Genomic DNA, 72,089 nt, shown 5'->3' on the forward strand with positions numbered 1-72,089 from the left:
TTTCCTGCTACTTCATAACTGTAATTTTTCTACTGGTATGAATCATGATGTATGAATCTATTATGCAGGAAATCTGAAAGATCACCCATTGGAAGCGTAATGCCATCACAAAAGGAGCCATGACCCATAGTTTGAGGATGACTTCTCTAAGTAGAGGAATATTTTGCAGCATGATATTGGTGTCAGGAACGTTCTCAGGGATAGGCCTCTTGCCCTCAATCGACCTTTACACTCCTTGGGTGTCCTGCCATCCCTCTGAGTGGCTTTGTCCCCAACCTCCTGATATGGCCCCATTACCATGGGCAGTTAAGGGCATTGGAGGACCTACTCACATTAGTATTGAATCTTGGCTTTCTTTTCTTGTTGGCAATTCAGAAATAGTTTGATTCTTACTAGAATATATAGTTCTCTACTTTTGTCCTTCTGAGAGAAGCTGTCATGGCTGCATTGAACTCTTGTCTTTGCCACCTTTAGTAACCCAAGTACCAGTTGAGTTGATGGGCTATGGATGCAGAGGGGGTAGGAAGAGAGTCAAGGTCTTACCATCCAGAGAGTGTTTCCAGAAATCTGCAGCACCGACTCCACATGGAGAAGACTCAGGTGCAATATGTAATGGAGAAGCTGAGGCAAGAGACCAAGAAGGTGCTAGGAGAATGGATCCTGCTGCAATACTACTTGGGTGAACTGAAAGTCATCTGTGAGAAAGAAGAGCGAGTCATCCGTGACCTCCAGAACCAGGAGCATCAGGTAGAGAAAAGCAGCTGGGTCAGGGTCAGGTCCATCATTATTTATTCATGGACCATAAGGGTGTCTGTCCATCTACAAATTGTGGTTTTACTTACAATTTTATACACACACAAACTCTCTCTCTCTCTCTCTCTCTCTCTCCCCTTGTCTGACTCTCTCTGTTTATTGATTTATCCATGTCTGTGTTTGTGTGCACAGCTGTATGTATGCAAGCACCTAGAGGGGTCAGTGAAGGAAATTGAGGGTGTTATTATCCAATGCATGTGGATGGTGTTTAGAGGAGACCACTTGGTTTGTCAGTCTGCATCCAGAAACAGGATTCTACCTTCACAGAAGCTTCCTCGAGATCCTCTTTGTGTGCTTACACTTGTCTTAGAGTGAATTCATGCCTATGCTCAATCCTCTACTAAGATCACAATCTTCTAATGAACAGGAGCAGCAGAGGCTGGAGGGAAATCTGCAGTTCCAGAATAATGAGAAGGAGCTATTCATCATGAAAAAGACCTTAGCAGGAAAGCTGCAGGTTTACTTGACTGTCTCCCAGATGAGGTATGAGCCACGAGTAGAAATTGGGAGCTGGATTCAAGTCAGTCTCTTATACCTTGGACCTCTGCCTTTTGTTTGCTCTGCCTATAGGCAAGGCTCCAGGCAACACCAGGGAAACAACACTTCAGATTACTCTGCTATTCTTGGCAACATGAACTTTCCTCCAGGAAGTAATAGGCTTGATATTCAGTGAGTCTGCAGAATGGTGTCCTAGGATGTAGATACCCAGTGTAAATTTTTAGGAATACAAGACTGTTTTTCTTTACTTAAATACTCCTAATAACCCCATGTTCTCAGGCACACATCTGAGAATATTTTGCTCCAAGAATCACAATCTCCAACTTGCATATTTCTTGGGTGTAAGGTTCTTTCTGGACAGATGGCATGGCCTAATCATATTTTATATATAAAATGCTCTGTTAATTCCCTACTGAATGCAATGACTAGTTCTTTTTTCTCTGGAAATTTATTTAAATTAGAAACAATGTTGTTTTACATATGATTTCCACTTATTTCTCCCTCTCATCCTATCATGCCCCACCAACCCCCATCCACCTTCTGCACCCCAGCATTTTAGGCCTTCCATGAGGGATCACCAAAATCTGTCACATCATTGGAGGCAGGGACTAGGGCCTCCCCAGTGTAAATGACTGTATTTTCAAAAATAAAAATTAAACTCTTCATTGTTCGTGTAAATTTTATGATCCTTATTCATTTTCTTCATTGATTTAATAGGCAATTATGCAATTGGAATACAAAAACAATTGTGTTCTTTAAGTTGGGCAGGTAACCTACAAATACAGGAGAGTAAAACTGTAACCCCCTTTGTGGCTTGAAGATTGTAAGCCAACTGAAATCTGGTACTTAAGTGTACTTTTGAATCAGGGAGGATGCAGAGTCCAAGTTTATGATTTCGGTGGAACCTTTCTTAATATAGCCACCTGGACCATAGTATGTGCAGAGCGTGACGGCTGAGCCTATAGTCATACAAAGAAGGGTCTCTCTCTCTGACTGAATGACACCTAACTCTCTGCACCATATAGCACAGTGGAGATACCTAGGAACTTCCAAAGAGCACAGCATTGTGTCTATAGCCCCAAAGATGGCCAGCATCCCTCAGACTAGCAGGAGCTCTACCTCTGCCTGAACTACCCAGACTTCTGGCTCAATAGTGGAATTAGCAATGCATCATCCTCATCCTCTGGGGCAGGACTCTTGTGTGATATCCAACTGGAGTCCAAGTCAGTCATAGGGGACACAGCCAGGGTAGGAGGTATCCTCCGTGCAGAGAAGGAAGAACGAAAGTGAAGAGAGGAGAAGAGGGGGCAAAGGGAGAGAGCACACATGTGTGTTCTATTGCATCTCAGGAAATTTAAACTTTCATCATAAGTTATGTGTAAAAGGCAAAAGGAAACCCATTGCTATGTGTTCTTCTGTATCTTGGAAGATAGCACTAGTGCTAATGGCAATGCTATGAATATATCTCGCTTTGACAATCATCCTTTGTCACATCGTAGAACAATTATGGTCATATTATTAACTTCCACAAAAATGGGTGATTCATTGGATACATATTTCGAAATTCAAGATTTATTGCATTGTTAATATTAATTTAGCAAAATAAGTGTTTCACATTACCTACTTATCCACAAAAAGTTAGGATTTCCATTTATTTTAGTCTTGAAGGTCTTTATGATCGTCAGTTTCAAAGGCTTTGTATGTATTTAGGGTTGCTCTAGTGTACTTCACAGCTGTTCTTTTTAATAGTATGCTTTTAAAGGATGGTACTCCAAAATGTGATATCTTTTAAATGCTATTGTGATTGTACTTGTTTCCCTGTTTCCTTTCTCAGTCTGTCACTGTATACAGGAAGAATATTGAATTTTGCGTCTTGGTTTTGCACCCTTCCACTTATATGACTGTATTCATTAACTTTAAAGGACTTCTGATAACATTTAGTTTTATTTGTTGAGAATCATATCATTTGCAGTAAGGAAATTTGCACTTCACACTTTTCCATTGCTATCTACTTTGTCTCCTTCAGCTGTCTTCTTGCTCCAGCTAAGAATCCAAGTACTATATTGAATAGAAATGAAATGTGTGGGAGGCTTGTGGGACTGCAGAGACATGACCAATGTTGGAGCAGTTTTGGACTTCTTCGCAGGCGGTGCTTGGCGCTAGCTGGGGCACAGCGATTCCAAACACATACCTGTGGCTTTCATTTCAGTGCTGGTGAGAGCAAGAAGGCATCTGCCAATGTTTCAGATTCAATTTCGACTCAGTACCCTGCTGTGGATCATGAATTTGATGCTGTGGTTGCATGCACTGGAGGGGCAGGGTTGTGAGCTGCATTTGGCCTTTGTGAGGCAGGGTTTAATGCTGCATGCCTTACAAAACTCTTTCCTACCAGATCACATACTGTTGCAGCACAGAGAGGCATCATTGTGCTCTAGGGAATATGGAAGAGGACAACTGGAGGTGGCATTTCTACGACACTGTGAATGGATCTGAGTGGCTGGGGCATCAGGATGTCATCCATTGCATGATAGAGCAAGCCCCTGAATCTTGGATGAGCTAGAAAATTGTGGCATGCCATTTAGCAAGACTGAAGATGGGAAGATTTATCAGTGCCCATTTGGTGGACAAAGTCTCAAGTTTGGGAAAGGCGGGCAGGGTCATCGGTGTTGTGTGATTGTTCAGACAGGCCACTCACTTTTGCACACCTTGTATGGAAGGTCTCTGCGATATGACACCAGCTATTTTGTGAAGTATTTTGCCTTAGAACTTTTGATGGAAAATGGGGAATGCCGTGGTGTCTTTGCACTGTGCATAGAAGATGGCTGCATACACCAAATAAGAGCAAAGAGTTACTGCTACTGGGGTCATGGGCGGACCTACTTCAGCTGTACATCCGTCCATACCAGCACAGGGGACCATACAGCCATGGTTACCAGGGCTGGCTTTCCTTGCCAGGACTTAGAGTTTGTTCAGTTTCACCCCACAGGTATATACGGTGCTGGCTGTGTCATCAGAGAAGGATGCCGTGGAGAGAGAGGTATTCTCATCAACAGTCAAGGTGAAATATTCATGGAGAGATATGCCCCTGTTGCCAAGGGCCTGGCATCCAGAGATGTTGTATCTCGTTCCATGACTCTTGAGATCCATGGAGGAAAAGGCTGTGTCCCCAAGAAAAATCACGTCTGTCTGTAGTGCACCATCTGCCCCCTGAGCAGCTGGCCACACGTCTACCTGGGATTTCAGAGACGGTCATGGTCTTCGCTGGTATGGATGTCACTAAAGAGCCCATCCCTGTTCTCCCCACTGTGTATTACAACATGAGTGGTGTAGGAGTGAACCCCATAAAGCTATCCGTCCATGAGGGCGGGGACAAGTAAATTAGCACAGGTAGAGATAAAAGGAAGTGAAAGGAAAAAGGACCTCCTCTTTTGGAAGCTGGCCATGCTTCTGACTCGCAGCTTGTGTGACTCTTTTTCTCTCTGGTAAATGAATATATTGTATCCCCTATAGCATTGGCTATCATCATTAGTCACAGTATTCCCTGAATGCCACCATGTTCCCCATCATCAAGATAATGTGCTGACTTTTGCTGACCTATGCAGATCTGTGTCTGCTAGATCTGGGATATGAGGACAGGGAAAAATGAGACTGACTACAGTCTAAAGATGAAGACAACCTTATATCAATTTGAGCACACTTTTACACACAGATATAACAAGGAAATAAATTATCCAAAGAGGATGTTTGAATTCAGCAAGATATGAACAGAAAAACATGTTAGTAAATGCCAGTAAAGCACATACTAAATATTAATGGGACAACAACATCCTTTCCCTGATTTTTCTCAGGACCAATTTAAACACAATTGCCTGGCGTATACAAGAGATTATATTCAGTGAAACCCAAAATCAAACCAAGAAGGCCATGTCAAGTTTAAAAGTGTACTCATCCGATTGTATTCTATAATTTGTTCTGACATCCAACAAGTGTAAAATATCTTATAAATTAAATGTATATGTTTAACACCTGAGGCTTGAAATCACATCTAAGAACAATCCAGGGAACAAAATGCACTTCATTTGAGAAGCCCTCTGCTTCCCCCCCACCATGGCTTCTCTCATGTTTTCCATTATTTACAATGCATTTTTCTGTTCACTGTGTTTCAACAATAAGAGAGTAAACCTATGAAACTGTAATCAAGTCTCAAATGAAAGGCTTTTATTTATAGGCATTCAATTTGTCATGGTATAACTTCACAGCAATAGAACAGTGACAAAGGTATCCTCCCCCACTATCCCTAATCCATGTTTCCTTGAATGACTGAATTGTTTTGTGTGATTCCTTAATATTATTAAGCTTAAAAATGTGTCACATTTATTCATCTTTGTGTGTGTGTGTGTGTACAGGCCCATGTGAGTATACACAAACTTGTGTGTATGCATGGGTACAGGCAACTGTATTCATGTGAAGGTAAAAGGTGGTGTTCAATCACTCAAAACCAGATTTGCAGGTTTTACAGGGCACTCAGTGTATTATAAACTGGTCCTGAACTTCCATCTTTATGGTTAACAGCAAGTGCCTTTCACTGCTGAGCCACTGTTTACCAACATTAAACTTTATATTCACTAGGAAGTATTGTTTGTCTATTTACATCTCAAGGAAAGAAAAGGCAGAATTTAGAATGGGACCAACTGTCCAGCCCAGCACTGAAACCCAATGTGCTCCAAGCCCCATCTCAGAGACTGTGGCTGTTTTGCATGAGAGCATCCACCTGCTCTGTGGAGAACAGGAGTTGGGCACAGCCCTGACATCCTGAGCTCCCCTGGTTGATGTGTCTTCATGGTCTCCTGCTTAGCCACAGAGACTGAAGTCCAGGGCATGTGCTGCCTGTCAGCACACAGTAGTGAGATGGGTAGAGGAGTGAACCTCAGATCCCAGAAACTCCCAGCAAGACCTGGAGTTCTTTTAGAGACATTGTTTGCGCTTTTTCTCCTGATGCCTTTTCATACATTTCACCCATTGTGATAATGAGAGCAAATAAAAGAATGACAGCTACAGTCTTAAATGATGATACCAAATTCCAGCCACCAATTTATATACCATTAATATGCCCCTAAGTGCTTTCAGGTTGTATTTATTAAGGACATGTAATTGGCTGGAGTCACAGAGAGACCTGGCAAGATTATCATGAGATTGTCTTGTGTAATAAAAAAATACACAGAAATTAACAACTGAGACTCAATATTCAGGGCAATGGTATAGATGCTTCTATGAAATGTAACAGAGTTCATTGTGTGGAGATAAAAGGACTTGATATTAGACTTTTACAAGATAATCTGGTTTAGTAAAAGTCTGTTTTCAAATTATTATAACTTCTGTGTGTCTCTCTGTCCCTCTGTCTCTCTCTGTCTCTGTCTGTCTGTCTGTCTGTCTCTGTCTCTGTCTCTGTCTGTCTGTCTCTCTCTGTCTCTGTCTCTGTCTGTCTGTCTCTCTCTGTCTCTGTCTCTGTCTCTCTCTCTCTCTCTCTCTGTGTGTGTAGACTAGTAGTCAACACTGGGCATCTTCCTCTATTGTGTTCCTCCTTTATTCATGTACATATCTGGTAGAGGTTCTCATGAAACTGAAGCTCACCAATTGGACAACACTGACTGACTGGCAAGACTCCAGTGTTCTCTGTTTCCAGAGCTCTGACTGCAGGGGCTTCCACAGCACTGGATCCTTACTTGTCTGCTGGAGATCAGCACATAGGTCCTCATGATTCACAGCAACTGACACACAAGCATCCCCTTAGCCTCTAAGGACTATTAATTTATTTACTCTTACAGAGTCACAGAAAATAAGCAAAAGAGATCTTCTGACATTCTGAGGAACTGTCCTTCACCATATGTGTTAAAAGTGGCTTTGTTAACTGCAAAATTTATACCCAGTAATGGAGGATTTTTTTCAGGTCCTGGTGTTCACACAGAACTTCATGGACATGTGAGGACTTTTTTTTTATTTAAGCCTTGTTCGATAATAAATATTGAGAAATAAACACATGACAATGGTCTGTCTATAGGTGCATTAAAGAGAGCACATGACTCATTGTGAAGCTGACTTCTGGTCCTCCACATAATCCCACTGAATAACACACATGTGTGCAAAGCAGCTTCACCCTCAGCAAGGACAGGTTTCCCCATTCTCCCTTTTAAGTGCTAGTCCTTTTAACTACCAAGAAAGACAGGAAGCAAATCGACGTCTATGGAGACAACATTTTTTCTCTCTGCACAAGGGACTTGTGGCCTATGATCACACAAGACCTCATTTCCTGTTTGAGTCAATGTAGTAAAGACAGCCAGTGCACAGGCAGTGTCAGCCACTGAGACTTCACACTGATCTAAGACTGAGGAGACAACATTCATAGAGAGGGACATGGGCCACATGCCTCCCCGCAGCCTGCTCTGTGTGCTGGTGGCCTTGGCCTTCTCTGGTAAGGATGTCTCACATTAGCTAAGGAAATAAGCAGGAAGCATTGCCCCAGGCACACGGCAGCTCACATGGATGTGAGAGGGAACGGGATTAGGGAGAAGCAAGCAGAATGTGTCTTCAGTTAGGTTGTCTAGGGCCTAACCTTATGGAATTCCAATTGTGATTTATTCACATTTCCATAAAATAATCATTTTTCTTTCTTGTGATTGTTCTGCAGGACACAATTTGGCCCAGACAGTGACTCAGATCCAATCAACTGCGAGTACACAGGAGGGGGAAGAAGTCAATCTGGAGTGTTCATCTGAGACAAGTCAGAAATTATATCACCTTTTACGGTACAAGCAGCTTCCTAGTGGGGAGATGATTTTCCTTATTTGCCAAATTTCTTCTTCAAATAAAACTGAGAGGAGTGGCTGCTACTCTGTCATCTTTCAGAGATCAGCCAGGTCCATCAGCCTTGTCATTTCACCCTCATAGATAGAAGATTCAGTGACATATTTCTGTGCACTCTTGGAGTGGACTCATGGTGCTTCAAATGATAGCAGAAGCTGAACTAAAACTGGAGCTGCCTTTCTCAGGGAGCCCAGCTGGGAAGCACACCTGTGCACCATGACAAGAAGGTCCAGCTGTGGCTGCTTGTGTGTGGTCTGCATCAGAAGTGTGTTTCTAAGGAAAACCTCAGTTTTTTTTTTTTGGTTTTTATGAGACAGGGTTTCTCTGTATTGTTTTGGAGGCTGTCAGTCCAGCCCGGCCTCGAACTCACAGAGATCCGCCTGACTCTGCCTCCCGAGTGCTGGGATTAAAGGCTTGCGCCACCACCGCCCGGCTGGAAAACCTCAGTTTATGTAATTTTAAAACAGTCATAGTGAGCCGGGCGGTGGTGGCGCACGCCTTTAATCCCAGCACTTGGGAGGCAGAGGCAGGCAGATCTCTGTGAGTTCGAGGCCAGGCTGGACAGACAGCCTCCAAAACAATACAGAGAAACCCTGTCTCGTAAAAACAAAAAAAAGTCATAGTGAGTGGCTTTCTTTTAATACTTTGTCTTGAAAGTATTTAAATTAAAATAGACCACAGAGATCACATGTACTATTCTCTACACCTGAGAATCTTTCACCACAATGTTTTAAACTGTTGGTTTCTCTTCAACTTGGTAACAACATGCACCTCAGACTAAGCATCTGGAAGAGCAAAAAACGTGACTTCCTGGTGAACATGAGAGAAACAGAGCCATCATGAGTGAAGTATTCAGAGGTACAATATGAGGTGTTCACCCCATGAAACTGCTGGTGGTTCCTGGGAAGTTCCCTCAAATCATTATCTTTTCATCTGGTACTGAGCTTGACATACTGAAGGTCAGCTAGACCAGAACAGGGAAGGACAGTTGCGTGAAGGCAGCACCTGGTTGTACTGATACTTTTTAATATATAGTGATGCTCATAAGATGATTGGAATATAGAATGATAGACCTCTCCCACTGCCCTAATCTCTCTTATTGAGTGAAATTCAGAAGAAGCCATGGTTTTTCCAACAAGCTACACTCAGACTTGATGCAAGATAAAGAAAATCTATACAGGTGAGTAGAGAGTTAATGGTAAATTGAGCTGGAACCTTATGGAAACCTTATGTTTCTGGGCCTGAATCTACTGAGGCACATAAAACTATAAATACATATAAATATATCATCCCTGTTTCTGAACTGTCCTGAAGTTGCTTTTGCTGTATAGAACCTACAAACAGAATAGCATGGGGAATGAAATTTTAGGAAATGTGTTTCCAAATATGTTTTCAAAGATTCATATATTAATTTTATATCATGTGTGTAACATTTTCCCTACATATAAATGTGTGTGTGCCTGTGTGTGTGTGTGTGTGTGTGTGTGTGTAAGTCTCGTGCTCCTGGAGGCCAGAAAAGACAATAGATTAAGCCAAATTACAGTTATTGAAGGTTATGGGTTACCATGTGAGTGTTGGGAACTGAATCAGAGTTCTCTGCAAAAGCAGCAAGTACTCTAAACTAAAGAATCAACCTCTAGTCCTTGCTTACAGATAGTTTATACTGAGACTACAAAAATACCACAGGACTTCATGGTAAACTTCCAGATTAGATGTTGGGTTTCTCAGATTACAGATAATTTAAGAACATAAAACCACAATTAGTCTTCTAAGAGAAAGAGCTAAAGAAACAGAAAGTAGCTGAGATGGATTGTTGGAGAAGTTGACAGTAACAGGTATGTCTTCCCTCCTACTGAGTGGGCTGCAAGTCCAATTCAAATATCATTGGTTATCTCCAAGATATAAGTGCCACTATTGAAGATTTGGGTGATATTTATTCTTGTAGTTCTTAGGTATTATAGCTGTATAGGATTATTGGTTGCCTTTTTCCCTTGACAGGTTTCAGAATATCTCTGAATACTATGATAGTCCTTAGGAAATAAGACTCCTAGGTCAGTTGTAGCCCATTCTTTCAAGTCCTATGTCCAAAGTGTGTAATATATTTAGGAATAGGGACTTATCTTCAGATCTGTGAGTCAACTAAAGTCAATCTCAATAGCCTGTTGTTTTGGAGGTCCTGTCTTGGGCTGTCCTGAACAGCCACTTTGAATGAGCTTTCTCATGCCAACTATGCTATATAGTCTATGCTCTAGGGAGCACTATCACCTCAAGTGGTATAACATCATTTTAATTATTTATGTGTATGTATATCCTGTAATTTGGGTTAAGCAGAACACAATATGATCACCTGTGACTTTTTCAAACACCCTTAATGTTATTTTTCTGTCTTCTCTTCATCTTCCCCCACCCTACATTGGATTCTGTCCACACTCTCCATTTAACCCTTCCCTTTTCCCATTTCCCACTTCATAGAAACTGTGTCATGTTATTGCTTTTCCTAGAGTTTCTTTACCCCATATCCTCTCAGTTTCTTTTCACTTTCCTTGGGTTCATCTAGGCCATTCGCACTCTAGAGTATTTTTATAGAACTGGTGGGTTTTATGGGGGTGGGGGTTGTCTTGGCCTTTCCTAATGTTGATATGTTTGTGATATGATCTAGGCATGTAGACTTCCTTTTTTGTATCTGATATTGCAGTCAGCCTCTTTTGAGTAGATTTGAGTAGAATTTTATTTGTGTGTGTGTGTGTGTTTTACATTGGTCAAGCTTGGTTGGTTTCAGAACAGGTTTGAAGAATTGGCAGGTCAGCCTGCAGATAGATATACTCATTAAGATTGTAGGGATGAGAGTGATTCTAATTCAGTAGTTATGAAGAAAGTGTGTGAATTACAAAGGACTACATGTGACTAGTGTAGAAGCTGTTCAAGACCAGCTATGCCTATCCTGGGAGTGTGTGGATGACACATAGAGGTTCTGCAAACTTATCAGTTTGGGTGTTATGCAGGCTGCAGGATCCAAATGTAGGGTTCTGGGAGTATGGGGAAGATGTGAATGGATGGAGATGTGGGGGCCCTCTAATGGCTGGGTTAGTGAACAAGGTGTGAATCTACAGCTAGGCCAGGGAATGTGAAAATGGAGTGGTCTAGTGTGGATCTGAAGCAGTCACCTGGTTAGGCTGGTTCACAGGTTATGTGTCTCAGTTATGTCTGACAGTGTGGTACTCACATGGGTGAGAAGGAAGCTAGTGCACTCACCTGGTTAAGTTGATGCATAGTCTGTGTGAGTACAGATAGGATTGGAGGTGTACAGATGGCACAGGTGGGGTGGAGGTCTCCTACTGATTTTTAAAAAAAATTTCATTTAAATTAAAAACAATCTTACTTTAATACGAATTCCAGTTCCCTCTTCCTCCTATTCTTCCACTCCCCACACCATCTCCCCATCCTACCCCTCCATCCACTCCTTAGAGATGGTCAGGTCTCCCATGGATGGTCATTAAAGTCTGCCACATCATTTGGAGCAGGACAGAGGCCCTGCCCCTTGCATCTAAGCTGAAAGGGTTTTGTTGTTTGTTTGTTACAAGATAGAAGTTTTATTGTGTTGAACTATATAATGTTTACATTATTGTTTATTTATATTTCATATTCTTCAAATGACTTAATATTTGAAAGTTACAATTTTTACATAACTAAAAAAAGTTTACAAAATCTGGAATGCACAGAATATCTACAGCAAACGAATGTCTTGAAGAAATTACCAGATCACTGAATAACTCTGTCTTGAATTTCATACTTATTGTTCTCTTGAAGTTTAACTACTTAAGCAACATGCTTTATATTTGTTTCTTATCTTATCTGAGGGGCACTGCCACCATGTGGTCAGATTTCTAACTGCAGAAATCCAGTTGTTTTTCTCTTTAAAAAATTGGATGGGGGGCCTGGGGGTCCTAATGGGGGTTAGGGGGAGAGAGGGAGCTGGGATTAACATGTGAAGCAAACTTGTTTCTAATTTAAATTTTAAAAAATCTCTTCAAAAAATGTCAGCTGTATAGGCCCTGTTGAAATCAGTATGGCGATTCCTGAAAAAATTAGGGATCAACCTACCTAAAGACCCTGCAACATCACTTTTGAGCATATACCCAAAGGAGGCACATCCACACCACAAGGACATTTGCTCAGTTGTGTTCATGGCAACATTATTCGTAATAGCCAGATCTTGGAAACAACTTTGATGCCCCTCAACTGAAGAATGGATAACGAAAATGTGGTACATTTACACAATAAAGTACTACTTAGTGGTAAGAAGCAATGCTATCCTAAGATGTTCAGGCAAATGGACAGAACTAGAAAAACAAACATCCTGAGTGAGGTAACCCATACCCAGGAAGACAAATATGTTATGTACTCACTCATAAGTGGATACTAGACATAAAGCAAAAGAAACCCAACCTACAATCCAAAACTCCAGAGAAGCTAGAACCCTCTTCCAGAAACAGATGGAAGTAGTTACAGAAATCCACAACTAACCATTGCGCCAAGTTCCTGGAGGACAATCGAAGTGAGGGAGGAGCAATAATATGAACAAAGGAGTCAAGACCATGATGGGGAATCCCACAGAATCAGCTGCCCTGAGCTAGTGAAAGATCACTGACTCCAGTCTGACAAATGGGAAACCTGTCTAAAAAACAAACTAGACTCCCGTAATATAGGTGACATTGGTACAGCTTGGACAATATATGAAATCACTGGCAGTGGATCCAAGGTCTAACACTAAAACACAAACTGACTTAGTGGAGCCTATTATTTATGGAGAGATACCTTGCTCAGCCTAGACAAGGGGATGTGGGAGGTGGGCATATGCCTTGATCCTGCTTCAATATGATGATGGGACAGACTTAGCAGACTTCCTAAGGGAGGTCTTACACTCTCCAAGGATCAGATGGGAGGTGGAGGGGTGGGAAGGAGCAAGAAGAGAGGAAGGAGAGGGAACTGGGTTTGGAATATAAAAATAAATTAATAAATGTTAAGAAAACAAAGAAGAGATAAGATTCACATGTCAATCCCAGCTCCCTCTCCCTACCCTCCTCCCCTACCCCCATTAGGACCCCCAGGCCCTCACCCAATTTTTAAAGAGAAAAACAACTGGATTTCTGCAGTTAGAAATCTGACCACACGGTGGCAGTGCCCCTCAGTGGATGCACAGAAAATCATCTCAGTGAATTCTAAATGAACTGTCTTTTTCTTATTGGCCAGGCAAATAACTTATCATGTATGACTGTTTTAACAATAAAGGGCCAATAATAACTTCCAAGACGCTCTGCTGGTTAGAGACTGAGCACCTACAGTTGATCTGAATAGGAAGCAAAATGAAGACAGCTGTTCAGGCTTTTTTAATTTTTTTCTGGCTGCAGATGAACTGTCAGTTGAGAACTGTAAGATGACTAAGAGTATTTAGATGTTAATAAGAATGTCATTCTTTGGGTTTTCTCTATTACTATAGGAAAAGCATTAGGAAGAGCAATGACTTGAAAACCTCCTTCCTCTCCTTGTTTCTGCATAGGGGTGAGCCAAGGCGAAAGGGTGGAGCAGCATCCTTCCACCCTGAGAGTCCAGGAGGGAGCCAGCGCTGTCATCAACTGCACTTACACAGACAGTGCCTCATCCTACTTCCCTTGGTACAAACAAGAGCCTGGGAAGCATCCTCAATTTATCATTGACATCCATTCAAATGTGGAAAGAAAGCAGAGCCAAAGATTCACACTTATATTGGATAAGAAAGACAAACATCTATCCCTGCTCATCAGAGAGCCTGGAGATTCAGCCATCTACTTCTGTGCAGAAGATGCACACTGCTCCCCAGGTACCTGCAGCCTGTCCTCAAAGCTGCTACCCTTTTTGCTATGTCAAACACATTTATCACATTGTTTGAGAATGAAAACTGGTATATAGATGTTAAAACTACACAAGACAAGGCCCACAATCACTGAGGAAGTTTAGTACATGTTGTTTATTGACGCTTAATAAATACCTGTAAACTCATATGTATTGTACATGTTAAAAGTTATTGTGCACTATTTTGGCTTGATTAAGCAGTGGGAAATGAATAGTTTGCTGAATGGGTGCACAAAGCAATGTCTGAAATAAAGGGTATGCCTTCATCTCCTTCTATGTGAACTGATTCGAGCACATCCCTATGTATGGCAATCCAAAAGCTGTTTATAACAGATTCTTACAGGAGTTGGTGATATTCTGTTTCACAAACAACACATCAAGTGAATTTAAATTGTCATTCAGATTTCTAGTATGTGTATCCCTATGTGTTGGGGCCTAGCTCCCACAGCATCTCTGTGTTGTTAGTCTGCCACAGGTGCATCCTGTTTTCTAGTCCTGGCTTGCTGCCCTGGCATTGCCCCACTGACATCAACATCTAGAAGGAGGAAAACACGCTCTCTTCCATGTGGGGTTTTTCTACTGTTTTGTAAGACTATATATAAGACTGCTACATCCTACAAGAGAGAGACCTCTTAGTACTTGCAAAATACAGACACTTCTTGGTACAAACAGCTGGACATCTGGTCTTTCTTTTCCTGATACCTCAGAATTGCTTGTGGCACAGGCGCCGCATCTATGGTTTCATTAATGTAATCCCTGGCACTTCTAGGCTTTTGACTCTAGAGATAATTGCTTTTGTGGTATTTTTTTTGACTAAACATGACTGACTTGTCAAAGATGCATATATGTAAAAAAACAAAATGTATCAATGTTGTTGACTGTGTACCCAGACTACAAATTGCTGAAGTTTGTCCAAAGGCAAGTAAGGTATTGTATCAATATATCCAAATATCTATTGTACAATGTCAAGACTATATTTAATTAAACTATAGTACATAGCTGATTTTTATCAAATTAATGGTTTGGTTGTTCTTGTCCCACATCCCAAACTTAACTGAAAAGGATGCGGGATGTTGGTTTGCACATATGTATCCTATACCAACCATACATTCGTGAACATCAAATGTGTGCAATCCAATTTACTTTAGAGGAACACACTATTTCTTTTAATTATCTGTTTTATTAAAGACTCCACATCTTCAAGAAAATGACCTCTATTTCTACACCTTTGTTTTCTGTTGCCACTTTGTCTTTCTTGTGTATATGAAAAAGTATGTAAATCAATTTTTCAATTCTAGGAGTATATAGATAAAGAAATGGACTGATAGTCAATATACAAATAGTTTTCTACAGATTTATTTACTTTGTATTCATGTTCTGAAGGAATCAATTATTAGTGTCATTTAAGGTGTAATTTTTCTCTTCCTTTTTTATTTAAGTTAGAAACAAGCTTGTTTCACATGTCAATCCCAGCTTCCTTTCCCTCCCCTTCCCCTCCCTCCCCACTACCCCCCAGTCCCCTACCCAATCTCTACTCTAATCCCCATGGAGGGTGAGGCCCTCCATGTTGGATCTTCAGAGTCTGTCACCTCATCTAGGGCAGGGCCCAGGCCCTCCCACAAGAGCCCAGGCTGAGAGAGCAACCCTCAGGGTGGGATGGGCACTCAAAGTCTATTTGTATGACAGGGATAAATACTAATCAAGGCCTCATAGATTACCTAGGTCTCCTCACTGACACCCACATTCAGGGGGCCTGGGTCAGTCCCATGCTTTCCACACAGCCATCAATCTGTGGTCCAAGAGCTCCCCCTTATTCAGGTCAACTGTTTCTGTGGGTAAAACCAACCCAGTCTTAACTCCTTTGATCATCAGTTCTCCCTCTCTGTCACTGGATTCCAAGAGTTCAGTTCAGTGTTTAGTTGTGGGTGTCTGCCTCTGCCCCCATCAGTTGCTGGCTCAAGGTTCTCTTTCCTAGTAAGGTATATTTTTGAGTCATAGATTAATCAATGGTAATAGGTTGAGTAAAATAAAATTAACTAATTCCTACCTCTGACAAGAGCGGGATACTTTTAAAAGCATTCATATTTTTCTAATAGTGGGTAGAATTAACTACTGGTTTGCTGAATATGGTTCCATCTTGGTGATCACCTAAACCTCACTCAATTTTTATTTGCCTTTCTCTATCACTCAGTCCTGTACTAGAGAAGCAAGTTTACTCATGATTGGTCTGTTTCCTCTATAGCTGATAATGCTCTAAAGGGCAAACATGGTTTATATTTTACTGTTTTACAACCTTTTGCTATATGTAAAGGATATAATTAACTGATTATTGAATTTCCACAGTAATGTTTAGAGGCACACCTAATAATTTATAGGATTTTAGACTCAGAGATGGTTTTGTAGAGGTGAATACCACATTAGTGTAGCTTCTGCCTAACTGAATTCTGTATGTAAGCAAATTAGTAAAAAAAATAGGATGAATTAGAAACACATAGCATTCTACCTTTAAAGTAAGAAAAAACGCTCAAAGGAAGAAAAGTGAGTGACTCCAAATGAGAATTTGACGAACACCAGCTACTGTCATTGAAAATTCTACCATGGTGGGCAAGTGCTTATTCATTTCAAGGATTTGGAGTCAGTTCTCATCTTCTGAGGACTGTATAGATTTGTAGAGATTAGTTATGATCAGTTAAGATCTTAAATATGGGTAACTTTTTGATTACTATCATTTAAGCATTTCTGGTATTATGCTAGTTGGGAAAAAGCAACCAAGGGGGAATTTCTTGGGCTTTGTCTGATGAACTGGTCAAAAACCATATTAATGAGGTAATTCCCACAAAGTTCAATGATGTCTTTATCATGAACAGGTTTAAAGCACCACCTCATCAGGATTCATATCATACAAATGCCAGCAGGAAGGACAAACTTTTGGCCTGCTGATGAAGGTGCTGCTTTTCATTAGTTTATCTAGCTAAGTCTATGGAAGGATTTCAATAAAAGTTGTGGCAAACATGAATGTGCATATATCTCCATTTATGATGACCCTTATTCCTTCAAGAACATACACAGGAGTGGTTCTATGGAGTCATATGGTAATTCTATATTTGGTTTTTGACAAGTCTTCATACTGATTCTATAGTACTTGTACAAGTGTACATTCCCAGTAGTAGTGTTTAAGGTTTATTTTTTCTTATATGTTCTCACCAACATTTAGCCTTATACCCACAGGAATGTAGGTATATGTAGTCTTCATCCTTCATCAACAAAACCTCTCTTTGCAATAGATGGAGACTACTACAGAAAATCACAACCATTTAAAATGCAGAGTTGTGGAGTCCAGTTTCAAAGGACACATCCTCTTCCAGTTAAAAGAAAGGTTTTATTATAACAAATAGTGTGTGTGTGTTTGTGTGTTTGTGTGTGTGTGTGTGTGTGTGTGTGTGTGTGTGTGTACTACATATGTGTCTTGTGTCCATGGAGGTCAGAAGAATGCATCATATGTCCTGTAAATGTAGTTACAGATAGTTGTGAGCTGCCATCAGCCTGCTGGAAATTTTACTTGAGGTTTCTGCAATAGCAGCAAGTGTCTTAATTGCAAACCATTTACTTTTTAAAATAAGACTAACTAAAAAGAAATGGCTCAGCAATTAAGAGAACTCCCTGCTCTTGCAGAAGACTAGATTTCAGTACCAAGTAATCATACCAAGAGACTGCACAACCTCATGTAAACATCAGCTCCAATGTCCTCCTGCCTCCATGGACACCTGCATGCCATGCACAGACCCACACACTGACATGCAAACATACACCCAAGTAATAATAAAGCAAACCTTTAAAGGTCTTTTATAAGTCCAAAATTAATTAATTTTGTCCCAGTAACAAAGCATTATAGAATAGCTATGGCCACTTCTGATTTGGATGAAGTAGCATTATGAAAGCTCCTTAAGCGAGATATATAATAAAGTTGCAATCTATGAGAAGTTAATATTTTAGCTCACCTCTCTGTAGAAAACAGTCAGCTATTTGCAGTCCTAGTATCATCAGATCTAATGGAGATTTCAGCACAAGTCTGCTTCAGTCAATCTAGACAATTCTGAAATTATTTGGAGACAGGGAGTTTAGGCTTTGCTATTACACCTGTCCTAGTTTGCTTTCTGTTGCTGTGATAAAGTGGTCTGACAAAAAACAAGTTAGTGTGACCCACGCCCAGAAAGTAAACTAACAGGTTATCTCTCATATAAGAATCCAAGCTTCACATCTTTAGATTTTTGTGTTTAAAGTGGAGTCTATGTAGAAGCCAGGAAGCTACAATAGGGACACTGGAAGAGGAAAAACCATGGTGATGGAGGGCAAATAGTACAGCAGGTAATGCAAGGTATGCAAGGCATACCAGACACCATTTTATTTCAAGCAGTTACAAGTTTTTAAATGAAATTTCCAAAGCTAGTTGTGTGGGTTTCCTTGAGAGAAGACACCACACACTTTGATAAAACATGGAGATAAATCAAATAAGAAAGACACCACATACTTTGATAAAACATGGGGATAAATCAAATAAGAACATAGCTAGAAAATTCTCTTCAGGGTTCCTTTATGGTGCCAGAGTGATATCAAAGCTATTAGGGGAGATACATCATCAGTGAAATTATTAACTGATTAAATGACCAAACTAATAAACAATATTAGTGCAATAGTGAAATGACTGGTTTTTAGGGGCAATCAACAGATTTCTTGCTGGAATTGAGGCCTGCTCTGTGGGGAAGGTACATAACTGGAATGGTAATTGTACAAAGACTATGTCTATGAAATTGCCAAAAGAGTAGAAAAATGTTTTAATACATGATTCTGCATCTTTCATAGGAATCAGTATGAAGAGTATATTCTGAAACAACTACAGAAGTCCTGAGTGAGGAAAATTCCAATGAACTCAACATTCACTACATTGAACTGTAAGAAACAAGGGTTTTGAGAGAAAGGCTGGCATTTACAGGTTACATTACTAACTTAAGAAGTTCCAAGAATTAGGAAACAGATGTGGAAAAAGGTTTGAAAGAACAGCTTTGTGAGAAGACTAATTCTATCATTGAGGAAAAATGACTAAGACCAAGTTAAAGGCTAGAAGGAGCTCCCACAGAAACATGGAAGCCATGAAAGCTAGACTCATGAGTAAATGCATTGATGCTTGAAGGAAGCTTTCTTAAGACACTTATGTGAACTGGCTCCTTGGGATGCCTTGTCAGGTCCACAAGGAACAGTCACCAATGTCTCCCCAATGTCAAATGATAGTCATCTTTCTGATTAGTAATATCACACAACACTGGTCACAATGACATTTGCAGAGCAGAGCTAAGAAAATGTCACATCCTATGCTTGATGCAGAGCATGGCACAACATGTGAGTCCTGCATGACAGTCACAACTGCTTCCTTTGTTGTGTCTGTCTTGTAGAGTTAATCTTTAAACGTTGGTTCAAGGCACCAATAGCCTCCTAAGTAAATGGGCAGCACAAACGCATTTTATCAAATTTCTGGGAGGTAAGTTTCTAGGGATTACATGTTCTTAGGGCCAGTCTTTAACTATTCCATTTTATAACAACTTTAAGAAATTTTTAAAGATTCATGTGCATGAGTGTTTTTCCTGCATCTGTGTTTAGGTACTATGGGTGTGCCTGGTGCCAAGGAGTTAAGGAGAAACATTCATATCCCCTGGAGTTACAATGGTTGTGAACCACTATGGGTGTTCTTTGAAACAAACTCGGAGTCCTCTGCAAGTACTTTAAGTGCTGTGCCATAATTATGGGTCCACACAGTATATTGAAACAAATTTGATTCAGGGAAAATAAACTGGTAAAATGAACTTGCAAAATCTTCTTGCATTCAATTTATCATATTGTGAAGACCAAAAGAGAAACCTTAACTAGCTCCACTACAACAATTTCATGTTAGGTCGAATCCTAACATGGATAACACTGAATGTGCTAATGGTCATTGTTTATGTTCTTTACATTGATGAGAACCACTTGAAATCTGACATGTGCCTTATGAATGATTTCAAGGATGAGAGAACATTGCTGACTTCCAGAAGGTAAGCAAGAACCTAGCTTAGTCTGTGCCCACCAGGGGGAGGAGTTTCCTTACACAAGATCATTATCCGTGTATATAAACTTCATAGGTTCATCTTTTGATGTTATTTCATTATTTCTTCATGTGAAGAGTCAAGAATATTATTTTGGTGACAAGATGAACACTTCTCTAGCTCTAGTGACTGTGATCCTGCTGTTCATACTTGGTAAGTGAAATGACTTAAAATTTGTGCTCTTTCTTCTTTGATGTCACAAAATTATTTAACCATGTAAGAACTTTGTCCTTAATGTAACATAGATACCCTCTTCTTCATCCAGGGAGTACTGATGGAGACTCAGTGACCCAGAAGCAAGGTCAAGTGATTCTTTCGGAAGATGACTTTCTATTTATAAACTGCACTTATTCAACCACATCATACCCAACTCTTTTCTGGTATGTCCAATATCCTGGAGAAGGGCCAGATCTGCTTTTGAAAGTCACAACAGCCAACAACAAGGGAAACAGCAGAGGTTTTGAAGCTTCATATGATGGAGGATCCACTTCCTCCCGCTTGCAGAAAACCTCAGTCCAAGAGTCAGACTCGGCTGTGTACTACTGTGCTCTGAGTGACACAGTGGCACAATCTGCAGGGGGAGCTGAGCACAAACTCTGAGAAGCAAAAGACAGTCTGACTTCTGATGATCTGCCTTTCAGATGACTCCGTTTTCTACACAGTCTGTGTACCCCAATAATTCTCTGGTTGGTGGAAATCACTAATTGGTCAGAGAAGAACAAGAAGTGGATGTTACCACAGCTGGATTTCATAGGAGAAACTGCAACCTTAGGAATCAATGGTTCCTTGTGGAGGGTCACACTTATTTCACAGGAGAGCCCTGGAAACAATGAAGTAGTTAGTTGTCTTGATCTCTATATACAAATCATTGTCTCCATATTGTTGCATTCAACTCTGTCCCAAGTTATTCACAGAGAGCTAAGTATGTCAGAAAACGTGGTGTATAGATAGTTACTATTTAATGCTATGGAAGGAGAGGTTATCAGAGGGTTACAACCATTCCTACCTCAGGATTTATAATAAAGAAATATGGTTAGAAAAAAAGGAGAAAGGGAGGCTGGATGGAGTAGGTGATCTTCAGAGTATTCATGTCTCCTCCTTCTCTAAATCCAGCATGAATCCAATACCCAGCTCTGTAGCTAACTGCCTACTATGGCCTCTTGTCCTACTTTGTCCCCATTCTCAGAGCACTAAGAAGATCCTACTGGCACACCCTTATTTCCTCCCTACTGTGAGTCTCCTCACCCCAGCCCCTTTCTAGCCCTTCTCCAGGCTTAAGCTTCAGCAGCCAATACCAAAACACACATTATATCTAGAACCTTAGTGGCCACACCTGCCAGGATTTAAGTCTACCAGACAAGCCACAGTCACTACACTCTCCTAAGAGACAGAGAGGGCAAGAAAAACCAAAGAACAGAACAGGAAACAATAAAAAGACCAAATATCAGCACCAAGAATCACAGTAATTGCAAACCCCAATGCCTAGACTGCAGCATGCAAACAGTCAACAACAGCTAGATGAAATGTCTCCGCTAAAGCTCAGAATCCCAACCACCATCATCCCTGAGAAATTTTGTATAGCTGAAGCATGAGACAAGCACTTCACAATAAATGTTATGAGTACGTTAGAGGTCTTGAAAGATGAAATGAATAAATCCCTTAAATAAATCTATAAAAACACAAGAAAGCATTGAAATAAAATGAGGAAAATAGGTCAAGACTTGCAAGTAGAAATAGAGTCAATGAAGAAAACAAAAAGTGAGGCAAGCGTGGAAACCAAAAATTTAGTAACTCGAGCAGGAAGCTCAGAGGCAAGACTCACTAAGAAATTAGAAGAGATGGAAGAAATCTCAGTCAATGAAGATATGATAGAAGACATAGATACTTTGGTCAAAGAAGGGAGGAGAGGAAGGAAGGGAAACTGGTTTGTGGATTAATATAAATAAAAAAGTATTATTTTAAAAAGAACACAGGAAGAATAAAAAAGTATTAAATCTAAGAATATCTAGGCACAAAATATCCATGTAATCTAGATACTTTGAAAATACCAAATCTACAAATAATAGGCATAGATGAATGAGAAGAAGCCCAGGTCAAAGGCACAGAAAATATTTTAAATATTGTCATAGAAGAACTTAAATCACATCTAAAGCCCCACACAGTTATAGTGGGAGATTTCAACACACCACTCTCACCACTAGACAGGAATACCAGACAGAAACTCAACAAAGAAGCAAAGGGTCTAATAGAAGTAATGACCCAACTGGGATTAACAGATATCTATAGAACATTTCATCCACATAAAAAAGAATATACATTCTTCTCACCACCACATGGAACCTTCTCAAAAATCGACCACATACTTGGCAACATATCAAACCTCAGCAGCTACAAAAAATTGGAATAAGTCCATGCATCGTATCAGACCACCATGCTTTAAAATTAGAATTCAACAACAACACAAATTGCAGAAAACCTACAAACTCATGGAAATTGAATAATTCTCAACTGCACCATCCCTGGGTCAAAGAGGAAATAAAAAAAGAAATTAAGGACTTCCTCAAATTCAATGAGAATGAAGACGCAACATACCCAAACCTATGGGACACTTTGAAAGCAGTGCTACAGGGGAAGTTCATAGCAGTAAGTGCTCACATGAAGAAACAGGAGAACAGTTATACCAGAGAATTAACATCACAGCTGAAAGCTCTAGAACACAAAGAAGCAAACTCCCTTAGGAGGAGTAGACGCCAGGAAATAATCAAATTGAGGGCTGAAATCAATAAAGTAGAAACCAGGAAAACAATACAAAGTATCAATGCAACGAAGAGTTGGTTCTTTGAGAAAATCAACAAGATAGACAAACCTTTGTCCAAACTTACCAAACAGCAGAGAGTGAACATGCAAATTAACAAAATCAGAAATGAAAAGTGGGACATAACAACAGACTCTGAGGAAATCCAGAGACTCATTAGGTCATACTTTGAAAACATGTACTCCACAAAATTCGAAAATTTAAAGGAAATGGATGACTTCCTGGACAGCTATCATTTGCCAAAGCTAAATCAAGAACAGATAAGCAATTTAAATAGACCTATAACCCATATGGAAATAGAAGCTGTCATCAAAAGTCTCCCAACCATAAAAAGTCCAGGTCCAGATGGCCTCAGTGCAGAATTCTACCACAAATTCAAAGAACAGCTTATACCAATTCTTCTCAAAGTGTTCCACACAATAGAAGCAGAAGGGTCTTTGCCAAACTCTTTCTATGAGGCTTCAATAACCTTGATCCCCAAGCCACATAAAGATACAACTAAGAAAGAGAACTTCAGATCAATATCCCTCATGAACATTGATGCAAAGATACTCAATAAAATACTGGCAAATCGGATCCAAGAACACATCAAAACAATCATTCACCACGATCAAGTAGGTTTCATCCCAGGGATGCAGGGATGGTTCAACATACAAAAATCCATCAACGTAATCCACCATATAAACATGCTGAAAAACAAAAATCACATGATCATCTCACTAGATGCTGAAAAAGCCTTTGAAAAAATCCAAAACCCCTTCATGATAAAGGTCTTGGAGAGATCTGGGATAACAGGGACATACTTAAACATAATAAAAGCTATATACAGTAAACCAACAGCCAACATCAAACTAAATGGACAGAAACTCAACGCAATTCCTCTAAAATCAGGAACAAAACAAGGCTGTCCACTCTCTCCATACCTTTTCAACATGGTACTTGAAGTTCTAGCTATTGCCATACGACAACAAAGGGGGATCAAGGGGATACAAATTGGGAAGGAAGAGGTCAAACTTTCACTGTTTGCAGATGATATGATAGTTTACATCAATGGCCCAAAGAACTCTACCAGGGACCTCTTACAGCTGATTAACACTTTCAGCAAAGTGGCAGACTACAAGATCAACTCAAGAAAATCAGTAGCCCTACTATATACAGATGATAAAAGGGCTGAAAGAGAAATCAGAGAAACATCACCCTTTAAATTGCAAAAAACAACATAAAATACCTTGGGGTAATGCTAACCAAACAAGTGAAAGACCTGTATCGTAAGAACTTTGAATCTTTAAAGAAAGAAATTAAAGAAGCCCCCAGAAAATGGAAAGATCTCCCATGCTCTTGGATAGGTAGGATCAATGTAGTAAAAATGGCAATCCTGCCAAAAGCAATCTACAGATTCAATGCAATCCCCATTAAAATCCCAGCACAATTCTTCACAGATCTTGAAAGAACAATAATCAATTTTGTATGGAAAAACAAAAGACCCAGGATAGCCAAAGCAACCCTGTTCAACAAGGCAACATCAGGAGGCATCACCATCCCTGACCTCAAGCTCTATTACAGAGATATAGTCCTGAAAACAGCTTGGTATTGGCACAAAAATAGACAGGTAGACCAATGGAATCGAATTGAAAACCCAGGTATTATCCCACACAGGTACGAACATCTGATCTTTGACAAAGAAGCTAAAAATATACAATGGAATAAAGAAAGCATCTTTAACAAATGGTGCTGGCATAATTGGAGACTGGCATGTAGAAGAATGCGGATCGATCCATGTTTATCACCATGCACAAAACTTAAGTCCAAATGGATCAAAGACCTCAACATAAATCCAGCCACACTGAACCTCTTAGAAGACAAAGTGGGTGGTACCTTTGAACGAATTGGTACAGGAGACAGCTTCCTGAACATAACACCAGTAGCACAGACAGTGAGATCAACAATTAATAAATGGGACCTACTGAAACTGAGAAGCTTCTGTAAGGCAAAGGACACAGTCAGCAAGACAAAAAGGCAGCCCACAGAATGGGAAAAATATTCACTAATCCCACATCTGACAGAGGGTTGATCTCCAAAATTTACAAAGAACTCAAGAAGCAAGTATCCAAAACACCAAAGGACCCTATTAAAAAGTGGGCTGCAGAACTAAATAGAGAGTTTTCAATAGAGGAGTCTAAAATGGCTGAGAGGCACTTGAGAAAGTGCTCAACATCCTTAGCCATCCAGGAAATGCAAATCAAAACAACTCTGAGATACCATCTCACTCCTGTCAGAATGGCTAAATCAAAAACACCAATGACAATTTATGCTGGAGAGGATGTGGTGAAAGGGGGACACTCCTCCATTGCTGGTGGGAGTGCCAACTGGTTCAGCCACTTTGGAAATCAGTATGGAGATTCCTCAGAAAAATGGGAATAAACCTACCACAAGACCCATCAACTCCACTCTTAGGCATATATCCAAAAGATGCCCATTCATACAACAAAGATGTCTGTTCCACTATGTTCATAGCAGCTTTATTTGTAATAGCCAGAACTTGGAAGCAACCTAGATGTCCCTCACCCGAAGAGTGGATAGAGAAAATGTGGTACATCTACACAATGGAGTACTATTCAGCAGAAAAAAATAATGGAATCCTGAGATTCGCAGGCAAATGGATGACACTAGAAGAAACCATCCTGAGTGAGGTAACCCAGTCACAAAAAGAAAAACATGGCATGTACTCTCTCATATATGGATTTTAGACATAGATCTGGGGAGTGCCAGCCTACAATCCTATGGCCAGAGAGTCTGGGAAACAGAAACTTCATTTAGTTGCTGATCGAAGAACAGGCAGACTCCTTTGGTTAAGTACTGAGCTGAACTCAAGAAATCCAGTAACAGAGAGGGAGGACTGATTATCAAAGGGATTAAGACTGGGCTGGTTTAACCCCCAGAAACTGCTGACCAGACAAAGGTTAACTCTTGAATCCTAGGCTGATGCCTGGGAATCCAGCATGGGACTGATCAAGACCCCCTGAATCTGGGTGTCAGTGAGGAGGCCTAGGTAATCTATTGAGCCTTGGGCAGCAGATCAGTACCCATCCCAAGTATACACACGGACTTTGGACTCCCATAGAACAATGTGAGGTGCACTCTCACCCTGAACTCTTGGGGAAGGGTCTAGGCCCTGCCCTATATGAAATGACAGACTATGGACACCCCCATGGAGGGCCTCACCCTCCCTGGGGGCATGAGGGCATAACAGGGGGGTTGGGGGGAGATCAAGGGAGGAGGGGAGGGAATGGGAGAGGGACCTATAACTGACTTGTGAATCAACCTCTTTTCTTATCTAAATTTAAACTGGAAAAGAAAATATAAAAAAAAGAAAGTTTCCCCAATCCTAAAAATGGGGATGTCTATCAAGGCACATGGACTATACAGATCACCAACCATATTGGACCATAAATGAAAGTCTCATGACGCTTAATAATTAATGATTAATGTACAGAATGAAGAAGTAAATAGCATATAAAGGCAAACAAATCATAATAATACTTATCTTCTCAATAGATAATCTAGAGTCCAGAATACTCTTGGCATATGTTCTACAAATTCTAAGAGACAACAGGTGCCACTCAGACTACTATACCCAGCACTATTTCAGTCACATTCATGGAGTAATATATATATATATATATATGCAGAATCTACTGTAAAGGGACATTTTTCTGTTCGTCCTCATCCTGCAGTCACTTTTAAATATTCACTCAGAACCTTATATTAATTGTAAGTATTTGGCCAATAACTCGGGCTTATTCTAACTAGCATTGACATTTAAATTAACCAGTTTCTATTAATGTATGCCCTGTGATGTGCCTGTGGCTTTATAGGTTCATTGACATCTTGCTTCTTTGGTGATGGGCTTATGTCTCTCTTGATTCTGTCCCTCCTCATCTGAATCCTCAGTTTGATTGTCCTGCCTAATCTTATCCTGCCTGACTATTGGTAAAACAACATTTATCATCAACCAATGAAACCAATACATACAATGTACAGCATAATCGCATAGCAATTTATCTACAAACCCAGCCCTACAGAAGGCACTAGAAGGAAAACTTCAATGTGAAAAGGATAACGACACCTATGAAAACAAACAAACCACAGAGCAGGAGAAAGAAATATATCACCACTGCCACAAGAAAAACTGGGAATCAAAAAACACTGCTCATTGACAACTCTCAATGTCAAATGGTCTACATTCCCCCAACAAAACAGTACCCTCCTTATGCTGCTTCCAAGAGATACACCTTAACATTAAGCATAAATGTCACACCCAATAAAAAATGGAAAAAAGATGCTCCAAGCAAATGGACCTAAGAAGCAAGTCAGTGTAGCCACTTGAATATCTGTTTAAAAAATCCTCAAACTAAACATAATCAGAAGAGATATTGAAAGACATTACATATTCATCAATGAAAAATTCCATCAGGAGTACATAGACAGTTCCGGCAGAGTGCTTGGCAAGCTAGGGACTGTGGCCTCCTTCCTCCTGGGCCCCCACCGCCTCAGGCCTGGGCCAGGTGAGCTAGGGGCCCAGGAACAGCTTTGGTCTGTGTCGTGCAGACCTGAGGCCTTACAGCAGCCACCAGCCTGGCCAAGTGGATCCTACAGCGACTCTTCCTCCTCCAACGAAGCCCCGCGATGGCGGCGACCTCTGTGCACGGCCTCCTTGACCCCACCAGACCCCTGCTCTCCAGGGCCAGGCCCATGGAGAAGCTCCAGGCAGGCCTTCAAGGACTTCTCCCCATGTTGGCAGGCATGGCGGAAAGAATGGGGGCCACCCGGAGGCCAACTTTGGTCCTTTGGGGCCTCTGCAGCCTGAGGCAGCAGATCTGGGCAGGAATCCTCGGCCATCGCTGGGAGCAAACCGCCTGGTTGAGGAGTCCTAGGACCTGGAAGACCTGAGGCCTCGAAGGTCCTGGAGGAAGGTGAGTCGAGCCCCGCATAGAGGCTGGAGGAAGGTTCCCTAGTTGGGGTGCGGGTCCTCCTTCCACCGTAAAGAAGCCTGAAGGAGACGTCGCATGTGGCCAGTCAGAAACGCTGGCGAAGATTTGCCCTCCACTGTAGAAGGCCTTGTATATAATATGAAAAAGCTGCTCTCAACCTTTCTTCTGACCCTTTTAGAGAGACCTTTGGCTAAATCTGGGCATGTAGCTGTAGTGATTGCCGACACAGAATAAAGTAGAGGTACAAATCACATGTGTATATCCAGTTGTCTTAAAAAAAAACATTGTAGACGTGTCTTCCAGAAGTGACTTTGCAATGGAATTGTTTAAGCCATATCTAGAAAAGACCCCAGGAGCAACACTCGTCCTTGTCTGTTCAATAGGCTAGAGGACCCAGATTGGTTGTGTGAAGACGTCTTTTTTTGGTGTTCTATTGCGTATACATTTTATTCATTTCAACCCCTCCTCCGTGTGTGTGTGTTTGACAATGCCAAGTATTTTTTGGAAAAGATCTTTCTAGATACTCTAAAGTGCCTGATGTATTTTATAAGTAGCAGTAGTAGTAAAACAGCACATTATGTAAATACGTTTTTGTTAGACTTCATTTGAAATATTGTTTGGGGAGGAATAGACAAAGACCTCCTGAGTTGACTGCATTGCGTTTGTCCCCCGGTTTCTAGGAGAAGGAAATGTAAAGCTCTAAGTCATTGTGCTCCATGGGTGGAAAAGAAACCACTGTCCCATTTTGTTTGGCTTTGCTGTGTATGTGTGTGTGTGTGTGTGTGTGTGTGTGTGTGTGTTTGTGATAAAGGAGTGCTATTTACAACATCTATCACTCTAGATGTTAAAGAGGTAGCCAGTGTATGATATGACAAAATAGAGGTAGTAGAACAATATTTTGTACTTTTGTGTTAACATTTTTTATTTGTGTTAAAAATTTTTAATTACTACTCTTGTTAATTATATTGTTTACTGGACTGCTGTGTACACAGTGAACAACAGTCCTTACTTGAAACATCTGGTCTATCTAGATGTTTAGAAGTGCCCAACATATGTTAAATATAGAGGTACAACACTGTGCGAGAAACTACAGGCATATCTTCATTAAAACTAATAATACAACACTGTGTGAGAAACTAGGTTCTTAACTTCATGAAAACGATTGATACAACACTGTGTGAGAAACTAAGTGCTTAACTTCATGAAAACTAACAATACAGCACTGTGTGAGAATCTACATGCGTAATTTCTTCAAAATTAACGTTACAACACTTTGTGAGAATCTACTTGCATAACTGCTTCAAGGCTAACGATACAACACTGTTTCTGAAAATACGTGCTTAACTTCATGAAAACTAACGATACAAACCTGTTTGAGAATCTACCTACTAACTTCCTGAAAACTAATGATACATCACTGTGTGAGAAACTACATGTTTAACTTCATGAAATCTATCGATACAACACTGTGTGAGAAACTACTGGCTTATCTTCAAGAAAACTAATGATACAACACTATGCAAGAATCTACATGTGTAATTTCTCCAAAAGTAATGATACAACACTGTGTGAGAAACTACAGGCTTATCTACATGAAACTAATGATACAACACTTTATGAGGAACTATGCGCTTAACTTCATGAAAACTAACAATACAACACTGTGTGAGAAACTAGTGCTGTACTTCATGAAAACTAACGATACAAACCTTTATGAGCATCTACCTGCTTAACTTCATGAAAAGTAATGATACAACAATGTGTGAAACTACGTGCTGAACCTCATGAAAACTAATGATACAACACTGTGTGAGAATCTACAGACATATCTTCCTGAAAACTAATGATACAACACTGTGTGAGAATCTGCTTGCGTAATTTCTTCAAAACTAATGATACAAAATTGTGTGAGAAACTACATGTATAACATCGTGAAAACTTCTGATACATCACTGTGTGAGAATCTACATGCTGAACTTCATGAAAACTAATGATACAACACTGTGTGAGAAACTATGAGCTTGGCAAGTCCAGCTTCAGGTGAGATTGGGTCTCTGGCTGGGACCGCCCGCCCATCACCCATCCCCCTCGAGCTTCGGGGCCGCTCCCGGCACCCATTAGACCTGCCCACACAGGAAAGACATCAGCCCCCCCAAGACCCCAAACCCAGCGAGTCCAGCTTCAGGTGAGATTGGATCTCTGGCGGGGACTGCCCGCCCATCACCCATCCCCCTCAGTCTTCAGGGCCACTCCCGGCATCCAGAAGACCCGCCGACACAGGAAGGACATCAGCCCCCCCAACCCCAAACCCAGCGAGTCCAGCTTCAGGTGAGATTGGGTCTGCGGCAGGGACCGCCCGCCCATCACCCATCCCCCTCGATCTTCGGGTGCTGCTCCCGGCATCCAGAAGACCCACCCACACAGGAAGGACTTCAGCCCCTGCAAGACCCCAACCCCAGCGAGTCCAGCTTCAGGTGAGATTGGATCTCTGGCGGGGACTGCCCGCCCATCACCCATCCCCCTTGAGCTTCGGGGCTGCTCCCGGCACCCAGAAGACCCGCCCACACAGGAAGGACATCAGCCCCTCCAAGACCCAACCCCAGCGAGTCCAGCTTCAGGTGAGATTGGGTCTGCAGCGGGGACCGCCTGCCCATCACCCATCCCCCTCGAGCTTCGGGGCCGCTCCCAGACCCACCCACACAGGAAAGACAGCAGCCCCTCCAAGACCCCAACCCCAGCGAGTCCAGCTTCAGCTGCAGGAAGGAAGGAGACCAGTGGAGAAGGAAAGACCCCACCAGCACCCACTGGAAGAAGAGATGGGAAGAAGACAGAATAAGAGATCACTCAGCAATAGAAACACCAACATGACCCCACCAGAATCCAGGGATCCAACACCAGCAAGACCCGAAAAGCACTACATAGACGAAGAAGAGGAGACAGACCTTAAAAATTATTTCATGAAGATGATGGTGACTCTCAAAGAAGAAACGAGGAAATCCCTTAAAGAAATAGAAGAAAAAACAAACAAAAATTCCATGAAATGGGGGAAAAATTCAAGAAATAAACAAATCTCTCAAAGAAACTAAAGAGCACCAAGGAAAAACAAACAAAAAAATTAAGGAAACAGCTCAAACAGTTGAAGGATTGAAAGCTGAAATAGAAACGATAAAGAAAACACAGAATGAAGGGATGCTGGAAATAGAAAAGCTCGGTAAACGATCTGGAACTACAGACGCAAGTATCACCAATAGAATACAAGAGATAGAAGAGAGAATCTCAGGTGTTGAAGACTCATTAGAGGATATAGAGTCATCAACCAAAGAAAATCTCAAAACCAACAAATCCTTAACACAAAATATCCAGGAAATATGGGACACCATGAAGAAGCCAAACCTGAGAATAATAGGTATAGAAGAAGGTGAAGAAATTAAACTTAAAGGTACAGAAAACAAATTCAACAAAATCATAGAAGAAAACTTCCCTAACCTAAAGAAAGATATGCCTATGAAAGTACAAGAATCCTACAGACACCAAATAGGCTTGACCAGAAAAAGAAGTCACTTCACCATATAATAATCAAAACATCAAACCTACAGAGTAAAGAGAAAATATTAAGAGCAGCTAAAGAAAAAGGCCAAGTAACATACAAAGGCAGACCTATCCGAATTACACCTGACTTTTCAATCGAAACGATGAAAGCCAGAAGATCCTGGTCAGATGTCCTACAAACGCTAAGGGAAAAAGGATGCCAGCCCAGACTACTATATCCAGCAAAGTTCTCAATTACCATAGATGGAGAAAACAAAATATTCCATGACAAAGCCAGATTCAAACAATACGTATCCATGAATCCAGCCCTACAGAAAATGCTGGAAGGAAAACCTAGATCCAAGTAAGTTAACTACATTCACAAAGACACAGGTAATATAGAATCATACTTCAAATTAAAATCAATCAAAAGAGATGAAGAAGAACACTTCATATTCATCAAAGGAAAAATACAAGACGAAGTCTCAATTTTAAACATCTACGCCCCAAATACAAAGGCACCTACATTCGTGAAAGAAACATTACTAAAGCTCAAAATGCACATAAAATCTCACACACTAATAGTAGGAGACTTCAACACTCCGCTCTTACCGCTAGACAGGACCTCCAGACAGAAACTTAACAAAGAAACAAAAGAATTAATAGAAGTTATGACACAACTGGGTTTAACAGACATCTATAGAACATTCCACCCAAATACAAAGGGATATACCTTCTTCTCGGCACCACATGGAACCTTCTCTAAAATTGACCACATAATAGGAAACATAGCAAATCTCCACAGATACAAATTGGAATAACCGCCTGCAGCTTATCAGACCACCATGCATTAACATTAGAATTCAACAATAACACAAATCGCAGACACCCTAAAAACTCATGGAGATTGAACAATGCACAATTGCACCATCCCTGGGTAAAGGAACAAATAAAAAAAGAAATTAAAGACTTCCTCGATTTCAATGAAAATGAAGACACAACATACCCAAACTTATGGGACACTTTGAAAGCAGTGCTGAGAGGAAAGTTTATAGCACTAAGTGCCCACATGAAAAAACTGGAGAACAGTCATACTAGAGAATTAATAGCACAGCTGAATGTTCTAGAACAAAAAGAAGCAAACTCCCCCAGGAGGAGCAGATGCCAGGAAATAATCAAATTGAGGGCTGAAATCAACCAAGTAGAAACCAGGAAAACACTGAGAAGAATCAATGAAACAAAGAGTTGGTTCTTTGAGAAAATCAACAAAATAGACAAACCTCTGTCCAAACTAACCAAAAGACAGAGAGAGAGCATGCTAATTAACAAAATCAGGGATGAAAAAGGGGACATAACAACGGACTCTGAGAAAATCAAGAGAATCATCAGGGCATACTTTGAAAATCTGTACTCCACAAAATTTGAAAATTTAAAGGAAATGGACAATTTCCTGGATAGATATTACTTGCCAAAACTAAATCAAGAACAGATAAACAATCTAAACAGAACTATAACCCCTAATGAAATAGAAGCAGTCATCAAAATGCTCCCCAACAAAAAAAGCCCAGGCCCAGATGGCTTCAGTGCAGAAGGATCCACTTGAAAGGTGGGGTACAGAACTAAATAGAGACTTCTCAGTAGAGGAGGCTAAAATGGCCAAGAGACACTTAAGAAAGTGCTCAACATCATTAGTCATCAGGGAAATGCAAATCCAAACAACTCTGAGATACCATCTTACTCCTGTCAGAATGGCTAAAATCAAAAACACCGAAGACAATTTATGCTGGAGAGGATGTGGAGAGAGAGGAACCCTCCTCCACTGCTGGTGGGAGTGCCAACTCATACAGCCTCTTTGGAAATCAGTATGGAGAATTCAGGAAAATGCGAATTAATCTACTACTAGACCCAGCAATTCCACTCTTAGGCATTTATCCAAATGAGGCAGGCTCATACAACAAGGGCATCTGCTCTACTATGTTCATAGCAGCATTGTTTGTAATAGCCAGAACCTGGAAGCAACCTAGATGCCCCTCAACTGAAGAGTGGATAGAGAAAATGTGGTACATTCACACAATGGAGTATTACTCAGCAGAAAAAAACAATGGAATCTTGAAATTCGCAGGTAAATGGATAGCACTGGAAGAAACCATCCTGAATGAGGTAACCCAGTCGCAAAAAGACAAACATGGTTTGTACTCACTCATATATGGATTTTAGACATGGATCAGGAGAGTACCAGTCTACACTTCCACAGATAGAGAGTCTGGGAAACAGGAAAGAACCTAAAAGATATGCATATATGCATAGTACCCAAGAGAAGAGGTTGGAGACAAGATCCTCTGAATGGATGGGGAACACGGAGAGGGGTGGGGGGAGTGGGACCTGGGAAGAAGAGAGGGGGTGAAGAGGAAGGGAGTTGGTCATGGGGGAGCAGGAAGTTGAGGGGGTTGGGGTAGAATAGGGGGAGAGGGAATCATAGGTTCAAAGACAGATCAGGCATCAGAGTGACCTCGAGTGATCTAAAGGGACAACACCAATTGGCAAGCTAAGCAATAGTGTAGGGACCACCTCGAATGCCCATTCCTGATAATGAACTTGATGTCTATAACCATCTGGGAGCCTTCATCCTGTGACTGATGGAAGCAGAGGCAAACACACAATTAATCACTGAGCTGAACCCATGGAACCCAGTGATAGAGAGAGAGGAGTGATGAGTAAATTAGCAAAGAATGGGCTGGCAAAACCAGCAGAGACAGCTGATCTGAACAGGGGAGAGCTCTTGGACCCCAGACCGACAGTGGTGACGCCAGCATGGGACTAATCTGGACCCCCCAAATGTGAGTGTTAGTGAGTAGGCCTGGGCAACCTATGGGGCTATCCCTGGTATACAAACTTTCTTCGTGTGCCTATAGCACAAAGAGAGATGCTCTCTCAGCCTGGACTCTTAGGGGAGTGCCTGGACCCTACCAAGAGAAAAATGACAGACTCTGGATATCCCCTATGGGGAAGGATTTGGCAATAGGGTGGGAGGGAGGGGAGGAAGGGGAGTGCTGGAGGACGGGAGGGAGAGGGAACTGAGATTGACATGTAAAGCAAGCTATTTAAAATTAAAAGAAAAAAAGAATAAAAGAAAAAAAACTAATGATACAACACTGTGTGAGAAACTATGAGCTTAACTTCATGAAAACTAATGATACAAAGCTGTTTGAGAATCTACCTGGTTAAGTTCATGAAAACAAACGATACAAGACTGTGTGAGAATCTCCGTGCTGAACTTCATGAAAACTAAGGATACAACACTGTGTGAGAATCTCCGAGCTTAACTTCATGAAAACTAACTATACAACACTGTGTGTGAAACTATGTGCTGAACTTCATGAAAACAAACGATACAACACTGTTTGAGAATCTACCTGGTTAAGTTCATGAAAACAAACGATACAAGACTGTGTGAGAATCTCCGTGCTGAGCTTCATGAAAACTAAGGATACAACACTGTGTGAGAAACTCTGTGCTTAACTTCATGAAAACTAACGATACAACACTGCGTGAAAAACTATGTGCTGAACTTCATGAAAACCAAGGATACAACACTGTGTGAGAATCTCCGTGCTTAACTTCATGAAAACTAACGATACAACACTGTGTGAGAATGTCTGTGCTGAACTTCATGAAAAATAATGATACATTCTGTGTGAGAATCTCCGGGCTTAATTTCATAAAAACTAATGATACAACACTGTCTGTGACACTATGTGCTGAAGTTCATGAAAACTAACCATGCAACACTGTGTTAGAATCTCCATGCTTACCTACATTAAAACTAATGATACAACACTGTGTGTAAACTATGTGCTGAACTTCATGAAAACTAACGATACAACACTGTGTGAGAATCTCCGTGCTTAACTTCATGAAAACTAACGATACAACACTCTGTGAGAATCTCTGTGTTTAACTTCTTGAAAACTAACAATACAACACAGTGTGAGAAACTACGAGATTAACTTCAGGAAAACTAACCATACAACACTGTGTGAGAATCACCGTGCTGATCTTCATGAAACCTATCGATTCAACACTGTGTGATATTCTCCGTGCTTAACTTCATGAAACCTAATGATACAACACTGTCGGTGAAACTATATGCTGAAATTCATGAAAACTAAAGATACAACACTGTGAGAATATATGTGCTTAACTTCATGAAAACTAACGATACAACACAGTGAAAGTCTCTGTGCTTAACTTCATGAAAACTAATGATACAACACTGTCTGTGAAACTATGTGCTGAATTTCATGAAAACTAACGATACAACACAGTGTGAGAAACTACGAGATTAACTTCAGGAAAACTAACCATACAACACTGTGTGAGAATCACCGTGCTGATCTTCATGAAACCTATCGATACAACACTGTGTGATATTCTCCGTGCTTAACTTCATGAAACCTAATGATACAACACTGTCGGTGAAACTATATGCTGAAATTCATGAAAACTAAAGATACAACACTGTGAGAATCTATGTGCTTAACTTCATGAAAACTAACGATACAACACAGTGAGAGTCTCTGTGCTTAACTTCATGAAAACTAATGATACAACACTGTCTGTGAAACTATGTGCTGAATTTCATGAAAACTAACGATACAATACTGTGTGAGAATCTCCGTGCTTAACTTTATGAAAATAACGATACAAGACTCTGGGAGAATCTCCGTGCTGAACTTCATGAAAACTAACGATACAACACTGTGTCACAATCTCCTTGCTTAACTTCATGAAATCTAACGATACAACACTGTGTGAGAATCTCTGTGCTAAACTTCATGAAAACTAAGGATACAACACTGTGTGAGAATCTCCTAGCTTAACTTCATGAAAACTAACCACACAACACTGTGTGAGAATCTCCTTGCTTAACTTCATGAAATCTAATGATACAATACTGTGTGAGAATCTCCATGCTTACCTTCATGAAAACTAATGATACAACACTGTGTGAGAATCTCCTTGCTTAACTTCAGGAAAATTAACGATACAACACTGTGAGAGAAACTACTTGCTTAATTTCATGAAAAATAACAATACAAACCAGTTTGAGAATAACTGCTTAACTTCATGAAAGCTAACGATACAACACTGTGTGACAATCTACGTGCTTAACTTCATGAAAACTAACAATACAAATATGTTTGAGAATCTACCTGCTTATCTTCATAAATAATAATGATACAACACTGTGTGAGAAACTATGGGCTTATCTTCATGAAAACAAATGATACAACACTGTGTGAGAATCTACGTGCTGAACTTCATTAAAGCTATCAATACAACACTGTGTGAGAAACTACCGGCTTGTCTTCATGAAAACTAATGATACAACACTGTGTGAGAATCTACGTGCATACTTTCTTCAATACTAACGATACAACACTGTGTGAGAAACTATGGACTTATCTTCATGAAAACTAATGATACAGCACTATGTGAGAATCTACGTGCATAATTTCTTCAAAACTACTGATACAACACTGTGTGAGAATCTACGAGCTTAATTCATGAAAACTAATGATACAACACTGTGTGAGAAAGTGGTCGCTGAACTCCATTTAAACTAATGATACAACACTGTGTGAGAAATTATGTGCTTTACTTCATGAAAACAAATGATACAACACTGTGTGAAATTCTCCGTGCATAATTTTTTCAAAACTAATGATAAAACACTGGTTGAGAAACTACAATCATAACATCGTGAAAACTAATGAGTAAAAACTGTGTGAGATTCTACATGTGTAATTTCTTCAAAACTAATGTTACAACACTTGTGAGAATCTACATGTGTAACTTCTTTAAGACTAACGATACAACACTGTGTCAATATCTACGTGCATAATTTCTTCAAAACTAACGTTACAATTTTTGGGAAATATGTGGGTAACTTCTTCAAGACTAATGATACAACACTGTGTGTGAAACAACGTGCTTACCATAATGAAAACTAACGATACAACACTGTGTGAGAAACTGCATTCATAACATCGTGAAAACTAATGAGACAACACTGTGTGAGAATCTACATGCTTAACTTCATGAAAACTAACGATACAACACTGTGTGAGAATCTAGGTTCTTGACTTCATGAAAACTATCGATACGATACTTTGTGAGAAACTATGGGCTAATCATCACGAAAACTAACAATACAACGCTGTGTGAGAAACTACGTGCTTTACTTCTTGGAAACTAACAATACAAATCTTTTTGAGAATCTACCTGCTTAACTTCCTGAAAACCAATGATACAACACTGTGTGAAACTACGGACATATCTTCATGAAAACTAATGATACAACACTGTGTGAATCTACGTGTGTAATTCCTTCAAAACGAAGGATACAACTCTGTATGAGAAACTACATTCATAACATCGTGAAAACTAAGGAGACAAAACTGTGTGAGAACCTCCGTGTGTAATTTCTTCAAAACAAACGTTACAAAACTTTCTGAGAATCTACATATGTAACTTCTTCAAGACTAACGATACAACACTATGTGTGAAACTACGGGCTCAACATCATGAAAACTACCGATACAACACTGTATGAGAAACATGCATAACATCGTGAAAACTATCAATACAACAATTTGTAAATACCTACGTGCTGAACTTCATGAAAACTAAGGATATAACACTGTGTAAGAAACTACATGCATAACATTGACAAAACTAACCATATAGTACTCTGTGAGAAACTAAGTTCTGAACGTCATGAATACTAATGATACAACACTGTGTGAGATTCTACGTGCTTAACTTCTTCAAAACTAATGATACAACACTGGTTGAGAAACTACAACCATAACATCGTGAAAACTAACGAGTAAACACTGTGCGAGAATCTACATGCGTAATTTCTTTAAAACTAATGTTACAACACTTTTGAGAATCTACGTGAATAACTTCTTTAAGACTAACGATACAACACTGTGTCATAACCTATGTGCATAATTTCTTTAAAACTAACGTTACAAAAATTTCTGGGAATCTACATGCGTAACCACTTCAAGACTATTGTAAAACACTATGTGTGAAACTACATGCTTGACATAATGAAAACTAAAGATACAACACTGTGTGAGAAATTACAGGCGTATCTTCATGAAAACAAACGAATCAACCCTTTATGAGAAACTACGTGCTTAACTTCATGAAAGCTAACGATACAACACTGTGTGAGAAACTATGAGCTTAACTTCATGAAATCTAACCATACAAATCTGTTTGAGAATCTACCTGCTTAACTTCATGAAAACTAATGATACAACACTGTCAATGAAACTACGTGCTGAACTTCAGGAAAACTAATGATACAGCATTGTATGAGAAAAAACATGCATAACATGGTGAAAACTAACGATACAACACTGTGTAAGAAACTACATGCATAACATCGACAAAACAAACAATATACACTGTGTGAGAAACTAGGTTCTAACTTCATGAAAACTATCGAGATGACACTGTGTGGGAAACTAAGTGAATAACTTCATAAAACTAACGATCCAACACTGTGTGAGAATCTACATACTTAACTTCATGAAAACTAACAATACAAACATTTTTGAGAATTTACCTGCTTAACTTCATGAAAACTAATGATACAGCACTGTGTGAAACTAAGTGCTGAACCTCATGAAAACTAATGATTCAACACTGTGAGAGTAGATATGGACTTATCTTCATAAAACCTAATGATACAACACTGTGTGAGAATCTATGTGCGTAATTTCTTCAAAACTAACGATACATCACTGTATGAGAAACTACATCCATAACATCGTGAAAACTAACAAGACAAAACTGTGTGAGAACCTACATGTGTAATTTCTTCAAAACTAGCATTACAGCACTGTGTGAGAATCTGTGTGCTGAACTTCATGAAAACTAACTATACAACACTGTGTAGGAAACTGCATGCATAACATCGACAAAACTAAGGATACAACACTGTGTGAGAAACTAGGTCCTTAAGTTCATGAAATCTATAGATACAAACCTGTTTGAGAATCTACCTGCTAACTTCATGAAAACTAAAGAAACAACACTGTGTGAGAGACTACGTGCTGAACTTCATGAAAACTATCGATACAACACTGTGTGAGAAAATTCGGGCTAATCTTCATGAAAAGTAATAATACAACACTGTGTGAGTATCTACATTCGCAATTTCTTCAAAATTAACGATACAACACTGTTTGAGAAACTATGAGCTTAACTTCATGAAAACTAATGATACAAAGCTGTTTGGGAATCTATCTGCTTAACTTCATGAAAACTAATGATACAACACTGTGTGAGAAACTAGGCGCTGAACTTCATGAAATCTAACGATACAACACTGTGTGAGAATCTTGTTGAGTAACAAATACAAAACAAACGATATAACACTGTGTGAGAGACTGCATGCTTAACTTCATGAAAACTAACGATTCAAAATTGTTTTAGTATCTACGTGCTTAACTTCATGAAAAGTAACGATACAACACTGTATGAGAACCTATATGCATAATATCGTGAAAGCTTACGACACAACACTGTGTGAGAATCTACGAGCTTAACTTCATGAAATCTAACAATTCAATGCTGTTTGAGAATCTAAGTGCTTAACTTCATGAAAACTAGCGATACAGCACTGTTTGAGAAGCTACGAGCTTAACTTCATGATATCTAATGATACAAAGCTGTTATAGAATCTAACTGCTTAATTTCATGAAAACTAATGACACAACAGTGTATGTGAAACTTCGTGCTGAACTTAATGAAATATAACGATACAAAGCTGTTTGAGAATCTATCTGCTTAACTTCATGAATACTAGTGATACAACACTGTGTGAAACTACATCCTCAACCTCATGAAAACTAATGATACAACACTGTGCGAGAATCTACGGACATATCTTCTTGAAAACTAATGATACAATACTGTGTGAGAAACTAGGTTCTTCATGAAAACAATCGATATGACACTGTGTGTGAAACTAAGTGCTTAACTTCATGAAAACTAACGATACAAAACTGTGAGAATCTACATGCGTAATTTCTTCAAAATTAATGTTACAACACTTTGTTACAATCTACGTGCATAACTTCTTCAAGGCTAACAATACAACACTTGTTCTGAAATTATGTGCTTAACTTCAAGAAAACTACTGATACATCACTGTGTGAGAATCTGCGTGCTGAATTTCATTAAAGCTATCGATACAACACTGTGTGAGAAACTATGGGCATATCTCCATGAAAATAAATGATATAACTCTAACTGAGAATCTACGTGCATAATTTCTTCAAAACTAATGATACAACATTGTGTGAGGATCTACGCGCTTAACTTTATGAAAACTAATGATACAACACTGTGTGAGAAACTGGGCACTGAACTCCATGAAAACTAACGATACAACACTGTGTGAGAAATTACGTGCTTTACTTCATGAAAACAAATGATACAACACTGTGTGAGATTCTATGTGCATAATTTCTTCAAAACTAATGATACAACACTCGTTGAGAAGCTACAATCATAACATCGTAAAAACTAAGGATACAGCACTGTGTATAAACTACATGCATAACATCGACAAAACAAACAAAATACACTGTGTGAGAAACTGGGCACTGAACTCCATGAAAACTATCGATACAACACTGTGTGACAAACTACGGGCTTATCTTCATGAAAACAAACCATACAACACTTTATGAGAAACTGCGTGCTTTCCTTCATGAAAACTAACGATACAACACTGTGTGAGAAACTATGAGCTTACCTTCATGAAATCTTACGATACTAAGCTGTTTGAGTATACCTGCTTAACTTCATGAAAACTAATGATACAACACTGTGTGTGAAACTACGGGCTGAACTTCATGAAAACTAACGATACAACATTGTATGAGAAACTACATTCATAACATCGTGAAAACTAAGAATACAGCATTGTGTAAAAACTACATGAATAACATCGACAAAACAAATAATATACACTGTGTGAGAAACTAGGTTCTTAGCTTCATGAAAACTATCGATACAACACTGTGTGAGAAAGTACGGGCTAATGTTCATGAAAACTACGGATACAACACTGTGTGAGAAACTAAGTACTTGTCTTCATGAAAACTATTGATACGACACTGTGTGGGAAACTACGTGCTTAACTTCATGAAAACTAACGATACAAACCTGTTTAAGAATCTACATGCTAACTTTATGAAAACTAATGATACAATACTGTTTGAGAAACTACGTGTTGAACTTCATGAAAGCTATCGATGCAACACTGTGTGAGAAACTATGGGCTAATCTTCAGGAAAACTAACGATATAACACTGTCTGAGAATCTACGTGCTTTACTTCATGACAACTAATGATACAAACCTTTGTGAGAACGTACCTGCTTAACTTCATGAAAACTAATGATACAACACTGTGTGAGAAACTATGGGCATATATTCATGAAAACTAATGATACAACACTTTCTGAATATCTAGGTGCTGAACTTCATGAAAACTAACGATACAACATTGTGTAAGAAACTACATGCATAACATTGACAAAACTAACGATACAACACTCTGTGAGAAATTAAGTTCTTAACTTCATGAAAACTATTGATACAAACCTGTTTGAGAATCTAACTGCTAACTTCATGAAAACTAATGAAAAAACACTGTGTGAGAAACTACGTGCTGAACTTCATGAAAACTATCGATAAAACACTGTGTGAGAAACTACGGGCTAATCTTCATGAAAACTTATGGTACAACACTGTGTAAGAAACTACGAGCTTACCTTCATGAAAACTAATGATACAAAGATGTTTTGGAATCTATGTCCTTATCTTCATGAAAACTAACGATCCAAAGCTGTTTGAGAATCTACCTGCATAACTTCATGAAAATTAATGAAAAAACACTGTGTGTGAAACTACGTGCTTAACTTCATGAAAACTAACGATACAACACTGTGTGAGATTCTATGTGCATAATTTCTTCAAAACTAATGACACAACACTCGTTGAGAAACTACAATCATAACATCGTGAAAACTAAGGATACAGCACTGTGTATAAACTACATGCATAACATCGACAAAACAAACAAAATACACTGTGTGAGAAACTAGGTTCTTACCTTCATGAAAACTATCGATACAACACTGTGTGATAAACTTTGGGCTTATCTTCATGAAAACAAATGGTACAACACTGTGTGAGAATCTACAAATCTGTTTGAGAATCTACCTGTTTAACTTCATGAAAGCCAACGATGCAACACTCTGTGAGAAACTATGGGTTTATCTTCCTGAAAACTAAGGATAGAACCCTGTGTGAGAATCTACATGCTTAAATTCATGAAAACTAACAATAAAAACATGTTTGAGAATCTACCTGCTTATCTTCATGAAAACTAATGATACAACACTGTGTGACAAACTTTGGGCTTATCTTCATGAAAACAAATGACACAACACTGTGTGAGATTCTACGTGGATAATGTCTTCAAAACTAACAATACAACACTGGTTGAGAAACTAAAATCAAAACATCGTGAAAACTAACGAGTAAACACTGTGTACGAGTCTACATGCATAATTTCTAGAATACTAATGTTACAACACTTGTGAGAATCTATGTGCGTAAATTCTTCAAGACTAACGATACAACACTGTGTAAAAATCTATGTTTGTAATTTCTTCAAAACTAACGTTACAACAATTTCTGGGAATCTAAGTGTGTAACTTCTTCTAGACTAACGATACAACAGTATGTGTGAAATTACTTGCTTAACATAATGAAAAAAACGATACAAAACTTTGTGAGAAACTACGAGCTTTACTTCATGAAAAGTAATGATACAAAGCTGTTTGAGAATCTACCTGCTTAACTTCATGAAAACTAATGATACAACACTGGGTGAGAAACTACGGGCACATCTTCATGAAAACAAACCATACAACACTTTATGAGAAACTATGTGCTTAACTTCATGAAAGCTTACGATACAACAGTGTGTAAGAAACTATGAGCTTAACTTCATGAAATCTAAACATACAAAGCTGTTTGAGACTCTTCCTTCTTTACTTCATGAAAACTAATGACAACACTGTGTGTGAAACTAAGTGCTGAACTTCATGAAAACTAACAATACAACATTGTATGAGAAAAAACATGCATAACATGGTGAAAACTAACGATACAACACTGTGTAAGAAACTACATGCATAGCATCGACAAAACAAATAATATACACTGTGTGAGAAACTAGGTTCTTAACCACATGAAAACTATCGATACGACACTGGGTGGGAAACTAAGTGCTTAACTTCATGAAAACTAACGATATAACACTGTGTGAGAAACTACGTGCTTAACTTCATGAAAACAAACGATACAACACTATTTGTGAAACTACCTGCTTAACTTCATGAAAACTAAGGATACAACCCTATGTGAGAATCTAGGTACTTGTTCATGAAAACTATCGATACGACACTGTGTGGGAAACTACGTGCTTAACTTTATGAAAACTAACGATACAAACCTTTTTGAGAATGTACCTGCTAACTTCATGAAAACTAATGATCCAACACTGTTTGAGAAACTATGTGTTGAACATCATGAAAGCTATTGATACAACACTGTGTGAGAAACTACTGGCTTATCATCATAAAAACTAATGATACAACATTATGTGAGAATCAACGTGCGTAATTTCCCCAAAACTAACGTTACAACACAGTGTGAGAAACTATGGGCATATCTTCATGAAAACCATTGATACAACACTGTGTGAGAAACTATGGGCTAATCTTCAGGAAAGCTAATGATACACACCTTTGTGAGAACCTACCTGCTTAACTTCATGAAAACTCATGATACAACACTGTGTGAAACTAAATGCTGAACCTCATGAAAACTAATGATACAACACTGTGTGAGAATCTACGGACATATCTTCATGAAAACTAATGATATCACACTTTGTGAATATCTACGTGCTGATCTTCATGAAAACTAATGATACAACACTGTGTAAGAAACTACATGCATAACATTGACACAACTAACTATACAACACTCTGTGAGAAACTAAGTTCTTAACTTCATGAAAACTTTTGATATAAACCTGTTTGAGAATCTACCTGCTAAATTCATGAAAACTAATGTAAAAATATTGTGTGAGAAACTACGTGCTGAACTTCATGAATACTATCGATAGAACACTGTGTGAGAAACTACGGGCTAATCTTCATGAAAATTTATGATACAACACTGTGTGAGAAACTACGAGCTTAACTTCATGAAAACTAATGATACAAAGCTGGTTGGGAATCTATCTCCTTATCTTTATGAAAACTTAGGATACAAAGATGTTTGAGAATCCACCTGCTTAACTTCATGAAAACGAATGAAAAAACATTGTGTGTGAAACTACTCCCTGAACTTCATGAAAACTAACGATACAACACTGTGTGAGAAACTACGAGCTTGACTTCATGAAAAATATCGATACAATATTGTGTGAGAATGTACGTGCATAATTTCTTCAAAACTAACGATACAACACTGGGTGAGAAACTACGCACTTAACTTCGTGAAAACAAACAATAAAAAGCTGTTTGAGAATCTACATGCTTAACTTCATGAAAACTAACGGTACAACTCTTTATAAGAAACTACGTGCTTAACTTCATGAAAACTAACGATACAACTCTGTGTGTGAAACTACGTGCTTACCTTCATGAAAACTAACGATACAACACTGTGTGAGAATCTTCATACTTGACTTCATGAAAACTATCGATACGACACTGTGTGGGAAACTAAATGCATAACATCGACAAAACACTGTGTGAGAAACTAGGTTCTTAACTTCATGAAAACTATCGATACAACACTGTGTGAATATCTACGTGTGCAATTGCTTCAAAACTATCGATATAACACTGTGTGAGAAACTACGAGCTTAACTTCATGAAATCTAACGATACAAAGCTGTTTGAGAATCTACCTGCTTAACTTCATGAAAAGTAATGATACAACACTCTATGAGAAACTACGTGTTAAAATCATGAAAACTAACGATACAAAGCTTTTTGAGTATCTACCTGCTTAACTTCATGAAAACTAATGATACAACACTGTGTGAAACTACATGCTGAACCTCATGAAAACTAATGATACAACACTGTGTGAGAAACTACGGACATATCTTCATAAAAACTAATGATACAACACTGTGTGAGAAGCTACATGCTTAACTTCATGAAAACTATTGATACAACATTGTATGATAAACTACATGCATAGGATGTTGAAAACTAACGATATAACACTGTGTAAGAAACTCCATGCATAACATAAACAAAACAAACAATATACACTGTGTGAGAAACTAGGTTCTTAACTTCATGAAAACTGTGGATACAACACTGTGTGAGAATCTACGAGATTAACTTCATGAAAACTAACGATACAACACTGGTTGTGAAACTACATGCTTAATTTCATGAAAACTAACGATACAACCCTGTGTGAGAATCTACATGCTTAACTTCATGAAAACTAACGATACAACACTGTGTGAGAAACTAGGTACTTGACTTCATGAAAAATATCAATACGAAACTGTGTGTGAAACTAAGTGCTTAACTTCATGAAAACTAACGATACAAACCTGTTTGAGAATCTACCTACTAACTTCATGAAAACTAATGATACAACACTGTGTGAGAAACTACCTGTTGAACTTCATGAAAGCTATCAATACAACACTGTGTGAGAAACTACAGGCTTAACTTCATGAAAACTAATGATACAATACTTTGTAAGAAACTGCATGCATAACATTGACAAAACTAACAATACAACAAGTTGTGGGAATCTACATATTTAACTTCATGAAAACTAAATATACAATACTGTGTGATAATATATGTGCGTGATTTCTATAAAACTAACGTTACAACACTGTGTGAGAATCTATGCGCATAATTTTTCAAAACTAACGATACAACACTGTGAGTAACTATGGGCTTATCTTCCTGAAAACTAAGGATACAACACTGTGTGAGAATCTACCTGCCCAATTTTATCAAAACTAGCGATACAACACTGTGTGAGAAACTATGGGCTTATCTTCATGAAAACAAATGATACAACACTGTGTGAGATTCTACATGCATAATTTCTTCATACCTATCGATACAACACTGGTTGAGAAACTACAATCACAAAATCGTAAAAACTAACGAGTAAACACTGTGTGAGAATCTACATGCGTAAGTTCTTCAAAATTATGTTACAACACTTAAGAGAATCTACATGCATAACTTCTTCAAGACTAACGATACAACACTGTGTCAAAATCTACGTGCGTAATTTCGTCAAAACTAATGTTACAACAATTTCTGGGAATATACGTGTGTAACCTCTTCAAGACTAAGGATACAAATCTATGTGTGAAACTACTTGCTTAACATAATAAAAACTAACGATACAACACTGTGTGAGAAAATAGGAGCTTAACTTCATGAAAACTAATGATACGAAGCTGTTTGAGAATCTACCTGCTTAACTTCATGAAAACTAACGATACAACACTGTGTGAGAAACTACAGGATTATCTTAATGAAAACAAATGATACAACACTTTATGAGAAACTACGTGATCAATTTCATGAAAACTAACGATACAACAGTGTGTGAGAAACTACGAGCTTAACTTAATGAAATCTAACAATACAAATCTGTTTGAGAATCTACCTGCTTAACTTCATGAAAAGTAATGATACAACACTGTGTGTGAAACTACGTGCTGAAATTCATGAAAACTAACGATACAATATTTTATGAGAAACTACATGTATAACATGGTGAAAACTAACGATACAACACTGCGTAAGAAAGTACATGCATAACATAAACCAAACAAACAATATACACTGTGTAAGAAACTAGGTTCATAACTTCATGAAAAGTATCGATACGATACTGTGTGGCAAACTAAGTGCTTAACTTCATGGAAAATAACGATACAACACTGTTTGAGAAACTACGAGCTTAACTCCATGAAAACTAAGGATACAAATCTGTTTGATGACATACCTGCTTAACTGCATGAAAACTAATGATACAAGACTGTGAAACTACGTGCTTAACTTCATGAAAACTAACGATACAACTATGTTTGAGAATCTTGTTGAGTAACTACTTCTAAACAAACGATACAACACTGTGTGAGAATCTGCATGCTAAACTTCATGAAAACTAATGATACAACACTGAGAAACTACGAGCTTAACTTTATAAAAACTAACAATAGAAAGCTGTTTGAGGATCTACCTTCTTAACTTCATGAAAACTAATGATATAAGGTTGTGTGTGAAACTACGAGGTTACCTTCATGAAAACTAACGAAACAAACATGTTTTAGAATCTACATGCTTAATTTCATGAAAACTAATGATACAAAACTGTGTGAGGATCTACCTGCTTAACTTCATGAAATAAAGATACAACACTGTGAGAATCTACGAGGTTAACTTCATAAAAACTATCGATACAAACATGTTTTAGAATCTACCTGCTTAACTTCATGAAAACTAATGATACAACACTGTGTGTGAAACTACGTGCTGGACTTCATGAAAACTAACGATTCGACACTGTGTGAGAATCTATTGCTTAAATTCATGAACTAAGGATACAAACACTGTGTGAGAATCTATGTGCTTAATTTCTTCAAAAGTAACGTTACAACGCATCGTGAGAATCTACGTGCGTAACTTCTTCAAGGCTAACGATAAAACACTGGTTGAAACTACATGCTTGACTTCATGAAAACTAACGATACAACACTGTGTGTGAAACTATGTGCTTAACTTAATGAAAACTAACTTTACAACTCTGAGAATCTTGTTGAGGAACTACTTCAAAACAAATGATTCAACACTGTATGAGAAACTGCATGCTTACCTTCATGAAAACTAACTATACAAAGCTGTTTGAGGATTTAACTGCTTAACTTCATGAAAACAAATGATACAACCCTGTTTGAGAAACTACGAACTTATCTTCATGAAAACTAATGATACAAAGCTGTTTGAGGATATACCTGCTTAACTTCATGAAAACTAATGATACAAGACTGTTTGTGAAACTACGTGCTGAACTTCATGAAAACTAGCGATGCAACACTGTGTGAGAATCTCCGTGCTTAACTTCATGAAAACTAATGATACAACACTGTTTGAGAATCTACATTCCTAACTTCATCAAGACTAACTATACAACAATGTGTGAGAATCTATGTGGGTAATTTCTTCAAAACTAACGTTACAACAATTTCTGATAATCTACGTGCATAACTTCTTCAAGTGTCATGATACAACACTATGTGTGAAACTACATGATTTAACATCATGAAAACTAATGATACAACACTGTATGAGAAATTACATGCATAACATCATGAAAACTACCGATACAACACTGTGTGAGAATCCACGTCTTGAACTTCATTAAAGCTATCGATACAACACTGTGTGATAAAATTCGGGCTTGTCTTCATGAAAATTAATGATACAACTCTGTGTGAGAAACTACGTGGTTAACTTCATGAAAACTAATGATACAACACTGTGTGAGAATCTACGTGCATAATTTCTTCGAAACTAATGGTACTACATTGTGTGGAAACTACATGCATAACATCGTGTAAAATTGCGATACAACACTGTGTGAGAATCTACGTGAACTTCATGAAAACTAACGATACAACCCTGTTTGAGAAACTATGAGCTTAACTTCATGAAAACTAACGATTCAAAGCTGTTTGAGGATCTACCTGCTTTACATCATGAAAAATAAGGATACAACACTATTTGTGAAACTACGTTCTGAACTTCATGAAAACTAACGATACAACAATGTTGAGAAACTACATGTATAACAAGGTGAAAACTAACGATACAACACTGTATAAGAAACTACATGCATAACATCGACAAAACTAATAATATACACTGTGTGAGAAACTAGGTTCTTAACTTCATGAAAACTATCGATACATACTCTGTGGGAAACTAAGTGCTTAACTTCATGAAAACTAACGATACAACACTGTGTGAGTATCTAAGTGCGTAATTTCTTCAAAACTAACGTAATAACACTTTGTGAGCATCTACGTTCATAACTACTTCAAGGCTAATGATACAACACTGTGTGAGAAACAAGGTACGTGACTTCATGAAAACTATCGATACGACACTGTGCGGGAAACTACGTGCTTAACTTCAAGAAAACTAACGATACAACACTCTGTGAGAAACTACATGTTGAACTTCATGAAAGCTATCGATACAACACTGTGTGAGAATCTACGGGCTTATCTTCATGAAAACTAAGAATACAAAACTACGTGAGAATCTACGTACATAATTTCTTCAAAACTAACAATACAACACTGTGTGAGAAAATATGGGCTTATCCTCTTGAAAACTAATGACACAGCACTGTGTGAGTATGTACGCGTGTAATTTCTTCAAAACTAAGGATACAATAACGTGTGAGAAACTACATGCTGAACGTCATGAAAACTAACGATACAAACCTGTTTGAGAATCTACTGGCTAACTTCATGAAAACTAACAATACAACACTGCGTGAGAAACTAGGTTCTTAACTTCATGAAAACTATCGATACGACACTGTGAGGGAATCTACGTGGTTAACTTCATGAAAGCCAGCAATACTAAACTGAGAACTCTCTGCGTAATTTCTTCAAACCTAATGTTACAAAACTTTGTGAGAATCTACATGCATAAAATCTTCAAGCTAACGATACAACATTTTGTATGAAACTAAGTGCTTAACTTCATGAAAACTAACGATATAACACTGTGTGAGAAACTAAGACCTTAACTTCATGAAAACTCAAGATCCAAAGGTCTTTGAGAATCTATCTGCTTAACTTCATGAAAACTAATGATACAACATTGTGTGAGAATCTACGTGCTGAACTTCATGAAAACTAAAAATACGACACTGTGTGAGAAAATAATAGCTTAACTTCATGAAATTTAATGACACAAAGCTCTTTGAGAATCTACCTACTTAACTTCATGACAACTAATGATACAACATTGTGTGAATCTATGTGCTGAATTTCATAAAAACTAACTATACAACATTGTATGAGCAACTACTTGCATAACATGGTGAAAAGTAACGTTACAACACTGTATGAGAAACTACATTCTAACATCGTGAAAACTAACGAGACAACACTGTGTGAGAATCTACATGCATAATTTCTTCAAAACTAATATTACAACACTTTATGAGAATCAAGTGTGTAACTTCTTCAAGAGTAACGATACAACACTAGGTTTGAAACTACGTGCTTATCATCATGAAAATCAATCATTCAACACTGTATGAGATACTACATGCATAACATAGTGATAACGTTACAACACTTTGTGAGAATCTACGTGCGTAAATTTTTCAAAACTAACGATACAACACTGTGTGAGAATCTACATGCTTAACTTCATGAAAACTAATGATACAACACTGTGTGAGAAACTACGAGCTTAACTTGAAGAAAACTATAGATACAAAGCTGTATGAGAATGTACCTGCTTAACTTCATGAAACCTAATGACACATCTCTGTGTGTGAAACTATGTGCTGAATTTCATGAAAACTAACGATACAACACTGTTAGAATCTACGTACTTAAATTCATGAAAACTAAGGATACGACACTGTGTAAGAAACAACATGCATATGATCGATGAAACTAACGATAAATCAGTGTGTGAGAAACTAGGATCTTAACTTCATGAAAACCATCGATACGACACTGTGTGTGAAACTACGTGCTGAACTTCATGAAAACTAATGATACAACACTATGTGTGAAACTATGTGCTCAACATCATTAAAACTAAACATACAACACTGTGTGAGAACCTACATGCATATCTTCATGAAAACTAAGGATACAATACTATGTGTGAAAATACGTGCTCAACATCATGAAAACTAATGATACAACACTGTACTAGAAACTACATGCATAACATCGTGGAAAGAACCGACACCACACTTTGTGAGAATCTACGTGCTTACCTTCATGAAACCTAATGATCCAACACAGTGTGAGAAACTATGAGTTATCTTCAAGAAAACTAACGATACAAAATTGCATGAGAATGTACCTGTTTAACTTATTGAAAAGTAATTATACAACACTGTGTGTGAAACTATGTGCTGAACTTCATGAAAACTAATGAAACAAAACTGAGTGAGAATTCCGTGCTTAACTTCATGGAAACTAACGATACAACACTGTGTGTGAAACTACATTCTGAACTTCATGAAGACTAACAATATAACACTGTGTGAGAATCTACGTGCTTAACTTCATGAAAACTATGATACAACACTGTGTGAGAATCTACGTGCGTATTTTCTTCAAAACTAACGTTACAACACTTTCTGAGAATCTAAGTGAGTAACTTCTTCAAGGCTAATGATACAACACTGTGTGTGGAACTACATGCTGAACTTCATGAAAACTAACAACACAACACTATGTGAGAATAAAGTGTTTAACTTCATGAAAACTAATGATACAACACTGTGAGAATCTACGTGCATAATTTCTTCAAAACTAACTTTACAACATGGCTTGAGAATCTACGTGCGTAAATTCTTCAAAACTAACGATAAAACACTGTGTGAGAAACTACGTGCTGAAATTAATGAAATTCATGAAAACTATCGATACAACACTGTGTGAGAATATATGGGCTTGTCTTCATGAAAACTAATGATAGACTTTCTGAGAATCTACGTCCTTAACTTCTTCAAAACTAACGATACAAATCTGAGTGTAAACTACGTGCTTAACATCATGAAAACTAATGATACAACATTGTATGAGAAACTAGATGCATAACATGGTGAAAACTAATGATACAACATTGTGTGAGAGTCTACTTGCTTAACTTCATGAAAACTAATGATACAACACTGTGAGATAAACTGCGTGCCTAACTTCAAGAAAACTAGTGATACAAAGCTGTTTGATAATCTACTTGCTTAAGTTCATGAAAATTAACGATACAACACTGTGTGTGAAACTATGGGCTTATCTTCATGGAAACTAATGATACAACACTGAGTGAGAATCTACATGCAGAACTTCATGAAAACTATCAATACAACACTGCGTGAGAAACTACGAGCTTATCTTCAGGAAAATTATCGATACAAATCTGTTTGAGAATCTACCTGCTTAACTTCATGAAAACTAATGATACAACTATGTGTGTGAAACTACGTGTTGAGCTTCATGAAATCTAATGTTACAACACTGTGTGAGATTCTTTGTGTTTAACTTCATAAAAACTAGCGACACAACAGTGTGTGAGAATCTACATGCGTAATTTCTTCCAAACTTTACAACACTGTATGAGAAACTACATTCATAACATCGTGAAAACTAACGAGACCACACTGTGTAAGAATCTACATGATTAATTTCTTCAAAACTAACCTTACAACACTTTCTGAGACTCTACATGCGTAACTTCTTCAAGAGTAACGATACAACACTATGTGTGAAACTATCTGCTTAACATCATGAAAACTAATCAGACAACACTGTTTGAGAAACACATGCATAACATCGTGATAACTAACGTTACAATACTTTGTGAGAATCTACGTGCGAAAATTCTTCATACTAGCGATAAAACTCTGTGTGAGAAACTACGTGCTGAAATTAATGAAAATTATCGATACAACAGTGTGTGAGAAACTATGGGCTTATCTTCATGAAAACTAATGATAGACTTTCAGAGAAACTACGTGCTTAACTTCTTCAAGACTAACGATACAACAGTGTGTGTCAAACTATGTGCTTAACATCATGAAAACTAACAATACAACATTGTATGAGAAACTACGTGCATAATATTTTGAAAACTAATGATACAACACTGTATGAGAATCTACTTGCTTAACTTCATGAAAAGTAACGATACAACACTGTGTGTGAAACTATGTGCTTAACTTCATGAAAACTAACGATACAAACCTGTTTGGAAATTTACCTGCTCTCTTCATGAAAACTATTGATAGAACACGGTGTGAGATACAACGTGCTGAACTTCATGAAAACTATCTATACAACACTGTGTGAGATACTATGGGCTTATCTTCATGGAAACTAATGATACAACACTGAGTGAGAATCTACGTGCTTAACTTCCTGAAAACTAACCATACAACACTGTGTGAGAAACTACGAGCTTATCTTCAGGAAAACTATCGATACAAATCTGTTTGAGAATCTACCTGCTTAACTTCATGACAACTAATGATACAACTATGGGTGTGAAACTACATGCTGAGCTTCATGAAATCTAATGTTACAACACTGTGTGAGATTCTTTGTGCTTAACTTCATAAAAACTAGCGACACAACAGTGTGTGAGAATCTACGTGCGTTATTTCTTCCAAACTTTACAACACTGTATGAGAAACTACATTCATAACATCGTGAAAACTAACGAGACCACACTGTGTGAGAATCTACATGCCTAATTTCTTCAAAACTAACCTTACAACACTTTCTGAGAATCTATGTGTTTAACTTCTTCAAGAGTAACGATACAACACTGTGTGTGAATGTATGTGCTTAACTTCATGAAAACTAATGATACAACTCTGTTTGAGACTCTTGTTGAGGAAATACTTCATAACAAATGATACAACACTGAGAAACTGCATGCTTAACTTCATGAAAACTAACGATACAACATAGTTTGTGAATCTACGAGCTTAACTTCATGAAAACTAACGATACAAAGCTGTTTGAGGATATACGCTTAACTTCTTGAAAACTAATGATACAAGACTGTTTGTGAAATTACATGCTGATCTTCATGAAAACTAACGATAAAACACTGTGTGAGAATCTCCGTGCTTAACTTCATGAAAACTAACGATACAACACTTTGTGAGAATCTAAGTTCGTAACTTCTTGAAGCCTAACTATAAAACAATGTGTGAGAATTTTCGGGTAATTTCTTCAAAACCAGCGTTACAACAATTTCTGAGAATCTATGTGCATAATTTCTTCAGGTGTAATGATACAACACTATGTGTGAAACTACGTGCTTAACATCATGAAAACTAATGATACAACACTGTATGAGAAACTACATGCATAACATGATGAAAACTTCCGATACAACACTGTGTGGGAATCTACGTGCTGAACTTCATGAAAACTAATGATACAACACTGTGTGAGAACTACGTTCTGAACTTCATGAAAACTAACTATACATCAATGTGTGAGAACTGTGAGCTTAATTTCAAGAAAACTAAAGATACAAAGCTGTATGAGAATGTACCTGCTTAACTTCATGAAAAGTAATGATATAACACTGTGTGTGAAACTATGTGTTGAATTTCCTGAAAACTAACGATACAACACTGTTAGAATCTACGTGCTTAACTTCATGAACTAAAGATACAACACTGTGTAAGAATCTTCGTTCATATCATCGACAAAAGTAACGATACAACACTTTGTGAGAAACTAGGTTCTTAAAATCATGAAAACCATCGATATGACACTGTGTGAGAACCTACGTGCTTAACTTCAAGAAAACTAATGTTACAACACTTTGTGAGAATCTAGATTCATAACTTCATCAAGGCTAACGATGTAATACTGTGTGTGAAACTATGTGCTTAACTTTATGAAAACTATCTATACAACACTGTGTGAGAATCTACGTGCTTAACTTCATGAAAAATAATGATAAAACACTGTGTGAGAAACAACGAGCTTATCTTCATGAAAACTATGGATACAAACCTGTTTAAGAATATACCTGCTTAACTTCATGAAACATAACAATACAACCCTGTGTGTGAAACTTTGTGCTGAACTTTATGAAAACTAAAGATACAACACTATGTGAGAATCTACGTGCCTAATTTCTTCAAAAATAATGATACAACACTGTATGAGTAACTACATTCATATCATCATGAAAACTAACGAGACAACACTGTGTGAGAATCTACATGCATAATTTCTTCAAAACTAACGTTACAACACTTTCTGACAATCTACGTGCATAACTTCTTCAAGAGTAATGATACAACCCTATGTGTCAAACTACGTGCTTAACATTATGAAAACTAATCATACAACACTGTATAAGAAACTACATGCATAACATCGTGATAACTAATGTTACAACACTTTGTGAGAATCTAAGAGTGTAAATTCTTCAAAACTAACAATAAAATACTTTGTTAGAAACAACCTGCTGAAATTCATGAATCGATACAACACTGTGTTCTTTGTGGGAATCTACGTTCTAAACTTCTTCAGGCCTAACTATACAATACTGTGTGAGAATCTACGTGTGTAATTTCTTCAAACTAACGTTACAACAATTTGTGAGAATCTACGTGCATAACTTCTTCAAATGTAACGATACAACACTATGTGTGAAACTACGTGCTTAACATCATGAAAACTAACTATACAACACTGTGTGAGAATCTACGTGCTTAACTTCATGAAAACTAATGATACAAACCTGTTTGAGAAACTATCTGCTATCTTCATGAAAAGTAACGATACAACACTGTATGAGAAACTACTTGTTTAACTTCATGAAATATAACTATAAAAACCTTTTTAAGAATTTGGTTGCTTAATTTCATGATAACTCATGATATAACACTGTGTGAGAAACTACTGGCATATTTACTGAAAACTAATGATACAAAACTGTGTGAGAATCCATGTGCGTAATTTCTTCAAACCTAATGATACAACACTGTTTGAGAAACTTCATTTATAACATCGTGAATTCTAACGAGACAACACTGTGTGAGAATCTACGTGCGTAATTTCTTCAAACTAACGTTACAACAATTTGTGAGAATCTACGTGCTTAACTTCATCAAGGCTAACGATATAACAATGTGTGTGAAACTACGTGCTTAACTTCATGGCAACTAACGATTCAACACTGTGTGAGAATCTTCTTGAGTAACTACTTCAAAACAAACGATACAACACTGTGAGAGAACATACCTGCGTAATTTCTTAAAAACTAACAATACAAAACTGTGTATGTCTTCAGGAAAGACGTCAGCCCTTCCAAGACCCCAAGCCCAGCGAGTACAGCTTCAGGAGATCTGCCCACACAGGTCTCCTGAAGAAGTCAACAATTCCAAGACCCCAACCCCAGCGAGTCCAGCTTCAGGAAAGACATCAGCCCTACCAAGACCCAAGCTCTGTGTCAGCATCCGCAGCTTCAGCTGCAGGAAGGAGGGAGACCAGGGGAGATTGAAAGACCCCACCAGCACCCACTGGAAGAAGAGATGGGAAGAAGACAGAATAAGAGATCACTCAGAAATAGAAACACCAACATGACCCCACCAGAATCCAGGGATCCAACACCAGCAAGACCCGAAAAGCCCTACATAGACGAAGAAGAGGGGACAGACTTTAAAAATTATTTCATGAAGATGAAAGAGACCCTCAAAGAAGAAAGGAGGAAATCCCTTAAAGAAATAGAAGAAAAAATAAACAAAAAATCCATGAAATGGGGGAAAATTCAAGAAATAAACAAATCTCTTAAAGAATCTAAAGAGCACCAAGAAAGAAGAACCAAAAAAATTAAGGAAAAAACTCAAACAGTCGAAGGATTGAAAGCTGAAATAGAAACGATAAAGAAAACACAGAATGAAGGGATGCTGGAAATAGAAAAGCTGGGTAACCGATCAGGAACTACAGATGCAAGTATCACCAATAGAATACAAGAGATTGAAGAGAGAATCTCAGGTGTTGAAGACTCATTAGAGGATATAGAGTCGTCAACCAAAGAAAATCTCAAAACCAACAAATCCTTAACACAAAATATCCAGGAAATATGGGACACCGTGAAGAAGCCAAACCTGAGAATAATAGGTATAGAAGAAGGTGAAGAAATTCAACTTAAAGGTACAGAAAACATATTCAACAAAATCATAGAAGAAAACTTCCTAACCTAAAGAAAGATATGGCTATGAAAGTACAAGAATCTTACAGAACACCAAATAGGCTCGACCAGAAAAAGAAGTCACCTTGCCATATAATAATCAAAACATCAAACCTACAGAGTAAAGAGAAAATATTAAGAGCAGCTAAAGAAAAAGGCCAATTAACATACAAAGGCAGAACTATCCGAATTACACCTGACTTCTCAATGGAAACGATGAAAGCCAGAAGATCCTGGACAGATGCCCTACAAACGCTAAGGGAACAAGGATGCCAGCCCAGAGTACTATATCCAGCAAAGCTCTCAATTACCATAGATGGAGAAAACAAAATATTCCATGACAAAGCCAGATTCAAACAATACGTATCCATGAATCCAGCTCTACAGAAAATGCTAGAAGTAAAACCTAGATCCAAGGATGATAACTACATTCACAAAGACACTGGAAATATATAATCCCACTTTACAAAACACCAAAAGAAAAAGGGAGGAGAAACTACACAAAATAACTTCACTAACAATAAATCAAGCACAAACAAGGATCACCAATCAATGGTCATTAATATCCCTCAATATCAACGGCCTCAACTTGCCTATAAAAAGACACAGACTAGCAGAATTGATACGAAGACAGAACCCTTCCTTCTGCTGCATACAAGAAACACATCTCAACATCAAAGACAGTCGTTATCTCAGAGTAAAGGGTTGGAAAAAGATCTTCCAATCAAACGGTCCCAAGAAATAAGCGGGTGTAGCAATCCTAATATCTAACAAATTAGACTTCAAATTAAAATCAATCAAAAGAGATGAAGAAGGACACTTCATAATCATCAAAGGAAAAATACATCAAGATGAAGTCTCAATTTTAAACATCTACGCCCCAAATACAAAGGCAACTACATTCGTGAAAGAAACATTACTAAAGATCAAAATGCACATAAAATCTCACACACTAATAGTATGAGACTTCAACACTCCACTCTCACAGCTAGACAGGACCTCCAGACAGAAACTTAACAAAGAAACAAAAGTACTAATAGAAGTTATGACACAACTGGGTTTAACAGACATCTATAGAACATTCCACCCAAATACAAAGGGATATACCTTCTTCTCGGCACCACATGGAACCTTCTCTAAAATTGACCACATGATAGGAAACATAGCAAATCTCCACAGATACAAAAAATTGGAATAACCCCTGCATCTTATCAGACCACCATGCATTAACATTAGAATTCAACAATAACAAAAATTTGCAGAAACCCTACAAACTTATGGAAATTGAACAATGCACAATTGCACCATCCCTGGGTAAAGGAACAAATAAAAAAAGAAATTAAAGACTTCCTCGATTTCAATGAGAATGAAGACACAACATACACAAACTTATGGGACACTTTGAAAGCAGTGCTGAGAGGAAAGTTTACAGCACTAAGTGCCCACATGAAAAAACTAGAGAACAGTCATACTAGAGAATTAATAGCACAGCTGAATGTTCTAGAACAAAAAGAAGCAAACTCCCCCAGGAGGAGCAGATGCCAGGAAATAATCAAATTGAAGGCTGAAATCAATCAGGTAGAACCAGAAAAACACTGAGAAGAATCAATGAAACAGAGTTGGTTCTTTGAGAAAATCAACAAAATAGACAAACCTCTGTCCAAACAAACGAAAAGATAGAGGGAGAGCATGCTAATTAACAAAATCAGGGGTGAAAAATGGGATATAACAACAGACTCTGAGGAAATCCATAGAATCATCAGGGTATAGTTTGAAAATCTGTACTCCACAAAATTTGAAAATTTAAAGGAAATGGACAATTTCCTGGATAGATATCACTTGCCAAAACTAAATCAAGAGCAGATAAACAACCTTAACAGACCTATAACCCCTAATGAAATAGAAGCAGTCATCAAAATTCTCCCAAACAAAAAAAGCCCAGGCCCAGATGGCTTCAGTGAAGAATTCTACCAGAAAGTCAAAGAAGAGCTAATTCCAATACTCCTCAAAATATTCCACACAATAGAAGCAGGAGGTTAACTGCCAAACTCTTTCTACGAGGCTAAAATTACCTTGATACCCAAGCCACACAAAGACACAACTAAGAAAGAGAACTATAGACCAATTTCCCTCATGAACATTGATGCAAAAATACTCAATAAAATACTCGCAAACCATTTCAAGAACACATCCGAAAACTCATCCACCATGATCAAGTAGGCTTCATCCCAGGAATGCAGGGATGGTTCAACATTAGAAAATCTTTCAATGTAATCCACCATATTAACAATCTGCAGAAGAAAAACCACATGATCATCTCACTAGATGCTGAAAAAGCCTTTGACAAAATCCAGCACCCCTTCATGATAAAGGTCCTAGAGAGATCAGGGATAACAGGAACGTACCTGAATATAATAAAAGCAATATGCAGTAAACCAACAGCTAACATCAAACTAAATGTAGAGAAACTCAAAGCAATTCCTCTAAAATCAGGAACAAGACAAGGCTGTGCACTCTCTCCATATCTCTTCATTATTGTACTTGAAGTTCTGGCTACAGCAATAAGACAACAAGAGGAGATAAAGGGGATACGAATAGGAAAAGAAGAAATCAAACTTTCACTATTTGCAGATGATATGATAGTTTACATAAGTGACCCAAAAAACTCCGCAAGGTTACTCCTAGAACTGATAAACACCTTCAGCAATGTGGCAGGATATTAGGTAAACTCAAAAAAATCAGTGGCCCTATTATATACAGATGATGAAGTGACTGAGAAAGAAATCAGAGAAACATCACCCTTTACAATAGCCGAAACAACATCAAATATCTTGGGATAATGTTAACCAAGGAAGTTAAAGACCTGTATATCAAGAACTTTGTGTCTTTAAACAAAGAAATCAAAGAAGATCCTAGAAAATGGAAAGATCTCCCATGCTCTTGGATTGGTAGGATCAACATAATAAAAATGGCAATCTTGCCAAAAGCAGTCTACAGATTCAATGCAATCCCTATCAATATTCCATCACAATCCTTCAAGGACATGGAAAGAACATTAATCAACTTTATATGGAAAAACAAGAGGCCCATGATAGCCAAAACATCCCTATACAATAAAGGAACTTCAATAGGCATTACCATACCAGACTTCAAGCTCTATTATAGAGCTATAGTCCTGAAAACAGCTTGGTATTGGCACACAAATAAGCAGGTAGACCAATGGAACCGAATCTAAAGCCCTAATTTTAACCCACACACCTATGAATATTTGATTTTTGACAAAGAAGCTAAAACTGTACAATAGAAAAAAGAAAGCATCTTCAACAAATGGTGCTGGCATAACTGGGTACTGGTATGCAGAAGACTGCTGATAGATCCATGTTTATCGCCTTGTACAAAACTTAAATCCAAATGGATCAAAGATCTCAACATAAATCCAGCCACACTGAAACTTTTAGAAGAGAAAGTGGGAGATAGTCTTCTACGAGTTGGTACAGGAGACCACTTCCTAAACCTATCACCAGTGGCACAGGCACTAAGATCGACAATTAACAAATGGGAACTTCTGAAACTAAAAAGCTTTTGTAAGGCAAAGGACACAGTCAAAAAGACAAAAACGCAGGCAACAGAATGGGAAAAGATATTCACTAACCCTAATCTGACAGAGGGCTAATCTCCAAAATTTACAAAGAACTCAAGAAACAAGTCTCCAAAACACCAAAGGATCCAATTAAAAGTGGGGTACAGTGCTAAATAGAGAATTCTCAGTAGAGGAGGCTAAAATGGCCAAGAGACACTCAAGAAAGTGCTCGACATCCTTAGCCATCAGGGAATTGCAAATCCAAACAACTCTGAGATACCGTCTTACTCCTGTCAATTGCTAAAATCAAAAACACCGAAGACAATTTATGCTGGAGAGGATGTGGAGAGAGAGGAACACTCCTCCACTGCTGCTGGGAGTGTCGATTCATACAGCCTCTTTGGAAATCAGTATGGAGATTGCTCAGGAAAATGGGAATTAATCTACCACTAGACCCAGCAATTCCACACTTAGGCAATATCCAAATGAGGCAAGTTCATACAACAAGGGCATCTGCTCCACTATGTTCATAGCAGCATTATTTGTAATAGCCAGAACCTGGAAGCAACCTATATGGCCCTCAACTGAAGAGTGGATAGAGAAAATGTGGTACATTTACACAATGGAGTATTACTCAGCAGAAAAAAAACAATGGAATCTTGAAATTCGCAGGGAATTGGATAGAACTGGAAGAAACCATCCTGAGTGAGGTAACCCAGTCGCAAAAAGACAAACATGGAATGTACTCACTGATATATGGATTTTAGACTTGGATCAGGATAGAGCCAGTCTGCACTTCCACTGATAGAGAGTCTGGGAAACAGGAAAGAACCTAAAATATGCATATATGCATAGTACCCAAGAGAAAAGTATTGAGACATGATCCTCTGAATGGATGGGGAACACGGCGAGGGGTGGGGGGGAGTGGGACCTGGGAAGAAGAGAGGGGGTGAAGAGGACGAGAGTTGTCATGGGGAACAGGAAGTTGAGGGGGTGGGGATAGAGTAGGGGGAATATGGAATCATAGGATCGAATACAGATCAGGCACCAGAGTTACCTCGAGTGATCTAAAGGGATAACACCAATTGGCAAGCTAAGCAATAGTGGAGAGACCTCCTCGAATGCCCATTCCTGATAATGAACTTGATGTCTATAACCATCCGGGAGCCTTCATCCTGTGACTGATGGAAGCAGAGGCAAACACACAATTAATCACTGAACTGAACCCAAGGAACACAGTGACAGAGAGAGGGGAGTGATGAGTAAATTGGCAAAGAATGGGATGGCAAAACCAGCACAGACAGCTGATCTGAACAGGGGAGAGCTCTTGGACCCCAGACCGACAGTGGGGAGGCCAGCATGGTACTGATCTGACCCCCTAAATGTGAGTGTCAGTGAGAAGGCCTGGGCAACCTATGGGGCCCTGAGCTGTGGATCAGTGTCTATCCCTGGTATACCAACAGTCTTCATGTGCATATAGCACAAAGAGGGATGCTCTCTCAGCCTGTACTCTTAGGGGAGTGCCTGGACACTATCCAGAGTAAAATGACAGATTCTAGATATCCCCTATATGGAAGGATTTGGCAATAGGGTGGGAGGGTGGGGATGGAAGGGGAGTGCGGGAGGAGAGGAGGGAGAGGGAACTGTGATTGATATGTAAAACAAGGTATTTAAAATTAAAATAAAAAATCATAATAATAAAAGGAAAATACTATGGGAAAATCCATGTGCGTAATTCTCAAACCTAATGATACAACACTGTGTGAGAAACTTCATTTATAACATCGTGAATACTAACGAGACAACACTCTGTCAGAATCTACGTGCATAACTTCATCAAGGCTTATGATATAACACTGTGTGTGAAACTACGTGCTTAACTTCATGGCAACTAACGATTCAACACTGTTTAAGAATCTTCTTGAGTAACTACTTCAAAACAAACGATACAACACTGTGAGAGAATCTACGTGCAAAATATCTTAAAAAATTAACAGTACAACACTGTGTGTGAACCTGCGTGCTTAACATCATGAAAACTAATGATACAACATTGTATGAGAAACTACAGGCATAACATGGTGAAAACTAACGATACAACATGGTGTGAGAATCTACTTGCTTAACTTCATGAAAGGTAACGATACAACACTGTGTGAGAAACTACGTGCTTAACTTCATGAAAACTATTGATATGACACTATGTGAGACACTGCGTGGTTAACTTCATGAAAACTAACGATACAAAGCTTTTTGAGAATCTACCTGCTTAACTTCATGAAAACTAACGATACAACACTGTGTGAGAATCTTCTTGAGTAACTACTTCAAAACAGATAATACAACACTGTGTGAGAAACTACATGCTTAACTTCATGAAAACTAATGATACAAAAACTGTTTGAGAATCTACCTGCTATTTTCATGAAAACTAATGATACAACACTGTATGACAATATATGTGTTTAACTTCATATAATCTAACGATAAAAACCTTTTTAAGAATCTACTTCCTTAATTTCATGAAAACTCATGATAGAACACTGTGTGAGAAACTACGGGCATAACTTCGTGAAAACTAATGATACAAATCTGTGTGAGAATCCATGTGAACCTACATTTATATAATCGTGAAAACTAAGGAGACAACACTGTGTGAGAATCTAAGTGCGTAGTTTCTTCAAACTAACATTACAACACTTTGTGAGATTCTATGTGCATAACTTCATCAAGACTAACGATATAACATGTGTGTGAAACTACGTGCTTAAATCATGAAAACTAACGATTCAACACTGTGTGTAAAACTATGTGCTTAACTTCATGAAAAGTAACTATAAAACACTGTGCGAATCTTGAGTAACTACTTCAAAACAAACGATACAACACTGAGACAATCGAAGTGCGTAATTTCTTAAAACCTATTGATACAACACTGTGGGCGAAACTACGTGCTTAACATCATGAAAACTAATGATAACACACTGTTTGAAAATCTACAAGCCAAATTACTTTAAAACTACCGATTTAACACTGTGGGTGATACTACGTGCTTAACTTCATAAAAAGTAGGTATACAACACTTGTGAGAATCTATGTGCTTAACTTCATGAAAACTAACGATACAACACTGTATGAGACACTACATTCATAACATCGTGAAAACTAACGAGATAACACTGTGTAAGAACCTACACGCGTAATTTCTTCAAAACTAACGTTACAACACTTTGTGAGAATCTACTTGCATAACTTCTTCAAGACTAACGATTCAACACTGTGTGAGGATCTAGGTGCATATTTTCTTCAAAACTAATGTTACAACACTTTCTGAGAATCTATTTGCATAACTTCTTCAAGAGAAACGGTACAACACTATGTGTGAAATGACGTGCTTTACATCATGAACTAATGATAGAACACTGTATGAGAAACTACATGAATAATATGGTGATAACTAACGTTACAACACTTTGTGAGAATCTACGTGCCAAATTTCTTCAAAACTAACAATACAACACTGTGTGTGAAAATACGTGCTTAACATGAAAACTAACGATACATCATGGTGTGAGAATCTACTTGCTTAACTTCATGAAAAGTAAAGATACAACACTGTGTGAGAATCTTCTTGAGTAACTAATTCAAAACAAATGATACAACACATTGTGAGAAACTAGGTGCTTAACCTCATGAAAACTAACGGAAAAAACTGTTTGAGAATCTACTTGCTTAACTTCATGAAAACCAACAATACAACACTGTGTGTGAAACTGTGTGCTCAACTTCGCAAAAACTACCGATACAACACTGTGTGAGAATCTCATTGCTTAATTGCATGAAAAATAACGAGACAACTCTTGTGGGAATCTCTGTGCTTAACTTCATGAAAAATAACCATACAACACTGTGTGAGAATCTCCTTGTTTAACTTCATGAAAAATTACAATACAGCACTGTGTGAGAATCTCTGTGCTAAACTCCATGAAAACTAACTATACAAAAATGTGTGAGAATCTCCGAGCTTAACTTCATTAACCTGACGAACAGCACTGTGTGTGAAACTATGTGCAGAACTTTATAAGAACTAACGATACAACACTGTGTGAGAATCTCTGTACTTAACTTCATGAAAACTAAACATACAACACTGTGTGAGAATCCCCGTGCTTAATTTAATGAAAACTAACGATAAAACGCTGTGTGAGAATCTCCGTGCTTAACTTCATGAAAACTAACGATACCACCCTGTCTGAGAATCTACGTGCTAAACATCATGAAAACTAACGATACAACAGTGTGTGTGAAACCAAGTGCTGAACTTCATGAAAACTAACGATACAACACTGTGTGATAATCTCCGTGCTTAGCTTCATGAAAACTACGGACACAACACTGTGTGAGAATCTCCTTGCATAACTTCATGAAAAATAACGGGCAACACTGTGTGAGAATCACTGTGTGAGACAACACTGTGTGAGAATCACTGTGCTTAACTTCATGAAAAATAACCATACAACACATTGTGAGAATTTCGGCGCTGAACATCATGAAAACTAACGATACAACACTGTGTAAGTATCTCCTTGCTTAACTTCATGCAAAATAAACAGACAACACTGTGTGAGAATCTCTGTGCTAAAGTTCATGAAAACTAACGATACAACACTGTATGTGAAACTATGTGCTGAACTTCATGAAAAATAAGGATACAACACTGTGTGAGAATCCCCGTGCTTAACTTCATGAAAACTAAGGATAAAACAGTGTGTGAGAATCTCTGTGCTTAACTTAATGAAAACTAACGATACAACACAGTGTGATAATCTCCGTGCTTAACTTTATTAAAACTAAGAATACAACACTGTGTGTGAAACTATGGGCTGAAATTCATGAAAACTAATGATACAACACTGGGTGAAACTATGTGCTGAAATTCATGAAAACTAAGGATACAACCCTGAGTGAGAATCTCTGAACTTAACTTTATGAAAACTGACCGTACAACACTGTGTGAGAATCCCCATGCTTAATTTCATGAAAAGTAATGATAAAACGCTGTTTGAGAATCTCCGTGCTTAACTTCATGAAAACTAAGGATACAACACTGTGTATGAAACTATGTGATTAACTTCATTAATACTAATGAAACAAAACTGTGTGAGAATCTCCGTGCTTAACTTCATGAAACCTAATGAACAACACTGTGTGTAAAACGATGGGCAGAACTTCATGAGAATTATCTATACAACACTGTGTGAGAATCTCCTTGCATAACTTCATGAAAACTTATGAACCAACATTGTGTGATAATCTCCATGTGTAACTTCATGAAAACTGAGGAGACATCACTGAGTGAGAAACTCTGTGCTGAACTTCATGAAAAATAACGATACAACACTGTGTGACATTCTTTGTGCTTAACTCATGAAAACTAACGATACAACACTGTATGTGAAACTATGTGCTGAACTTCCTGAAAACTAATGATACAAAACTGTGTGAGTATCCCCGTGCTTAACTTCATGAAAACTAACAATAAAACACTGTGGAAGATTCTCCGTGCTTAACTTCATGAAAACTAAGGATAAAACAATGTGTGACGATCTCTGTGCTTAACTTAATGAAAAATAATAATACAACACAGTGTGAGAATCTCCGTGCTTAACTTCATTAAAACTAAGAATACAAGACTGTGTGTGAAACTATGTGCTGAAATTCATGAAAACTAACGATACAACACTGTGTGAGAATCTCTGTTCTTAACTTCATGAAAACTAACGATACAACACTGGGTGAAACTATTTCCTGAAATTCATGAAAACTAAGGATACAACCCTGTGTGAGAATCTCTGCACTTAACTTTATGAAAACTAACCGTACAACACTGTGTGAGAATCCCCGTGCTTAATTTCATGAAAACTTATGATAAAACGCTGTGTGAGAATCTCCGTGCTTAACTTCATGAAAACTAAGGATACAACAGTGTGTGAAACTATGTGCTTGACTTCATGAATACTAACGATACAACACTGTGTGAGAATCTCCGTGCTTAACTTCATGAAAACTATTGATACAACACTGTGTGATATTCTCCGTGCGTAACTTCATGAAAACTAACCATACAACACAGTGTGTGGAACTATGTGGTGAACTTCATGAAAACGAACGTTACAACATTGTGTGAGAAACTATGTGCTTAACATCATGAAAACTAACGATACAACACACTGTGGGAAACTATGTTGTGAACTTCATGAAAACTAAGCATACAAAATTGTGTGAGGATCTCCGAGCTTAACTTCATGAAAACTAACGAAACAACACTGTGTTTGAAAATATGTATAGAACTTCATGAAAACTAACGATACCACACTGTCTGAGAATCTCCTTGCTTAACCTCATGAAAACTAACGATACATCACTGTGTGACATTCTCCGTGCTTAACTTCATGAAAACTAATGATACAACACAGTCTGTGGATCTATGTGCTGAACTTCATGAAAACGAACGATACAACACTGTGTGAGAATCTACGTGCTTAACTTCATGAAAACTAACGATACAACACACTGTGTGAATCTATGTTCTGTACTTCATGAAACTAAAGATACAAAACTGTGTGAGAATCTCTGAGCTTAAATCCATGAAACTAACGAAACAACACTGTGTGTGAAACTATGTACAGAACTTCATGAAAGCTAACATTACAACACTGTGTGTGAAACTATGTGCTGAATTTCATGAAAACTAAGCATACAACATGGTGTGAGAATCTCCGTGCTTAACTTCCTGAAAACTAACGATACAACACTGTGTTTGACTCTGTGTGCTGAACTTCACGAAAACTACCGATACAACACTGTGTGAGAATCTCATTGCTTAACTGCATGAAAAATAACGAGACAACTCTTGTGGGAATCTCTGTGCTTAACTTCATGAAAACTTTCAATACAACTCTGTGTGAGCATCTCTGTGCAAAACTTCATGAAAACTAACCATACAACAATGTGTGAGAATCTCCGTGCTGAACTTCATGAAAACTAAGCATACAACACTGTGTGAGAATCTCAGAGCTTAACTTCATGAAACATAACGAACAACACTGTGTATGAAACTATGTGCAGAATTTCATGAGAACTAACGATACAACACTGTGTGGTATTCTTTGTGCTTAAATTCACGAAAACTAACGATACAACAATGTATGTGAAACTATGTGCTGAACTTCATGAAAACTAAGGATACAACACTGTGTGAGAATCCCCGTGATTATTCATGAAAACTAACGATAAAACACTGTGTGAGAATCTCCGTGCTTAACATCATGAAAGCTAACGATACAACACTCTGTGAGAAACTCTGTGCTTAACTTCATGAACACTAACAATACAACACTGTGTGAGAATCTCCTTTCTTAACTTCATGAAAACTAATGATATAACACTGTGTGTGAAACTATGTGCTGAACTTCATGAAAAGTAACGATACAACATTGTGTGCGAATCTCCTTGCTTAACTGCATGAAAAACAATGAGACAACTCTTGTGAGAATCTCTGTGCTAAACTCCATGAAAACTAATGATTCAAAAATGTGTCTGAAACTATGTGCTGAATATCATGAAAACTAAGGATACAACACTGTGTGAGAATCTCCGTGCTTAACTTCATGAAAACGAACGATACAACACTGTGGAAAATCTCTGTGTTGAACTTCATGAAAACTAATGATACAACCCTGTGTGAGATTCTTCGTGCATAACCCTATGAAAACTAAAAAGGCAAAGCTGTGTGGAAACTCTGTGCTTAACTTCAGGAAAACTAAGGAGACAACACTGTTTGAGAAACTCTGTGCTTAACTTCATGAAAACTAACGATACAACCCTGTGTGTGAAACCAAGTGCTGAAGTTCGTGAAAACTAACGATACAAGACTTTGTGATAATCTCGGTGCTTAGCTTCATGAAAACTATGGATACAACACTGTGTGAGAATCTCATTGCTTAACTTCATGAAAACTAACCATACAACACTGTGTGAGAATTTCTGTGCTGAACTTCATGAAAACTAACGATACAACACTGTGTAAGTATCTCCTTGCTTACCTTCATGAAAAATAACTAGACAACCCTGTGTGAGAATCTGTTTGCTTAACTTCATGAGAAATAACCATACAACACTGTATGTGAAACTATGTGCTGAACTTCATGAAAACTACCGATACAACATTGTGTGAGAATCTCCTTGCTTAACTGCATGAAAAACAATGAGACAACTCTTGTGAGAATCTCTGTGCTTAACTTCATGAAAAATAAGCTTACAATACTGTGTGAGAATCTCTGAGCTTAACTTCACGAAACCTAACGAACAACACTGTGTGTGAAACTATGTGCAGAACTTCATGAGAATTAACGAAACAACATTGTGTGATAATCTCCATGCGTAACTTCATGAAAACTAACAAGACAACACTGTGTGTGAAACTATGTGCTTAACTTTATGGAAACTAATGATACTACACTGTCTAAGAATCTACGTGCTAAACTTCATGGAAACTAGTGATACAACACTGTGTGACTTTCTCCGTGCTTAACTTCATGAAAACTAACGATACAACACAGTCTGTGGAACTATGTGCTGAATTTCATGAAAATGAACGATACAACATTGTGTGAGAATTTATGTGCTTAACTTCATGAAAACTAATGATACAAGAAACTGTGTGAAACTATGTTCTGAACTTATTGAAAACTAAGCATACAAAACTGTGTGAGAATCTCCGAGCTATTTCTTCATGAAAACTAACGCAACAACACTGTGTGTGAAACTATGTACAGTATTGTAGGGAGCCGCCCCCACATTCTCCGTTACAAGATTGCGCTGACACCCGTTGTCAGTTGGAGTAAACAATCATGGTGCGCACGTACCTGCTACTTTTCCATCCCTTACTCTCTTCCTCTCCCGTGGTGTCATATGGGCTGACAAGCAGGAGCCAGTCAGGAGATGACACGTCCGAGGCGGGGACTGCTGAGCTATATAAGGGTTGGGCTTTTCGCTCCCCGGGTCTCTGCTTTGTAAGCTTATGCTCTCCCTCTCAAGACCCATTAAAGCTGTTCTGCAGAAGGATCATAAGTGTGCCGCGTCGTTCTTGCTGGCTAGACAGTAGCGCGGGACACAGAATATCATGAAAACGAACGATACAACACTGAGTGAAAAACTCCTTGCTTAACTTCATGAAAACTAATGAAACAACACTGTGGGAGAATCTCCGTGGCTAACTCTATGAAAACTTACGGGAAAGCACTGTGTGAGAAACTGCTTGCTTAACTTCATGAAAAATAACGATACAACACTGTGTGTGAAACTATGTGCTGAATTTCATGAAATCTAAGGATACAACACTGTGTGAGAATCTCCGTGCTTAACTTCATGAAAACTAATGATACAACACTGTGTGTGAAACCAAGTGCTGAACTTCATGAAAACTATCGATACAACACTGTGTGATAATCTCCAAGCTTAGCTTCATGAAATCTACGGATATAACATTGTGTGAGAATTTCTTTGCATAACTTCATGAAAAATAACGAGGCAACACTGTGTGAGAATCTCTGTGCTTAACGTCATGATAACTAACCATACAACACATTGTGAGAATTTCCGTGCTGAACTTAATGAAAACTAACGGTACAACACTGTGTGTGAAACTATGTGCAGAACGTCGTGAGAATTTACTATACAAAACTGTGTGAGAATCTCTTTGCATAACTTCATGCAAACTTACGAACCAACATTGTGTGATAATCTCCGTGTGTAACTTCATGAAAACTCACGAGATATCACTGTGTGAGAAACTCTGTGCTTAACTTCATGAAAACTAACAATACAAAACAGTGTGTGAAACTATGTGCTGAACTTCATGAAAACTAACGATACAAACCTGTGTGACATTCTTTGTTCTTAACTTCATGAAAACTAACGATACAACACTGTGTGAGAATCTTCGTGCTTAACTTCATGAAAACTAACCGTAAAACTCAGTGGGAAACTATGTGCTGAAATTCATCAAAACTAAGGATACAACCTGTGTGAGAATCTCTGAACTTAACTTCATGAAAACTAACCGTACAACACTGTGTGAGAATCCCTGTGCTTAATTTCATGAAAACTAACGATAAAACGCTGTTTGAGAATCTCCGTGCTTAACTTCATGAACACTAACGATATGACACTGTGTGAGAATCTTCGTGCTTACCTTCATGAAAACTAAGGATACAACACTGTGTGTAAAACTATGTGCTTAACTTCATGAATACTAACAATACAACACTGTGTGAGAATCTCTGTGCTTTACTTCATGAAAACTAACGATACAACACTGTCTGAGAATCTACGTGCTAAACATCTTGAAAACTAACAATACAACACTGTGTGTGAAACCAAGTGCTGAACTTCATGAAAACTAATGATATAATACTGTGTGATAATCTTCGTGCTTAGCTTCATGAAAACTACGGATACCACACTGTATGAGAATCTCCTTGCATAATTCATGAAAAATAACGAGACAACACTGTGTGAGAATCACTGTGCTTAACTTCATGAAAAAAAAAACAATACAACACATTGTGAGAATTTACGTGCTGAACTTCATGAAAACTAACGATACAACACGGTGTAAGTGTCTCCTTGCTTAACTTCATGAAAAATAACTAGACAACACTGTGTGAGAATCTCTGTGCTAAAGTTCAGGAAAACTAACCATACAACACTGTGTGAGAATCTCCTTGCTTAACTTCATGAAAAC

General features: G+C 38.2%; 1 pseudogene and 1 gene segment (V, D, J or C); both read left to right on the forward strand.

Moving 5' to 3' along the window:
- Window positions 1–504: 504 nt before the first annotated feature.
- LOC121137933 lies at window positions 505–4,688 on the forward strand (annotated as a pseudogene).
- Window positions 4,689–20,299: 15,611 nt separating this feature from the next.
- On the forward strand, window positions 20,300–20,795 carry LOC121137935. The segment is given in 2 exon segments: window positions 20,300–20,348; window positions 20,461–20,795. Coding segments are annotated over 2 exon segments (384 nt in total).
- Window positions 20,796–72,089: the final 51,294 nt, after the last annotated feature.

Source organism: Mesocricetus auratus, unplaced genomic scaffold (genome assembly GCF_017639785.1).
Source record: "Mesocricetus auratus isolate SY011 unplaced genomic scaffold, BCM_Maur_2.0 Super-Scaffold_100799, whole genome shotgun sequence".
Classification (NCBI taxonomy): domain Eukaryota; kingdom Metazoa; phylum Chordata; class Mammalia; order Rodentia; family Cricetidae; genus Mesocricetus; species Mesocricetus auratus.